The following is a 69,839-nucleotide window of genomic DNA, read 5'->3' on the forward strand; positions in this document are numbered from 1 at the left end:
CTCCTCGATTTCCCAACTCAAAGTCCATTACAATGGAACCTCTTTGGCACCCGTGCTGGGCTGCCCAGCATCCCAGGGAGTAGAGCACGAACGGTTGGCCTCTGCTCCCACAGCCGAAGAGCCAGGGCAAAAAACGTGAGCTGTGCCTCTTCTGCAGAAAGTCAGCTTTGCAACGGTGCCATCTGCATTGCTGTCGCTCCTCCATTTCCCAACTCAAAGTCCATTACAATGGAACCTCTTTGGCACCCGTGCTGGGCTGCCCAGCATCCCAGGGAGTAGAGCACGAACGTTTGGCCTCTGCTCCCACAGCCGAAGAGCCAGGGCAAAAAACTTGAGCTGTGCTTCTTCTGCAGAAAGTCAGCTTTGCAACGGTGCCATCCGCATTGCTGTCGCTCCTCCATTTCCCAACTCAAAGTCCATTACCATGGAACCTCTTTGGCACCCGTGCTGGGCTGCCCAGCATCCCAGGGAGTAGAGCACGAACGGTTGGCCTCTGCTCCCACAGCCGAAGAGCCAGGGCAAAAAACATGAGCTGTGCCTCTTCTGCAGAAAGTCAGCTTTGCAACGGTGCCATCCGCATTGCTGTCGCTCCTCGATTTCCCAACTCAAAGTCCATTACAATGGAACCTCTTTGGCACCCGTGCTGGGCTGCCCAGCATCCCAGGGAGTAGAGCACGAACGGTTGGCCTCTGCTCCCACAGCCGAAGAACGAGGGCAAAAAACTTGAGCTGTGCCTCTTCTGCAGAAAGTCAGCTTTGCAACGGTGCCATCCGCATTGCTGTCGCTCCTCCATTTCCCAACTCAAAGTCCATTACAATGGAACCTCTTTGGCACCCGTGCTGGGCTGCCCAGCATCCCAGGGAGCAGAGCAAAACGGTTGGCCTCTGCTCCCACAGCTGAAGAGCCGTAGCAAAAAACTTGAGCTGTGCCTCTTCTACAGAAAGTCAGCTTTGCAACGGTGCCATCCACATTGCTGTCGCTCCTCGATTTCCCAACTCAAAGTCCATTACCATGGAACCTCTTTGGCACCCGTGCTGGGCTGCCCAGCATCCCAGTTAGTAGAGCACGAAGGGTTGGCCTCTGCTCCCACAGCCGAAGAGCCAGGGCAAAAAACTTGAGCTGTGCCTCTTCTGCAGAAAGTCAGCTTTGCAACGGTGCCATCCGCATTGCTGTCGCTCCTCCATTTCCCAACTCAAAGTCCATTACAATGGAACCTCTTTGGCACCCGTGCTGGGCTGCCCAGCATCCCAGTTAGTAGAGCACGAAGGGTTGGCCTCTGCTCCCACAGCCGAAGAGCCAGGGCAAAAAACTTGAGCTGTGCCTCTTCTGCAGAAAGTCAGCTTTGCAATGGTGCCATCCGCATTGCTGTCGCTCCTCGATTTCCCAACTCAAAGTCCATTACAATGGAACCTCTTTGGCACCCGTGCTGGGCTGCCCAGTATCCCAGGGAGCAGAGCACGAACGGTTGGCCTCTGCTCCCACAGCCAAAGAGCCAGGGCAAAAAACTTGAGCTGTGCCTCTTCTGCAGAAAGTCAGCTTTGCAACGGTGCCATCCGCATTGCTGTCGCTCCTCCATTTCCCAACTCAAAGTCCATTACCATGGAACCTCTTTGGCACCCGTGCTGGGCTGCCCAGCATCCCAGGGAGTAGAGCACGAATGGTTGGCCTCTGCTCCCACAGCCGAAGAGGCAGGGCAAAAAACTTGAGCTGTGCCTCTTCTGCAGAAAGTCAGCTTTGCAACGGTGCCATCCGCATTGCTGTCGCTCCTCCATTTCCCAACTCAAAGTCCATTTCAATGGAACCTCTTTGGCACCCATGCTGGGCTGCCCAGCATCCCAGGGAGTAGAGCACGAAGGGTTGGCCTCTGCTCCCACAGCCGAAGAGCCAGGGCAAAAAACTTGAGCTGTGCCTCTTCTGCAGAAAGTCAGCTTTGCAACGGTGCCATCCGCATTGCTGTCGCTCCTCCATTTCCCAACTCAAAGTCCATTACAATGGAACCTCTTTGGCACCCGTGCTGGGCTGCCCAGCATCCCAGTTAGTAGAGCACGAAGGGTTGGCCTCTGCTCCCACAGCCGAAGAGCCAGGGCAAAAAACTTGAGCTGTGCCTCTTCTGCAGAAAGTCAGCTTTGCAACGGTGCCATCCGCATTGCTGTCGCTCCTCCATTTCCCAACTCAAAGTCCATTACAATGGAACCTCTTTGGCACCCGTGCTGGGCTGCCCAGTATCCCAGGGAGCAGAGCACGAACGGTTGGCCTCTGCTCCCACAGCCAAAGAGCCAGGGCAAAAAACTTGAGCTGTGCCTCTTTTGCAGAAAGTCAGCTTTGCAACGGTGCCATCCGCATTGCTGTTGCTCCTCCATTTCCCAACTCAAAGTCCATTACCATGGAACCTCTTTGGCACCCGTGCTGGGCTGCCCAGCATCCCAGGGAGTAGAGCACGAACGGTTGGCCTCTGCTCCCACAGCCGAAGAGCCAGGGCAAAAAACTTGAGCTGTGCCTCTTCTGCAGAAAGTCAGCTTTGCAACGGTGCCATCCGCATTGCTGTCGCTCCTCCATTTCCCAACTCAAAGTCCATTACAATGGAACCTCTTTGGCACCCGTGCTGGGCTGCCCAGCATCCCAGGGAGTAGAGCACGAATGGTTGGCCTCTGCTCCCACAGCCGAAGAGCCAGGGCAAAAAACTTGAGCTGTGCCTCTTCTGCAGAAAGTCAGCTTTGCAACGGTGCCATCCGCATTGCTGTCGCTCCTCCATTTCCCAACTCAAAGTCCATTACAATGGAACCTCTTTGGCACCCGTGCTGGGCTGCCCAGCATCCCAGGGAGTAGAGCACGAACGGTTGGCCTCTGCTCCCACAGCCGAAGAGCCAGGGCAAAAAACTTGAGCTGTGCCTCTTCTGCAGAAAGTCAGCTTTGCAACAGTGCCATCCGCATTGCTGTCGCTCCTCGATTTCCCAACTCAAAGTCCATTACAATGGAACCTCTTTGGCACCCGTGCTGGGCTGCCCAGCATCCCAGGGAGTAGAGCACGAACGGTTGGCCTCTGCTCCCACAGCCGAAGAGCCAGGGCAAAAAACGTGAGCTGTGCCTCTTCTGCAGAAAGTCAGCTTTGCAACGGTGCCATCTGCATTGCTGTCGCTCCTCCATTTCCCAACTCAAAGTCCATTACAATGGAACCTCTTTGGCACCCGTGCTGGGCTGCCCAGCATCCCAGGGAGTAGAGCACGAACGGTTGGCCTCTGCTCCCACAGCCGAAGAGCCAGGGCAAAAAACTTGAGCTGTGCTTCTTCTGCAGAAAGTCAGCTTTGCAACGGTGCCATCCGCATTGCTGTCGCTCCTCCATTTCCCAACTCAAAGTCCATTACCATGGAACCTCTTTGGCACCCGTGCTGGGCTGCCCAGCATCCCAGGGAGTAGAGCACGAACGGTTGGCCTCTGCTCCCACAGCCGAAGAGCCAGGGCAAAAAACATGAGCTGTGCCTCTTCTGCAGAAAGTCAGCTTTGCAACGGTGCCATCCGCATTGCTGTCGCTCCTCGATTTCCCAACTCAAAGTCCATTACAATGGAACCTCTTTGGCACCCGTGCTGGGCTGCCCAGCATCCCAGGGAGTAGAGCACGAACGGTTGGCCTCTGCTCCCACAGCCGAAGAACGAGGGCAAAAAACTTGAGCTGTGCCTCTTCTGCAGAAAGTCAGCTTTGCAACGGTGCCATCCGCATTGCTGTCGCTCCTCCATTTCCCAACTCAAAGTCCATTACAATGGAACCTCTTTGGCACCCGTGCTGGGCTGCCCAGCATCCCAGGGAGTAGAGCACGAACGGTTGGCCTCTGCTCCCACAGCCGAAGAGCCAGGGCAAAAAACTTGAGCTGTGCCTCTTCTGCAGAAAGTCAGCTTTGCAACGGTGCCATCCGCATTGCTGTCACTCCTCCATTTCCCAACTCAAAGTCCTTTACAATGGAACCTCTTTGGCACCCGTGCTGGGCTGCCCAGCATCCCAGGGAGTAGAGCACGAAGGGTTGGCCTCTGCTCCCACAGCCGAAGAGCCAGGGCAAAAAACTTGAGCTGTGCCTCTTCTGCAGAAAGTCAGCTTTGCAACGGTGCCATCCGCATTGCTGTCACTCCTCCATTTCCCAACTCAAAGTCCTTTACAATGGAACCTCTTTGGCACCCGTGCTGGGCTGCCCAGCATCCCAGGGAGTAGAGCACGAAGGGTTGGCCTCTGCTCCCACAGCCGAAGAGCCAGGGCAAAAAACTTGAGCTGTGCCTCTTCTGCAGAAAGTCAGCTTTGCAACGGTGCCATCCGCATTGCTGTTGCTCCTCCATTTCCCAACTCAAAGTCCATTACAATGGAACCTCTTTGGCACCCGTGCTGGGCTGCCCAGCATCCCAGGGAGCAGAGCAAAACGGTTGGCCTCTGCTCCCACAGTTGAAGAGCCAGGGCAAAAAACTTGAGCTGTGCCTCTTCTGCAGAAAGTCAGCTTTGCAACGGTGCCATCCGCATTGCTGTCGCTCCTCCATTTCCCAACTCAAAGTCCTTTACAATGGAACCTCTTTGGCACCCGTTCTGGGCTGCCCAGCATCCCAGGGAGTAGAGCACGAACGGTTGGCCTCTGCTCCCACAGCCGAAGAGCCAGGGCAAAAAACTTGAGCTGTGCCTCTTCTGCAGAAAGTCAGCTTTGCAACGGTGCCATCCGCATTGCTGTCGCTCCTCGATTTCCCAACTCAAAGTCCACTACAATGGAACCTCTTTGGCACCCGTGCTGGGCTGCCCAGCATCCCAGGGAGTAGAGCACGAACGGTTGGCCTCTGCTCCCACAGCCGAAGAACGAGGGCAAAAAACATGAGCTGTGCCTCTTCTGCAGAAAGTCAGCTTTGCAACGGTGCCATCCGCATTGCTGTCGCTCCTCCATTTCCCAACTCGAAGTCCATTACAATGGAACCTCTTTGGCACCCGTGCTGGGCTGCCCAGCATCCCAGGGAGTAGAGCACGAACGGTTGGCCTCTGCTCCCACAGCCGAAGAGCCAGGGCAAAAAACTTGAGCTGTGCCTCTTCTGCAGAAAGTCAGCTTTGCAACGGTTCCATCCGCATTGCTGTCGCTCCTCGATTTCCCAACTCAAAGTCCATTTCAATGGAACCTCTTTGGCACCCGTGCTCGGCTGCCCAGCATCCCAGGGAGCAGAGCAAAACGGTTGGCCTCTGCTCCCACAGCTGAAGAGCCAGGGCAAAAAACTTGAGCTGTGCCTCTTCTGCAGAAAGTCAGCTTTGCAACGGTGCCATCCGCATTGCTGTCGCTCCTCGATTTCCCAACTCAAAGTCCATTACAATGGAACCTCTTTGGCACCCGTGCTGGGCTGCCCAGCATCCCAGGGAGTAGAGCACGAACGGTTGGCCTCTGCTCCCACAGCCGAAGAGCCAGGGCAAAAAACTTGAGCTGTGCCTCTTCTGCAGAAAGTCAGCTTTGCAACGGTGCCATCCGCATTGCTGTCGCTCCTCCATTTCCCAACTCAAAGTCCATTTCAATTTAACCTCTTTGGCACCCGTGCTGGGCTGCCCAGCATCCCAGGGAGCAGAGCAAAACGGTTGGCCTCTGCTCCCACAGCTGAAGAGCCAGGGCAAAAAACTTGAGCTGTGCCTCTTCTACAGAAAGTCAGCTTTGCAACGGTGCCATCCGCATTGCTGTCGCTCCTCCATTTCCCAACTCAAAGTCCATTACAATGGAACCTCTTTGGCACCCGTGCTGGGCTGCCCAGCATCCCAGGGAGTAGAGCACGAACGGTTGGCCTCTGCTCCCACAGCCGAAGAGCCAGGGCAAAAAACTTGAGCTGTGCCTCTTCTGCAGAAAGTCAGCTTTGCAACGGTGCCATCCGCATTGCTGTCGCTCCTCGATTTCCCAACTCAAAGTCCATTACAATGGAACCTCTTTGGCACCCGTGCTGGGCTGCCCAGCATCCCAGGGAGTAGAGCACGAACGGTTGGCCTCTGCTCCCACAGCCGAAGAGCCAGGGCAAAAAACTTGAGCTGTGCCTCTTCTGCAGAAAGTCAGCTTTGCAACGGTGCCATCCGCATTGCTGTCGCTCCTCGATTTCCCAACTCAAAGTCAATTACAATGGAACCTCTTTGGCACCCGTGCTCGGCTGCCCAGCATCCCAGGGAGTAGAGCACGAACGGTTGGCCTCTGCTCCCACAGCCGAAGAGCCAGGGCAAAAAACTTGAGCTGTGCCTCTTCTGCTGCAGAAAGTCAGCTTTGCAACGGTGCCATCCGCATTGCTGTCGCTCCTCGATTTCCCAACTCAAAGTCCATTACAATGGAACCTCTTTGGCACCCGTGCTGGGCTGCCCAGCATCCCAGGTAGTAGAACACGAACGGCTGGCCTCTGCTCCCACAGCCGAAGAGCCAGGGCAAAAAACTTGAGCTGTGCCTCTTCTGCAGAAAGTCAGCTTTGCAACGGTGCCATCCGCATTGCTGTCGCTCCTCCATTTCCCAACTCAAAGTCCTTTACAATGGAACCTCTTTGGCACCCGTTCTGGGCTGCCCAGCATCCCAGGGAGTAGAGCACGAAGGGTTGGCCTCTGCTCCCACAGCCGAAGAGCCAGGGCAAAAAACTTGAGCTGTGCCTCTTCTGCAGAAAGTCAGCTTTGCAACGGTGCCATCCGCATTGCTGTTGCTCCTCCATTTCCCAACTCAAAGTCCATTACAATGGAACCTCTTTGGCACCCGTGCTGGGCTGCCCAGCATCCCAGGGAGCAGAGAACGAACGGTTGGCCTCTGCTCCCACAGCCGAAGAGCCAGGGCAAAAAACTTGAGCTGTACCTCTTCTGCAGAAAGTCAGCTTTGCAACGGTGCCATCCGCATTGCTGTCGCTCCTCCATTTCCCAACTCAAAGTCCATTACAATGGAACCTCTTTGGCACCCGTGCTCGACTGCCCAGCATCCCAGGGAGTAGAGCACGAACGGTTGGCCTCTGCTCCCACAGCTGAAGAGCCAGGGCAAAAAACTTGAGCTGTGCCTCTTCTGCAGAAAGTCAGCTTTGCAACAGTGCCATCCGCATTGCTGTCGCTCCTCCATTTCCCAACTCAAAGTCCTTTACAATGGAACCTCTTTGGCACCCGTGCTGGGCTGCCCAGCATCCCAGGGAGCAGAGCAAAACGGTTGGCCTCTGCTCCCACAGCCGAAGAGCCAGGGCAAAATCTTGAGCTGTGCCTCTTCTACAGAAAGTCAGCTTTGCAACGGTGCCATCCGCATTGCTGTCGCTCCTCGATTTCCCAACTCAAAGTCCATTTCAATGGAACCTCTTTGGCACCCGTGCTCGGCTGCCCAGCATCCCAGGGAGTAGAGCACGAACGGTTGGCCTCTGCTCCCACAGCCGAAGAGCCAGGGCAAAAAACTTGAGCTGTGCCTCTTCTGCAGAAAGTCAGCTTTGCAACGGTGCCATCCGCATTGCTGTCGCTCCTCCATTTCCCAACTCAAAGTCCATTACAATGGAACCTCTTTGGCACCCGTGCTGGGCTGCCCAGCATCCCAGGGAGTAGAGCACGAAGGGTTGGCCTCTGCTCCCACAGCCGAAGAGCCAGGGCAAAAAACTTGAGCTGTGCCTCTTCTGCAGAAAGTCAGCTTTGCAACGGTGCCATCCGCATTGCTGTCGCTCCTCCATTTCCCAACTCAAAGTCCATTACAATGGAACCTCTTTGGCACCCGTGCTGGGCTGCCCAGCATCCCAGGGAGTAGAGCACGAACGGTTGGCCTCTGCTCCCACAGCCGAAGAGCCAGGGCAAAAAACTTGAGCTGTGCCTCTTCTGCAGAAAGTCAGCTTTGCAACGGTGCCATCCGCATTGCTGTCGCTCCTCCATTTCCCAACTCAAAGTCCATTTCAATTTAACCTCTTTGGCACCCGTGCTGGTCTGCCCAGCATCCCAGGGAGCAGAGCAAAACGGTTGGCCTCTGCTTCCACAGCTGAAGAGCCAGGGCAAAAAACTTGAGCTGTGCCTCTTCTACAGAAAGTCAGCTTTGCAACGGTGCCATCCGCATTGCTGTCGCTCCTCCATTTCCCAACTCAAAGTCCATTACAATGGAACCTCTTTGGCACCCGTGCTGGGCTGCCCAGCATCCCAGGGAGTAGAGCACGAACGGTTGGCCTCTGCTCCCACAGCCGAAGAGCCAGGGCAAAAAACTTGAGCTGTGCCTCTTCTGCAGAAAGTCAGCTTTGCAACGGTGCCATCCGCATTGCTGTCGCTCCTCGATTTCCCAACTCAAAGTCCATTACAATGGAACCTCTTTGGCACCCGTGCTGGGCTGCCCAGCATCCCAGGGAGTAGAGCACGAACGGTTGGCCTCTGCTCCCACAGCCGAAGAACGAGGGCAAAAAACTTGAGCTGTGCCTCTTCTGCAGAAAGTCAGCTTTGCAACGGTGCCATCCGCATTGCTGTCGCTCCTCGATTTCCCAACTCAAAGTCAATTACAATGGAACCTCTTTGGCACCCGTGCTGGGCTGCCCAGCATCCCAGGGAGTAGAGCACGAACGGTTGGCCTCTGCTCCCACAGCCGAAGAGCCAGGGCAAAAAACTTGAGCTGTGCCTCTTCTGCTGCAGAAAGTCAGCTTTGCAACGGTGCCATCCGCATTGCTGTCGCTCCTCGATTTCCCAACTCAAAGTCCATTACAATGGAACCTCTTTGGCACCCGTGCTGGGCTGCCCAGCATCCCAGGTAGTAGAACACGAACGGCTGGCCTCTGCTCCCACAGCCGAAGAGCCAGGGCAAAAAACTTGAGCTGTGCCTCTTCTGCAGAAAGTCAGCTTTGCAACGGTGCCATCCGCATTGCTGTCGCTCCTCCATTTCCCAACTCAAAGTCCTTTACAATGGAACCTCTTTGGCACCCGTTCTGGGCTGCCCAGCATCCCAGGGAGTAGAGCACGAAGGGTTGGCCTCTGCTCCCACAGCCGAAGAGCCAGGGCAAAAAACTTGAGCTGTGCCTCTTCTGCAGAAAGTCAGCTTTGCAACGGTGCCATCCGCATTGCTGTTGCTCCTCCATTTCCCAACTCAAAGTCCATTACAATGGAACCTCTTTGGCACCCGTGCTGGGCTGCCCAGCATCCCAGGGAGCAGAGAACGAACGGTTGGCCTCTGCTCCCACAGCCGAAGAGCCAGGGCAAAAAACTTGAGCTGTACCTCTTCTGCAGAAAGTCAGCTTTGCAACGGTGCCATCCGCATTGCTGTCGCTCCTCCATTTCCCAACTCAAAGTCCATTACAATGGAACCTCTTTGGCACCCGTGCTGGGCTGCCCAGCATCCCAGGGAGTAGAGCACGAACGGTTGGCCTCTGCTCCCACAGCTGAAGAGCCAGGGCAAAAAACTTGAGCTGTGCCTCTTCTGCAGAAAGTCAGCTTTGCAACGGTGCCATCCGCATTGCTGTCACTCCTCGATTTCCCAACTCAAAGTCCATTTCAATGGAACCTCTTTGGCACCCGTGATCGGCTGCCCAGCATCCCAGGGAGCAGAGCAAAACGGTTGGCCTCTGCTCCCACAGCCGAAGAGCCAGGGCAAAAAACTTGAGCTGTGCCTCTTCTACAGAAAGTCAGCTTTGCAACGGTGCCATCCGCATTGCTGTCGCTCCTCGATTTCCCAACTCAAAGTCCATTACAATGGAACCTCTTTGGCACCCGTGCTGGGCTGCCCAGCATCCCAGGGTGTAGAGCACGAACGGTTGGCCTCTGCTCCCACAGCCGAAGAGCCAGGGCAAAAAACTTGAGCTGTGCCTCTTCTGCAGAAAGTCAGCTTTGCAACGGTGCCATCCGCATTGCTGTCGCTCCTCCATTTCCCAACTCAAAGTCCATTACAATGGAACCTCTTTGGCACCCGTGCTGGGCTGCCCAGCATCCCAGGGAGTAGAGCACGAACGGTTGGCCTCTGCTCCCACAGCCGAAGAGCCAGGGCAAAAAACTTGAGCTGTGCCTCTTCTGCAGAAAGTCAGCTTTGCAACGGTGCCATCCGCATTGCTGTCGCTCCTCCATTTCCCAACTCAAAGTCCATTACAATGGAACCTCTTTGGCACCCGTGCTGGGCTGCCCAGCATCCCAGGGAGCAGAGCAAAACGGTTGGCCTCTGCTCCCACAGCTGAAGAGCCAGGGCAAAAAACTTGAGCTGTGCCTCTTCTGCAGAAAGTCAGCTTTGCAACGGTGCCATCCGCATTGCTGTCGCTCCTCGATTTCCCAACTCAAAGTCCATTACAATGGAACCTCTTTGGCACCCGTGCTGGGCTGCCCAGCATCCCAGGCAGTAGAGCACGAACGGTTGGCCTCTGCTCCCACAGCCGAAGAGCCAGGGCAAAAAACTTGAGCTGTGCCTCTTCTGCAGAAAGTCAGCTTTGCAACGGTGCCATCCGCATTGCTGTCGCTCCTCGATTTCCCAACTCAAAGTCCATTACAATGGAACCTCTTTGGCACCCGTGCTGGGCTGCCCAGCATCCCAGGGAGTAGAGCACGAAGGGTTGGCCTCTGCTCCCACAGCTGAAGAGCCAGGGCAAAAAACTTGAGCTGTGCCTCTTCTGCAGAAAGTCAGCTTTGCAACGGTGCCATCCGCATTGCTGTCGCTCCTCGATTTCCCAACTCAAAGTCCATTACAATGGAACCTCTTTGGCACCCGTGCTGGGCTGCCCAGCATCCCAGGGAGCAGAGCAAAACGGTTGGCCTCTGCTCCCACAGCTGAAGAGCCAGGGCAAAAAACTTGAGCTGTGCCTCTTCTGCAGAAAGTCAGCTTTGCAACGGTGCCATCCGCATTGCTGTCGCTCCTCCATTTCCCAACTCAAAGTCCATTACAATGGAACCTCTTTGGCACCCGTGCTGGGCTGCCCAGCATCCCAGGGAGCAGAGCAAAACGGTTGGCCTCTGCTCCCACAGCCGAAGAGCCAGGGCAAAAAACTTGAGCTGTGCCTCTTCTGCAGAAAGTCAGCTTTGCAACGGTGCCATGCGCATTGCTGTCGCTCCTCCATTTCCCAACTCAAAGTCCATTACAATGGAACCTCTTTGGCACCCGTGCTGGGCTGCCCAGCATCCCAGGGAGTAGAGCACGAACGGTTGGCCTCTGCTCCCACAGCCGAAGAGCCAGGGCAAAAAACTTGAGCTGTACCTCTTCTGCAGAAAGTCAGCTTTGCAACGGTGCCATCCGCATTGCTGTCGCTCCTCCATTTCCCAACTCAAAGTCCATTACAATGGAACCTCTTTGGCACCCGTGCTGGGCTGCCCAGCATCCCAGGGAGTAGAGCACGAACGGTTGGCCTCTGCTCCCACAGCTGAAGAGCCAGGGCAAAAAACTTGAGCTGTGCCTCTTCTGCAGAAAGTCAGCTTTGCAACGGTGCCATCCGCATTGCTGTCACTCCTCGATTTCCCAACTCAAAGTCCATTTCAATGGAACCTCTTTGGCACCCGTGATCGGCTGCCCAGCATCCCAGGGAGCAGAGCAAAACGGTTGGCCTCTGCTCCCACAGCCGAAGAGCCAGGGCAAAAAACTTGAGCTGTGCCTCTTCTACAGAAAGTCAGCTTTGCAACGGTGCCATCCGCATTGCTGTCGCTCCTCGATTTCCCAACTCAAAGTCCATTACAATGGAACCTCTTTGGCACCCGTGCTGGGCTGCCCAGCATCCCAGGGTGTAGAGCACGAACGGTTGGCCTCTGCTCCCACAGCCGAAGAGCCAGGGCAAAAAACTTGAGCTGTGCCTCTTCTGCAGAAAGTCAGCTTTGCAACGGTGCCATCCGCATTGCTGTCGCTCCTCCATTTCCCAACTCAAAGTCCATTACAATGGAACCTCTTTGGCACCCGTGCTGGGCTGCCCAGCATCCCAGGGAGTAGAGCACGAACGGTTGGCCTCTGCTCCCACAGCCGAAGAGCCAGGGCAAAAAACTTGAGCTGTGCCTCTTCTGCAGAAAGTCAGCTTTGCAACGGTGCCATCCGCATTGCTGTCGCTCCTCGATTTCCCAACTCAAAGTCCATTACAATGGAACCTCTTTGGCACCCGTGCTGGGCTGCCCAGCATCCCAGGGAGTAGAGCACGAACGGTTGGCCTCTGCTCCCACAGCCGAAGAACGAGGGCAAAAAACTTGAGCTGTGCCTCTTCTGCAGAAAGTCAGCTTTGCAACGGTGCCATCCGCATTGCTGTCGCTCCTCGATTTCCCAACTCAAAGTCCATTACAATGGAACCTCTTTGGCACCCGTGCTGGGCTGCCCAGCATCCCAGGGAGTAGAGCACGAAGGGTTGGCCTCTGCTCCCACAGCCGAAGAGCCAGGGCAAAAAACTTGAGCTGTGCCTCTTCTGCAGAAAGTCAGCTTTGCAACGGTGCCATCCGCATTGCTGTCGCTCCTCCATTTCCCAACTCAAAGTCCATTACAATGGAAGCTCTTTGGCACCCGTGCTGGGCTGCCCAGCATCCCAGGGAGCAGAGCAAAACGGTTGGCCTCTGCTCCCACAGCTGAAGAGCCAGGGCAAAAAACTTGAGCTGTGCCTCTTCTGCAGAAAGTCAGCTTTGCAACGGTGCCATCCGCATTGCTGTCGCTCCTCGATTTCCCAACTCAAAGTCCATTACAATGGAACCTCTTTGGCACCCGTGCTGGGCTGCCCAGCATCCCAGGGAGCAGAGGAAAACGGTTGGCCTCTGCTCCCACAGCTGAAGAGCCACGGCAAAAAACTTGAGCTGTGCCTCTTCTGCAGAAAGTCAGCTTTGCAACGGTGCCATCCGCATTGCTGTCGCTCCTCGATTTCCCAACTCAAAGTCCATTACAATGGAACCTCTTTGGCACCCGTGCTGGGCTGCCCAGCATCCCAGGCAGTAGAGCACGAACGGTTGGCCTCTGCTCCCACAGCCGAAGAGCCAGGGCAAAAAACTTGAGCTGTGCCTCTTCTGCAGAAAGTCAGCTTTGCAACGGTGCCATCCGCATTGCTGTCGCTCCTCGATTTCCCAACTCAAAGTCCATTACAATGGAACCTCTTTGGCACCCGTGCTGGGCTGCCCAGCATCCCAGGGAGTAGAGCACGAAGGGTTGGCCTCTGCTCCCACAGCCGAAGAGCCAGGGCAAAAAACTTGAGCTGTGCCTCTTCTGCAGAAAGTCAGCTTTGCAACGGTGCCATCCGCATTGCTGTCGCTCCTCGATTTCCCAACTCAAAGTCCATTACAATGGAACCTCTTTGGCACCCGTGCTGGGCTGCCCAGCATCCCAGGGAGCAGAGCAAAACGGTTGGCCTCTGCTCCCACAGCTGAAGAGCCAGGGCAAAAAACTTGAGCTGTGCCTCTTCTGCAGAAAGTCAGCTTTGCAACGGTGCCATCCGCATTGCTGTCGCTCCTCCATTTCCCAACTCAAAGTCCATTACAATGGAACCTCTTTGGCACCCGTGCTGGGCTGCCCAGCATCCCAGGGAGCAGAGCAAAACGGTTGGCCTCTGCTCCCACAGCCGAAGAGCCAGGGCAAAAAACTTGAGCTGTGCCTCTTCTGCAGAAAGTCAGCTTTGCAACGGTGCCATCCGCATTGCTGTCGCTCCTCCATTTCCCAACTCAAAGTCCATTACAATGGAACCTCTTTGGCACCCGTGCTGGGCTGCCCAGCATCCCAGGGAGTAGAGCACGAACGGTTGGCCTCTGCTCCCACAGCCGAAGAGCCAGGGCAAAAAACTTGAGCTGTGCCTCTTCTGCAGAAAGTCAGCTTTGCAACGGTGCCATCCGCATTGCTGTCGCTCCTCCATTTCCCAACTCAAAGTCCATTACAATGGAACCCCTTTGGCACCCGTGCTGGGCTGCCCAGCATCCCAGGGAGTAGAGCACGAACGGTTGGCCTCTGCTCCCACAGCCGAAGAGCCAGGGCAAAAAACTTGAGCTGTGCCTCTTCTGCAGAAAGTCAGCTTTGCAACGGTGCCATCCGCATTGCTGTCACTCCTCCATTTCCCAACTCAAAGTCCATTAGAATGGAACCTCTTTGGCACCCGTGCTGGGCTGCCCAGCATCCCAGGGAGCAGAGCAAAACGGTTGGCCTCTGCTCCCACAGCCGAAGAGCCAGGGCAAAAAACTTGAGCTGTGCCTCTTCTGCAGAAAGTCAGCTTTGCAACGGTGCCATCCGCATTGCTGTCGCTCCTCGATTTCCCAACTCAAAGTCCATTACAATGGAACCTCTTTGGCACCCGTGCTGGGCTGCCCAGCATCCCAGGGAGCAGAGCACGAACAGTTGGCCTCTGCTCCCACAGCCGAAGAGCCAGGGCAAAAAACTTGAGCTGTGCCTCTTCTGCAGAAAGTCAGCTTTGCAACGGTGCCATCCGCATTGCTGTCGCTCCTCCATTTCCCAACTCAAAGTCCATTACCATGGAACCTCTTTGGCACCCGTGCTGGGCTGCCCAGCATCCCAGGGAGTAGAGCACGAACGGTTGGCCTCTGCTTCCACAGCCGAAGAGCTAGGGCAAAAAACATGAGCTGTGCCTCTTCTGCAGAAAGTCAGCTTTGCAACGGTGCCATCTGCATTGCTGTCGCCCCTCCATTTCCCAACTCAAAGTCCATTACAATGGAACCTCTTTGGCACCCGTGCTGGGCTGCCCAGCATCCCAGGGAGTAGAGCACGAACGGTTGGCCTCTGCTCCCACAGCCGAAGAGCCAGGGCAAAAAACTTGAGCTGTACCTCTTCTGCAGAAAGTCAGCTTTGCAACGATGCCATCCGCATTGCTGTCGCTCCTCCATTTCCCAACTCAAAGTCCATTACAATGGAACCTCTTTGGCACCCGTGCTGGGCTGCCCAGCATCCCAGGGAGTAGAGCACGAACGGTTGGCCTCTGCTCCCACAGCCGAAGAACGAGGGCAAAAAACTTGAGCTGTGCCTCTTCTGCAGAAAGTCAGCTTTGCAACGGTGCCATCCGCATTGCTGTCGCTCCTCCATTTCCCAACTCAAAGTCCATTACAATGGAACCTCTTTGGCACCCGTGCTGGGCTGCCCAGCATCCCAGGGAGCAGAGCAAAACGGTTGGCCTCTGCTCCCACAGCTGAAGAGCCAGGGCAAAAAACTTGAGCTGTGCCTCTTCTGCAGAAAGTCAGCTTTGCAACGGTGCCATCCGCATTGCTGTCGCTCCTCCATTTCCCAACTCAAAGTCCATTAGAATGGAACCTCTTTGGCACCCGTGCTGGGCTGCCCAGCATCCCAGGGAGCAGAGCAAAACGGTTGGCCTCTGCTCCCACAGCCGAAGAGCCAGGGCAAAAAACTTGAGCTGTGCCTCTTCTGCAGAAAGTCAGCTTTGCAACGGTGCCATCCGCATTGCTGTCGCTCCTCCATTTCCCAACTCAAAGTCCATTTCAATGGAACCTCTTTGGCACCCGTGCTGGGCTGCCCAGCATCCCAGGGAGTAGAGCACGAACGGTTGGCCTCTGCTCCCACAGCCGAAGAACGAGGGCAAAAAACTTGAGCTGTGCCTCTTCTGCAGAAAGTCAGCTTTGCAACGGTGCCATCCGCATTGCTGTCGCTCCTCGATTTCCCAACTCAAAGTCCATTACAATGGAACCTCTTTGGCACCCGTGCTGGGCTGCCCAGCATCCCAGGGAGCAGAGCAAAACGGTTGGCCTCTGCTCCCGCAGCTGAAGAGCCAGGGCAAAAAACTTGAGCTGTGCCTCTTCTGCAGAAAGTCAGCTTTGCAACGGTGCCATCCGCATTGCTGTCGCTCCTCGATTTCCCAACTCAAAGTCCATTACAATGGAACCCCTTTGGCACCCGTGCTGGGCTGCCCAGCATCCCAGGGAGTAGAGCACGAACGGTTGGCCTCTGCTCCCACAGCCGAAGAGCCAGGGCAAAAAACTTGAGCTGTGCCTCTTCTGCAGAAAGTCAGCTTTGCAACGGTGCCATCCGCATTGCTGTCACTCCTCCATTTCCCAACTCAAAGTCCATTAGAATGGAACCTCTTTGGCACCCGTGCTGGGCTGCCCAGCATCCCAGGGAGCAGAGCAAAACGGTTGGCCTCTGCTCCCACAGCCGAAGAGCCAGGGCAAAAAACTTGAGCTGTGCCTCTTCTGCAGAAAGTCAGCTTTGCAACGGTGCCATCCGCATTGCTGTCGCTCCTCGATTTCCCAACTCAAAGTCCATTACAATGGAACCTCTTTGGCACCCGTGCTGGGCTGCCCAGCATCCCAGGGAGCAGAGCACGAAGGGTTGGCCTCTGCTCCCACAGCCGAAGAGCCAGGGCAAAAAACTTGAGCTGTGCCTCTTCTGCAGAAAGTCAGCTTTGCAACGGTGCCATCCGCATTGCTGTCGCTCCTCCATTTCCCAACTCAAAGTCCATTACCATGGAACCTCTTTGGCACCCGTGCTGGGCTGCCCAGCATCCCAGGGAGTAGAGCACGAACGGTTGGCCTCTGCTTCCACAGCCGAAGAGCTAGGGCAAAAAACATGAGCTGTGCCTCTTCTGCAGAAAGTCAGCTTTGCAACGGTGCCATCTGCATTGCTGTCGCCCCTCCATTTCCCAACTCAAAGTCCATTACAATGGAACCTCTTTGGCACCCGTGCTGGGCTGCCCAGCATCCCAGGGAGTAGAGCACGAACGGTTGGCCTCTGCTCCCACAGCCGAAGAGCCAGGGCAAAAAACTTGAGCTGTACCTCTTCTGCAGAAAGTCAGCTTTGCAACGATGCCATCCGCATTGCTGTCGCTCCTCCATTTCCCAACTCAAAGTCCATTACAATGGAACCTCTTTGGCACCCGTGCTGGGCTGCCCAGCATCCCAGGGAGTAGAGCACGAACGGTTGGCCTCTGCTCCCACAGCCGAAGAACGAGGGCAAAAAACTTGAGCTGTGCCTCTTCTGCAGAAAGTCAGCTTTGCAACGGTGCCATCCGCATTGCTGTCGCTCCTCCATTTCCCAACTCAAAGTCCATTACAATGGAACCTCTTTGGCACCCGTGCTGGGCTGCCCAGCATCCCAGGGAGCAGAGCAAAACGGTTGGCCTCTGCTCCCACAGCTGAAGAGCCAGGGCAAAAAACTTGAGCTGTGCCTCTTCTGCAGAAAGTCAGCTTTGCAACGGTGCCATCCGCATTGCTGTCGCTCCTCCATTTCCCAACTCAAAGTCCATTAGAATGGAACCTCTTTGGCACCCGTGCTGGGCTGCCCAGCATCCCAGGGAGCAGAGCAAAACGGTTGGCCTCTGCTCCCACAGCCGAAGAGCCAGGGCAAAAAACTTGAGCTGTGCCTCTTCTGCAGAAAGTCAGCTTTGCAACGGTGCCATCCGCATTGCTGTCGCTCCTCCATTTCCCAACTCAAAGTCCATTTCAATGGAACCTCTTTGGCACCCGTGCTGGGCTGCCCAGCATCCCAGGGAGTAGAGCACGAACGGTTGGCCTCTGCTCCCACAGCCGAAGAACGAGGGCAAAAAACTTGAGCTGTGCCTCTTCTGCAGAAAGTCAGCTTTGCAACGGTGCCATCCGCATTGCTGTCGCTCCTCGATTTCCCAACTCAAAGTCCATTACAATGGAACCTCTTTGGCACCCGTGCTGGGCTGCCCAGCATCCCAGGGAGCAGAGCAAAACGGTTGGCCTCTGCTCCCGCAGCTGAAGAGCCAGGGCAAAAAACTTGAGCTGTGCCTCTTCTGCAGAAAGTCAGCTTTGCAACGGTGCCATCCGCATTGCTGTCGCTCCTCGATTTCCCAACTCAAAGTCCATTACAATGGAACCCCTTTGGCACCCGTGCTGGGCTGCCCAGCATCCCAGGGAGTAGAACACGAACGGTTGGCCTCTGCTCCCACAGCCGAAGAGCCAGGGCAAAAAACTTGAGCTGTACCTCTTCTGCAGAAAGTCAGCTTTGCAACGGTGCCATCCGCATTGCTGTCGCTCCTCCATTTCCCAACTCAAAGTCCATTACAATGGAACCTCTTTGGCACCCGTGCTGGGCTGCCCAGCATCCCAGGGAGTAGAGCACGAACGGTTGGCCTCTGCTCCCACAGCCGAAGAACGAGGGCAAAAAACTTGAGCTGTGCCTCTTCTGCAGAAAGTCAGCTTTGCAACGGTGCCATCCGCATTGCTGTCGCTCCTCGATTTCCCAACTCAAAGTCCATTACAATGGAACCTCTTTGGCACCCGTGCTCGGCTGCCCAGCATCCCAGGGAGTAGAGCACGAACGGTTGGCCTCTGCTCCCACAGCCGAAGAGCCAGGGCAAAAAACTTGAGCTGTACCTCTTCTGCAGAAAGTCAGCTTTGCAACGGTGCCATCCGCATTGCTGTCGCTCCTCCATTTCCCAACTCAAAGTCCATTACAATGGAACCTCTTTGGCACCCGTGCTGGGCTGCCCAGCATCCCAGGGAGTAGAGCACGAACGGTTGGCCTCTGCTCCCACAGCCGAAGAACGAGGGCAAAAAACTTGAGCTGTGCCTCTTCTGCAGAAAGTCAGCTTTGCAACGGTGCCATCCGCATTGCTGTCGCTCCTCCATTTCCCAACTCAAAGTCCATTACAATGGAACCTCTTTGGCACCCGTGCTGGGCTGCCCAGCATCCCAGGGAGCAGAGCAAAATGGTTGGCCTCTGCTCCCACAGCTGAAGAGCCAGGGCAAAAAACTTGAGCTGTGCCTCTTCTGCAGAAAGTCAGCTTTGCAACGGTGCCATCCGCATTGCTGTCGCTCCTCCATTTCCCAACTCAAAGTCCATTACAATGGAACCTCTTTGGCACCCGTGCTGGGCTGCCCAGCATCCCAGGGAGTAGAGCACGAACGGTTGGCCTCTGCTCCCACAGCCGAAGAGCCAGGGCAAAAAACTTGAGCTGTGCCTCTTCTGCAGAAAGTCAGCTTTGCAACGGTGCCATCCGCATTGCTGTCGCTCCTCCATTTCCCAACTCAAAGTCCATTACAATGGAACCTCTTTGGCACCCGTGCTGGGCTGCCCAGCATCCCAGGGAGTAGAGCATGAACGGTTGGCCTCTGCTCCCACAGCCGAAGAGCCAGGGCAAAAAACTTGAGCTGTACCTCTTCTGCAGAAAGTCAGCTTTGCAACGGTACCATCCGCATTGCTCTCGCTCCTCCATTTCCCAACTCAAAGTCCATTACAATGGAACCTCTTTGGCACCCGTGCTGGGCTGCCCAGCATCCCAGGGAGTAGAGCACGAACGGTTGGCCTCTGCTCCCACAGCCGAAGAACGAGGGCAAAAAACTTGAGCTGTGCCTCTTCTGCAGAAAGTCAGCTTTGCAACGGTGCCATCCGCATTGCTGTCGCTCCTCCATTTCCCAACTCAAAGTCCATTACAATGGAACCTCTTTGGCACCCGTGCTGGGCTGCCCAGCATCCCAGGGAGCAGAGCAAAACGGTTGGCCTCTGCTCCCACAGCTGAAGAGCCAGGGCAAAAAACTTGAGCTGTGCCTCTTCTGCAGAAAGTCAGCTTTGCAACGGTGCCATCCGCATTGCTGTCGCTCCTCGATTTCCCAACTCAAAGTCCATTACAATGGAACCTCTTTGGCACCCGTGCTGGGCTGCCCAGCATCCCAGGGAGTAGAGCACGAACAGTTGGCCTCTGCTCCCACAGCCGAAGAGCCAGGGCAAAAAACTTGAGCTGTGCCTCTTCTGCAGAAAGTCAGCTTTGCAACGGTGCCATCCGCATTGCTGTCGCTCCTCCATTTCCCAACTCAAAGTCCATTTCAATTTAACCTCTTTGGCACCCGTGCTGGGCTGCCCAGCATCCCAGGGAGTAGAGCACGAACGGTTGGCCTCTGCTCCCACAGCCGAAGAGCCAGGGCAAAAAACTTGAGCTGTGCCTCTTCTGCAGAAAGTCAGCTTTGCAACGGTGCCATCCGCATTGCTGTCGCTCCTCCATTTCCCAACTCAAAGTCCATTACAATGGAACCTCTTTGGCACCCGTGCTGGGCTGCCCAGCATCCCAGGGAGCAGAGCACGAACAGTTGGCCTCTGCTCCCACAGCCGAAGAGCCAGGGCAAAAAACTTGAGCTATGCTTCTTCTGCAGAAAGTCAGCTTTGCAACGGTGCCATCCGCATTGCTGTCGCTCCTCCATTTCCCAACTCAAAGTCCATTACCATGGAACCTCTTTGGCACCCGTGCTCGGCTGCCCAGCATCCCAGGGAGTAGAGCACGAACGGTTGGGCTCTGCTCCCACAGCCGAAGAGCCAGGGCAAAAAACTTGAGCTGTGCCTCTTCTGCAGAAAGTCAGCTTTGCAACGGTGCCATCCGCATTGCTGTCGCTCCTCCATTTCCCAACTCAAAGTCCATTACAATGGAACCTCTTTGGCACCCGTGCTGGGCTGCCCAGCATCCCAGGGAGTAGAGCACAAACGGTTGGCCTCTGCTCCCACAGCCGAAGAACGAGGGCAAAAAACTTGAGCTGTGCCTCTTCTGCAGAAAGTCAGCTTTGCAACGGTGCCATCCGCATTGCTGTCGCTCCTCCATTTCCCAACTCAAAGTCCATTACAATGGAACCTCTTTGGCACCCGTGCTGGGCTGCCCAGCATCCCAGGGAGTAGAGCACGAACGGTTGGCCTCTGCTCCCACAGCCGAAGAACGAGGGCAAAAAACTTGAGCTGTGCCTCTTCTGCAGAAAGTCAGCTTTGCAACGGTGCCATCCGCATTGCTGTCGCTCCTCCATTTCCCAACTCAAAGTCCATTACAATGGAACCTCTTTGGCACCCGTGCTGGGCTGCCCAGCATCCCAGGGAGCAGAGCAAAACGGTTGGCCTCTGCTCCCACAGCCAAAGAGCCAGGGCAAAAAACTTGAGCTGTGCCTCTTCTGCAGAAAGTCAGCTTTGCAACGGTGCCATCCGCATTGCTGTCGCTCCTCGATTTCCCAACTCAAAGTCCATTACAATGGAAGCTCTTTGGCACCCGTGCTGGGCTGCCCAGCATCCCAGGAAGTATAGCACGAACAGTTGGCCTCTGCTCCCACAGCCAAAGAGCCAGGGCAAAAAACTTGAGCTGTACCTCTTCTGCAGAAAGTCAGCTTTGCAACGGTGCCCTCCGCATTGCTGTCGCTCCTCCATTTCCCAACTCAAAGTCCATTACAATGGAACCTCTTTGGCACCCGTGCTGGGCTGCCCAGCATCCCAGGGAGTAGAGCACGAACGGTTGGCCTCTGCTCCCACAGCCGAAGAGCCAGGGCAAAAAACTTGAGCTGTGCCTCTTCTGCAGAAAGTCAGCTTTGCAACGGTGCCATCCGCATTGCTGTCGCTCCTCCATTTCCCAACTCAAAGTCCATTAGAATGGAACCTCTTTGGCACCCGTGCTGGGCTGCCCAGCATCCCAGGGAGCAGAGCAAAACGGTTGGCCTCTGCTCCCACAGCCGAAGAGCCAGGGCAAAAAACTTGAGCTGTGCCTCTTCTGCAGAAAGTCAGCTTTGCAACGGTGCCATCCGCATTGCTGTCGCTCCTCGATTTCCCAACTCAAAGTCCATTACAATGGAACCTCTTTGGCACCCGTGCTGGGCTGCCCAGCATCCCAGGGAGTAGAGCACGAACAGTTGGCCTCTGCTCCCACAGCCGAAGAGCCAGGGCAAAAAACTTGAGCTGTGCCTCTTCTGCAGAAAGTCAGCTTTGCAACGGTGCCATCCGCATTGCTGTCGCTCCTCCATTTCCCAACTCAAAGTCCATTTCAATTTAACCTCTTTGGCACCCGTGCTGGGCTGCCCAGCATCCCAGGGAGTAGAGCACGAACGGTTGGCCTCTGCTCCCACAGCCGAAGAGCCAGGGCAAAAAACTTGAGCTGTGCCTCTTCTGCAGAAAGTCAGCTTTGCAACGGTGCCATCCGCATTGCTGTCGCTCCTCCATTTCCCAACTCAAAGTCCATTACAATGGAACCTCTTTGGCACCCGTGCTGGGCTGCCCAGCATCCCAGGGAGCAGAGCACGAACAGTTGGCCTCTGCTCCCACAGCCGAAGAGCCAGGGCAAAAAACTTGAGCTATGCTTCTTCTGCAGAAAGTCAGCTTTGCAACGGTGCCATCCGCATTGCTGTCGCTCCTCCATTTCCCAACTCAAAGTCCATTACCATGGAACCTCTTTGGCACCCGTGCTCGGCTGCCCAGCATCCCAGGGAGTAGAGCACGAACGGTTGGGCTCTGCTCCCACAGCCGAAGAGCCAGGGCAAAAAACTTGAGCTGTGCCTCTTCTGCAGAAAGTCAGCTTTGCAACGGTGCCATCCGCATTGCTGTCGCTCCTCCATTTCCCAACTCAAAGTCCATTACAATGGAACCTCTTTGGCACCCGTGCTGGGCTGCCCAGCATCCCAGGGAGTAGAGCACAAACGGTTGGCCTCTGCTCCCACAGCCGAAGAACGAGGGCAAAAAACTTGAGCTGTGCCTCTTCTGCAGAAAGTCAGCTTTGCAACGGTGCCATCCGCATTGCTGTCGCTCCTCCATTTCCCAACTCAAAGTCCATTACAATGGAACCTCTTTGGCACCCGTGCTGGGCTGCCCAGCATCCCAGGGAGTAGAGCACGAACGGTTGGCCTCTGCTCCCACAGCCGAAGAACGAGGGCAAAAAACTTGAGCTGTGCCTCTTCTGCAGAAAGTCAGCTTTGCAACGGTGCCATCCGCATTGCTGTCGCTCCTCCATTTCCCAACTCAAAGTCCATTACAATGGAACCTCTTTGGCACCCGTGCTGGGCTGCCCAGCATCCCAGGGAGCAGAGCAAAACGGTTGGCCTCTGCTCCCACAGCCAAAGAGCCAGGGCAAAAAACTTGAGCTGTGCCTCTTCTGCAGAAAGTCAGCTTTGCAACGGTGCCATCCGCATTGCTGTCGCTCCTCGATTTCCCAACTCAAAGTCCATTACAATGGAAGCTCTTTGGCACCCGTGCTGGGCTGCCCAGCATCCCAGGAAGTATAGCACGAACAGTTGGCCTCTGCTCCCACAGCCAAAGAGCCAGGGCAAAAAACTTGAGCTGTACCTCTTCTGCAGAAAGTCAGCTTTGCAACGGTGCCCTCCGCATTGCTGTCGCTCCTCCATTTCCCAACTCAAAGTCCATTACAATGGAACCTCTTTGGCACCCGTGCTGGGCTGCCCAGCATCCCAGGGAGTAGAGCACGAACGGTTGGCCTCTGCTCCCACAGCCGAAGAGCCAGGGCAAAAAACTTGAGCTGTGCCTCTTCTGCAGAAAGTCAGCTTTGCAACGGTGCCATCCGCATTGCTGTCGCTCCTCCATTTCCCAACTCAAAGTCCATTACAATGGAACCTCTTTGGCACCCGTGCTGGGCTGCCCAGCATCCCAGGGAGTAGAGCAGGAACAGTTGGCCTCTGCTCCCACAGCCGAAGAGCCAGGGCAAAAAACTTGAGCTATGCTTCTTCTGCAGAAAGTCAGCTTTGCAACGGTGCCATCCGCATTGCTGTCGCTCCTCCATTTCCCAACTCAAAGTCCATTACAATGGAACCTCTTTGGCACCCGTGCTGGGCTGCCCAGCATCCCAGGGAGTAGAGCACGAACGGTTGGCCTCTGCTCCCACAGCCGAAGAGCCAGGGCAAAAAACATGAGCTGTGCCTCTTCTGCAGAAAGTCAGCTTTGCAACGGTGCCATCCGCATTGCTGTCGCTCCTCGATTTCCCAACTCAAAGTCCATTACAATGGAACCTCTTTGGCACCCGTGCTGGGCTGCCCAGCATCCCAGGGAGTAGAGCACGAACGGTTGGCCTCTGCTCCCATAGCCGAAGAGCCAGGGCAAAAAACTTGAGCTGTACCTCTTCTGCAGAAAGTCAGCTTTGCAACGGTGCCATCCGCATTGCTGTCGCTCCTCCATTTCCCAACTCAAAGTCCATTACAATGGAACCTCTTTGGCACCCGTGCTGGGCTGCCCAGCATCCCAGGGAGTAGAGCACGAACGGTTGGCCTCTGCTCCCACAGCCGAAGAACGAGGGCAAAAAACTTGAGCTGTGCCTCTTCTGCAGAAAGTCAGCTTTGCAACGGTGCCATCCGCATTGCTGTCGCTCCTCGATTTCCCAACTCAAGTCCATTACAATGGAACCTCTTTGGCACCCGTGCTCGGCTGCCCAGCATCCCAGGGAGCAGAGCAAAACGGTTGGCCTCTGCTCCCACAGCCGAAGAGCCAGGGCAAAAAACTTGAGCTGTGCCTCTTCTGCAGAAAGTCAGCTTTGCAACGGTGCCATCCGCATTGCTGTCGCTCCTCGATTTCCCAACTCAAAGTCCATTACAATGGAACCTCTTTGGCACCCGTGCTGGGCTGCCCAGCATCCCAGGGAGTAGAGCACGAACGGTTGGCCTCTGCTCCCACAGCCGAAGAGCCAGGGCAAAAAACTTGAGCTGTGCCTCTTCTGCAGAAAGTCAGCTTTGCAACGGTGCCATCCGCATTGCTGTCGCTCCTCCATTTCCCAACTCAAAGTCCATTACAATGGAACCTCTTTGGCACCCGTGCTGGGCTGCCCAGCATCCCAGGGAGTAGAGCACGAACGGTTGGCCTCTGCTCCCACAGCCGAAGAGCCAGGGTAAAAAACATGAGCTGTGCCTCTTCTGCAGAAAGTCAGCTTTGCAACGGTGCCATCCGCATTGCTGTCGCTCCTCGATTTCCCAACTCAAAGTCCATTACAATGGAACCCCTTTGGCACCCGTGCTGGGCTGCCCAGCATCCCAGGGAGTAGAGCACGAACGGTTGGCCTCTGCTCCCACAGCCGAAGAGCCAGGGCAAAAAACTTGAGCTGTACGTCTTCTGCAGAAAGTCAGCTTTGCAACGGTGCCATCCGCATTGCTGTCGCTCCTCCATTTCCCAACTCAAAGTCCATTACAATGGAACCTCTTTGGCACCCGTGCTGGGCTGCCCAGCATCCCCGGGAGTAGAGCACGAACGGTTGGCCTCTGCTCCCACAGCCGAAGAGCCAGGGCAAAAAACTTGAGCTGTGCCTCTTCTGCAGAAAGTCAGCTTTGCAACGGTGCCATCCGCATTGCTGTCGCTCCTCGATTTCCCAACTCAAGTCCATTACAATGGAACCTCTTTGGCACCCGTGCTGGGCTGCCCAGCATCCAGGGAGCAGAGCCAAACGGTTGGCCTCTGCTCCCACAGCTGAAGAGCCAGGGCAAAAAACTTGAGCTGTGCCTCTTCTACAGAAAGTCAGCTTTGCAACGGTGCCATCCGCATTGCTGTCGCTCCTCCATTTCCCAACTCAAAGTCCATTACAATGGAACCTCTTTGGCACCCGTGCTCGGCTGCCCAGCATCCCAGGGAGTAGAGCACGAACGGTTGGCCTCTGCTCCCACAGCCGAAGAGCCAGGGCAAAAAACTTGAGCTGTGCCTCTTCTGCAGAAAGTCAGCTTTGCAACGGTGCCATCCGCATTGCTGTCGCTCCTCCATTTCCCAACTCAAAGTCCATTACAATGGAACCTCTTTGGCACCCGTGCTGGGCTGCCCAGCATCCCCGGGAGTAGAGCACGAACGGTTGGCCTCTGCTCCCACAGCCGAAGAGCCAGGGCAAAAAACTTGAGCTATGCTTCTTCTGCAGAAAGTCAGCTTTGCAACGGTGCCATCCGCATTGCTGTCGCTCCTCCATTTCCCAACTCAAAGTCCATTACAATGGAACCTCTTTGGCACCCGTGCTGGGCTGCCCAGCATCCCAGGGAGTAGAGCACGAACGGTTGGCCTCTGCTCCCACAGCCGAAGAGCCAGGCCAAAAAACTTGAGCTGTGCCTCTTCTGCAGAAAGTCAGCTTTGCAACGGTGCCATCCGCATTGCTGTCGCTCCTCCATTTCCCAACTCAAAGTCCATTACAATGGAACCTCTTTGGCACCCGTGCTGGGCTGCCCAGCATCCCAGGGAGTAGAGCACGAACGGTTGGCCTCTGCTCCCACAGCCGAAGAGCCAGGGCAAAAAACTTGAGCTGTACCTCTTCTGCAGAAAGTCAGCTTTGCAACGGTGCCATCCGCATTGCTGTCGCTCCTCCATTTCCCAACTCAAAGTCCATTACAATGGAACCTCTTTGGCACCCGTGCTGGGCTGCCCAGCATCCCAGGGAGTAGAGCACGAACGGTTGGCCTCTGCTCCCACAGCCGAAGAACGAGGGCAAAAAACTTGAGCTGTGCCTCTTCTGCAGAAAGTCAGCTTTGCAACGGTGCCATCCGCATTGCTGTCGCTCCTCGATTTCCCAACTCAAGTCCATTACAATGGAACCTCTTTGGCACCCGTGCTGGGCTGCCCAGCATCCCAGGGAGTAGAGCACGAACGGTTGGCCTCTGCTCCCACAGCTGAAGAGCCAGGGCAAAAAACTTGAGCTGTGCCTCTTCTGCAGAAAGTCAGCTTTGCAACGGTGCCATCCGCATTGCTGTCGCTCCTCCATTTCCCAACTCAAAGTCCATTACAATGGAACCTCTTTGGCACCCGTGCTGGGCTGCCCAGCATCCCAGTTAGTAGAGCACGAAGGGTTGGCCTCTGCTCCCACAGCCGAAGAGCCAGGGCAAAAAACTTGAGCTGTGCCTCTTCTGCAGAAAGTCAGCTTTGCAACGGTGCCATCCGCATTGCTGTCGCTCCTCGATTTCCCAACTCAAAGTCCATTACAATGGAACCTCTTTGGCACCCGTGCTGGGCTGCCCAGCATCCCCGGGAGTAGAGCACGAACGGTTGGCCTCTGCTCCCACAGCCGAAGAGCCAGGGCAAAAAACTTGAGCTATCCTTCTTCTGCAGAAAGTCAGCTTTGCAACGGTGCCATCCGCATTGCTGTCGCTCCTCCATTTCCCAACTCAAAGTCCATTACAATGGAACCTCTTTGGCACCCGTGCTGGGCTGCCCAGCCTCCCAGGGAGTAGAGCACGAACGGTTGGCCTCTGCTCCCACAGCCGAAGAGCCAGGGCAAAAAACTTGAGCTGTGCCTCTTCTGCAGAAAGTCAGCTTTGCAACGGTGCCATCCGCATTGCTGTCGCTCCTCCATTTCCCAACTCAAAGTCCATTACAATGGAACCCCTTTGGCACCCGTGCTGGGCTGCCCAGCATCCCAGGGAGTAGAGCACGAACGGTTGGCCTCTGCTCCCACAGCTGAAGAGCCAGGGCAAAAAACTTGAGCTGTACCTCTTCTGCAGAAAGTCAGCTTTGCAACGGTGCCATCCGCATTGCTGTCGCTCCTCGATTTCCCAACTCAAAGTCCATTACAATGGAACCTCTTTGGCACCCGTGCTGGGCTGCCCAGCATCCCAGGGAGTAGAGCACGAAGGGTTGGCCTCTGCTCCCACAGCCGAAGAGCCAGGGCAAAAAACTTGAGCTGTGCCTCTTCTGCAGAAAGTCAGCTTCGCAACAGTGCCAGCCGCATTGCTGTCGCTCCTCCATTTCCCAACTCAAAGTCCATTACAATGGAACCTCTTTGGCACCCGTGCTGGGCTGCCCAGCATCCCAGGGAGTAGAGCACGAAGGGTTGGCCTCTGCTCCCACAGCCGAAGAGCCAGGGCAAAAAACTTGAGCTGTGCCTCTTCTGCAGAAAGTCAGCTTTGCAACGGTGCCATCCGCATGGCTGTCGCTCCTCCATTTCCCAACTCAAAGTCCATTACAATGGAACCCCTTTGGCACCCGTGCTGGGCTGCCCAGCATCCCAGGGAGTAGAGCACGAACGGTTGGCCTCTGCTCCCACAGCCGAAGAGCCAGGGCAAAAAACTTGAGCTGTACCTCTTCTGCAGAAAGTCAGCTTTGCAACGGTGCCATCCGCATTGCTGTCGCTCCTCCATTTCCCAACTCAAAGTCCATTACAATGGAACCTCTTTGGCACCCGTGCTGGGCTGCCCAGCATCCCAGGGAGTAGAGCACGAACGGTTGGCCTCTGCTCCCACAGCCGAAGAACGAGGGCAAAAAACTTGAGCTGTGCCTCTTCTGCAGAAAGTCAGCTTTGCAACGGTGCCATCCGCATTGCTGTCGCTCCTCGATTTCCCAACTCAAGTCCATTACAATGGAACCTCTTTGGCACCCGTGCTGGGCTGCCCAGCATCCAGGGAGCAGAGCAAAACGGTTGGCCTCTGCTCCTACAGCTGAAGAGCCAGGGCAAAAAACTTGAGCTGTGCCTCTTCTACAGAAAGTCAGCTTTGCAACGGTGCCATCCGCATTGCTGTCGCTCCTCGATTTCCCAACTCAAAGTCCATTACAATGGAACCTCTTTGGCACCCGTGCTGGGCTGCCCAGCATCCCAGGGAGTAGAGCACGAACGGTTGGCCTCTGCTCCCACAGCCGAAGAGCCAGGGCAAAAAACTTGAGCTGTGCCTCTTCTGCAGAAAGTCAGCTTTGCAACGGTGCCATCCGCATTGCTGTCGCTCCTCCATTTCCCAACTCAAAGTCCATTACAATGGAACCTCTTTGGCACCCGTGCTGGGCTGCCCAGCATCCCCGGGAGTAGAGCACGAACGGTTGGCCTCTGCTCCCACAGCCGAAGAGCCAGGGCAAAAAACTTGAGCTATCCTTCTTCTGCAGAAAGTCAGCTTTGCAACGGTGCCATCCGCATTGCTGTCGCTCCTCCATTTCCCAACTCAAAGTCCATTACAATGGAACCTCTTTGGCACCCGTGCTGGGCTGCCCAGCCTCCCAGGGAGTAGAGCACGAACGGTTGGCCTCTGCTCCCACAGCCGAAGAACGAGGGCAAAAAACTTGAGCTGTGCCTCTTCTGCAAAAAGTCAGCTTTGCAACGGTGCCATCCGCATTGCTGTCGCTCCTCGATTTCCCAACTCAAAGTCCATTACAATGGAACCTCTTTGGCACCCGTGCTGGGCTGCCCAGCATCCCAGGGAGTAGAGCACGAACGGTTGGCCTCTGCTCCCACAGCTGAAGAGCCAGGGCAAAAAACTTGAGCTGTACCTCTTCTGCAGAAAGTCAGCTTTGCAACGGTGCCATCCGCATTGCTGTCGCTCCTCGATTTCCCAACTCAAAGTCCATTACAATGGAACCTCTTTGGCACCCGTGCTGGGCTGCCCAGCATCCCAGGGAGTAGAGCACGAAGGGTTGGCCTCTGCTCCCACAGCCGAAGAGCCAGGGCAAAAAACTTGAGCTGTGCCTCTTCTGCAGAAAGTCAGCTTCGCAACAGTGCCAGCCGCATTGCTGTCGCTCCTCCATTTCCCAACTCAAAGTCCATTACAATGGAACCTCTTTGGCACCCGTGCTGGGCTGCCCAGCATCCCAGGGAGTAGAGCACGAAGGGTTGGCCTCTGCTCCCACAGCCGAAGAGCCAGGGCAAAAAACTTGAGCTGTGCCTCTTCTGCAGAAAGTCAGCTTTGCAACGGTGCCATCCGCATTGCTGTCGCTCCTCCATTTCCCAACTCAAAGTCCATTACAATGGAACCCCTTTGGCACCCGTGCTGGGCTGCCCAGCATCCCAGGGAGTAGAGCACGAACGGTTGGCCTCTGCTCCCACAGCCGAAGAGCCAGGGCAAAAAACTTGAGCTGTACCTCTTCTGCAGAAAGTCAGCTTTGCAACGGTGCCATCCGCATTGCTGTCGCTCCTCCATTTCCCAACTCAAAGTCCATTACAATGGAACCTCTTTGGCACCCGTGCTGGGCTGCCCAGCATCCCAGGGAGTAGAGCACGAACGGTTGGCCTCTGCTCCCACAGCCGAAGAACGAGGGCAAAAAACTTGAGCTGTGCCTCTTCTGCAGAAAGTCAGCTTTGCAACGGTGCCATCCGCATTGCTGTCGCTCCTCGATTTCCCAACTCAAGTCCATTACAATGGAACCTCTTTGGCACCCGTGCTGGGCTGCCCAGCATCCAGGGAGCAGAGCAAAACGGTTGGCCTCTGCTCCTACAGCTGAAGAGCCAGGGCAAAAAACTTGAGCTGTGCCTCTTCTACAGAAAGTCAGCTTTGCAACGGTGCCATCCGCATTGCTGTCGCTCCTCGATTTCCCAACTCAAAGTCCATTACAATGGAACCTCTTTGGCACCCGTGCTGGGCTGCCCAGCATCCCAGGGAGTAGAGCACGAACGGTTGGCCTCTGCTCCCACAGCCGAAGAGCCAGGGCAAAAAACTTGAGCTGTGCCTCTTCTGCAGAAAGTCAGCTTTGCAACGGTGCCATCCGCATTGCTGTCGCTCCTCCATTTCCCAACTCAAAGTCCATTACAATGGAACCTCTTTGGCACCCGTGCTGGGCTGCCCAGCATCCCCGGGAGTAGAGCACGAACGGTTGGCCTCTGCTCCCACAGCCGAAGAGCCAGGGCAAAAAACTTGAGCTATCCTTCTTCTGCAGAAAGTCAGCTTTGCAACGGTGCCATCCGCATTGCTGTCGCTCCTCCATTTCCCAACTCAAAGTCCATTACAATGGAACCTCTTTGGCACCCGTGCTGGGCTGCCCAGCCTCCCAGGGAGTAGAGCACGAACGGTTGGCCTCTGCTCCCACAGCCGAAGAACGAGGGCAAAAAACTTGAGCTGTGCCTCTTCTGCAAAAAGTCAGCTTTGCAACGGTGCCATCCGCATTGCTGTCGCTCCTCGATTTCCCAACTCAAAGTCCATTACAATGGAACCTCTTTGGCACCCGTGCTGGGCTGCCCAGCATCCCAGGAAGCAGAGCAAAACGGTTGGCCTCTGCTCCCACAGCCGAAGAGCCAGGGCAAAAAACTTGAGCTGTGCCTCTTCTGCAGAAAGTCAGCTTTGCAACGGTGCCATCCGCATTGCTGTCGCTCCTCCATTTCCCAACTCAAAGTCCATTAAAATGGAACCTCTTTGGCACCCGTGCTGGGCTGCCCAGCATCCCAGGGAGTAGAGCACAAACGGTTGGCCTCTGCTCCCACAGCCGAAGAGCCAGGGCAAAAAACTTGAGCTGTGCCTCTTCTGCAGAAAGTCAGCTTTGCAACGGTGCCATCCGCATTGCTGTCGCTCCTCGATTTCCCAACTCAAAGTCCATTACAATGGAACCTCTTTGGCACCCGTGCTGGGCTGCCCAGCATCCCAGGGAGTAGAGCACGAACGGTTGGCCTCTGCTCCCACAGCCGAAGAGCCAGGGCAAAAAACTTGAGCTGTGCCTCTTCTGCAGAAAGTCAGCTTTGCAACGGTGCCATCCGCATTGCTGTCGCTCCTCCATTTCCCAACTCAAAGTCCATTACAATGGAACCTCTTTGGCACCCGTGCTGGGCTGCCCAGCATCCCAGGGAGTAGAGCACGAACGGTTGGCCTCTGCTCCCACAGCCGAAGAACGAGGGCAAAAAACTTGAGCTGTGCCTCTTCTGCTGAAAGTCAGCTTTGCAACGGTGCCATCCGCATTGCTGTCGCTCCTCCATTTCCCAACTCAAAGTCCATTACAATGGAACCTCTTTGGCACCCGTGCTGGGCTGCCCAGCATCCCAGGGAGCAGAGCAAAACGGTTGGCCTCTGCTCCCATAGCTGAAGAGCCACGGCAAAAAACTTGAGCTGTGCCTCTTCTGCAGAAAGTCAGCTTTGCAACGGTGCCATCCGCATTGCTGTCGCTCCTCCATTTCCCAACTCAAAGTCCATTACAATGGAACCTCTTTGGCACCCGTGCTGGGCTGCCCAGCATCCCAGGGAGTAGAGCACAAACGGTTGGCCTCTGCTCCCACAGCCGAAGAGCCAGGGCAAAAAACTTGAGCTGTGCCTCTTCTGCAGAAAGTCAGCTTTGCAACGGTGCCATCCGCATTGCTGTCGCTCCTCGATTTCCCAACTCAAAGTCCATTACAATGGAACCTCTTTGGCACCCGTGCTGGGCTGCCCAGCATCCCAGGGAGTAGAGCACGAAAGGTTGGCCTCTGCTCCCACAGCCGAAGAGCCAGGGCAAAAAACTTGAGCTGTGCCTCTTCTGCAGAAATTCAGCTTCGCAACAGTGCCATCCGCATTGCTGTCGCTCCTCCATTTCCCAACTCAAAGTCCATTACAATGGAACCTCTTTGGCACCCGTGCTGGGCTGCCCAGCATCCCAGGGAGTAGAGCACGAAGGGTTGGCCTCTGCTCCCACAGCCGAAGAGCCAGGGCAAAAAACTTGAGCTGTGCCTCTTCTGCAGAAAGTCAGCTTTGCAACGGTGCCATCCGCATTGCTGTCGCTCCTCCATTTCCCAACTCAAAGTCCATTACAATGGAACCTCTTTGGCACCCGTGCTGGGCTGCCCAGCATCCCAGGGAGTAGAGCACGAACGGTTGGCCTCTGCTCCCACATCCGAAGAGCCAGGGCAAAAAACTTGAGCTGTGCCTCTTCTGCAGAAAGTCAGCTTTGCAACGGTGCCATCCGCATTGCTGTCGCTCCTCCATTTCCCAACTCAAAGTCCATTACAATGGAACCTCTTTGGCACCCGTGCTGGGCTGCCCAGCATCCCAGGGAGTAGAGCACGAACGGTTGGCCTCTGCTCCCACAGCCGAAGAACGAGGGCAAAAAACTTGAGCTGTGCCTCTTCTGCAGAAAGTCAGCTTTGCAACGGTGCCATCCGCATTGCTGTCGCTCCTCCATTTCCCAACTCAAAGTCCATTACAATGGAACCTCTTTGGCACCCGTGCTGGGCTGCCCAGCATCCCAGGGAGCAGAGCACGAACGGTTGGCCTCTGCTCCCACAGCTGAAGAGCCAGGGCAAAAAACTTGAGCTGTGCCTCTTCTGCAGAAAGTCAGCTTTGCAACGGTGCCATCCGCATTGCTGTCGCTCCTCCATTTCCCAACTCAAAGTCCATTACAATGGAACCTCTTTGGCACCCGTGCTGGGCTGCCCAGCATCCCAGGGAGTAGAGCACAAACGGTTGGCCTCTGCTCCCACAGCCGAAGAGCCAGGGCAAAAAACTTGAGCTGTGCCTCTTCTGCAGAAAGTCAGCTTTGCAACGGTGCCATCCGCATTGCTGTCGCTCCTCCATTTCCCAACTCAAAGTCCATTACAATGGAACCTCTTTGGCACCCGTGCTGGGCTGCCCAGCATCCCAGGGAGTAGAGCACGAACGGTTGGCCTCTGCTCCCACAGCCGAAGAGCCAGGGCAAAAAACTTGAGCTGTGCCTCTTCTGCAGAAAGTCAGCTTTGCAACAGTGCCATCCGCATTGCTGTCGCTCCTCCATTTCCCAACTCAAAGTCCATTACAATGGAACCTCTTTGGCACCCGTGCTGGGCTGCCCAGCATCCCACGGAGTAGGGCACGAACGGTTGGCCTCTGCTCCCACAGCCGAAGAGCCAGGGCAAAAAACTTGAGCTGTGCCTCTTCTGCAGAAAGTCAGCTTTGCAACGGTGCCATCCGCATTGCTGTCGCTCCTCGATTTCCCAACTCAAAGTCCATTACAATGGAACCTCTTTGGCACCCGTGCTGGGCTGCCCAGCATCCCAGGGAGTAGAGCACGAACGGTTGGCCTCTGCTCCCACAGCCGAAGAGCCAGGGCAAAAAACTTGAGCTGTGCCTCTTCTGCAGAAAGTCAGCTTTGCAACGGTGCCATCCGCATTGCTGTCGCTCCTCCATTTCCCAACTCAAAGTCCATTACAATGGAACCTCTTTGGCACCCGTGCTGGGCTGCCCAGCATCCCAGGGAGCAGAGCAAAACGGTTGGCCTCTGCTCTCACAGCTGAAGAGCCAGGGCAAAAAACTTGAGCTGTGTCTCTTCTGCAGAAAGTCAGCTTTGCAACGGTGCCATCCGCATTGCTGTCGCTCCTCCATTTCCCAACTCAAAGTCCATTACAATGGAACCTCTTTGGCACCCGTGCTGGGCTGCCCAGCATCCCAGGGAGTAGAGCACAAACGGTTGGCCTCTGCTCCCACAGCCGAAGAGCCAAGGCAAAAATCATGAGCTGTGCCTCTTCTGCAGAAAGTCAGCTTTGCAACGGTGCCATCCGCATTGCTGTCGCTCCTCCATTTCCCAACTCAAAGTCCATTACAATGGAACCTCTTTGGCACCCGTGCTGGGCTGCCCAGCATCCCAGGGAGTAGAGCACGAACGGTTGGCCTCTGCTCCCACATCCGAAAAGCCAGGGCAAAAAACTTGAGCTGTGCCTCTTCTGCAGAAAGTCAGCTTTGCAACGGTGCCATCCGCATTGCTGTCGCTCCTCCATTTCCCAACTCAAAGTCCATTACAATGGAACCTCTTTGGCACCCGTGCTGGGCTGCCCAGCATCCCAGGGAGTAGAGCACGAACGGTTGGCCTCTGCTCCCACAGCCGAAGAACGAGGGCAAAAAACTTGAGCTGTGCCTCTTCTGCAGAAAGTCAGCTTTGCAACGGTGCCATCCGCATTGCTGTCGCTCCTCCATTTCCCAACTCAAAGTCCATTACAATGGAACCTCTTTGGCACCCGTGCTGGGCTGCCCAGCATCCCAGGGAGCAGAGCAAAACGGTTGGCCTCTGCTCCCACAGCCGAAGAGCCAGGGCAAAAAACTTGAGCTGTGCCTCTTCTGCAGAAAGTCAGCTTTGCAACGGTGCCATCCGCATTGCTGTCGCTCCTCCATTTCCCAACTCAAAGTCCATTACAATGGAACCTCTTTGGCACCCGTGCTGGGCTGCCCAGCATCCCCGGGAGTAGAGCACGAACGGTTGGCCTCTGCTCCCACAGCCGAAGAGCCAGGGCAAAAAACTTGAGCTGTGCCTCTTCTGCAGAAAGTCAGCTTTGCAACGGTGCCATCCGCATTGCTGTCGCTCCTCGATTTCCCAACTCAAAGTCCATTACAATGGAACCTCTTTGGCACCCGTGCTGGGCTGCCCAGCATCCCAGGGAGTAGAGCACGAACGGTTGGCCTCTGCTCCCACAGCCGAAGAGCCAGGGCAAAAAACTTGAGCTGTGCCTCTTCTGCAGAAAGTCAGCTTTGCAACGGTGCCATCCGCATTGCTGTCGCTCCTCGATTTCCCAACTCAAAGTCCATTACAATGGAACCTCTTTGGCACCCGTGCTGGGCTGCCCAGCATCCCAGGGAGTAGAGCACGAACGGTTGGCCTCTGCTCCCACAGCCGAAGAGCCAGGGCAAAAAACTTGAGCTGTGCCTCTTCTGCAGAAAGTCAGCTTTGCAACGGTGCCATCCGCATTGCTGTCGCTCCTCCATTTCCCAACTCAAAGTCTATTACAATGGAACCTCTTTGGCACCCGTGCTGGGCTGCCCAGCATCCCAGGGAGTAGAGCACGAACAGTTGGGCTCTGCTCCCACAGCCGAAGAGCCAGGGCAAAAAACTTGAGCTGTGCCTCTTCTGCAGAAAGTCAGCTTTGCAACGGTGCCATCCGCATTGCTGTCGCTCCTCCATTTCCCAACTCAAAGTCCATTACAATGGAACCTCTTTGGCACCCGTGCTCGGCTGCCCAGCATCCCAGGGAGTAGAGCACGAACGGTTGGCCTCTGCTCCCACAGCCGAAGAGCCAGGGCAAAAAACTTGAGCTGTGCCTCTTCTGCAGAAAGTCAGCTTTGCAACGGTGCCATCCGCATTGCTGTCGCTCCTCCATTTCCCAACTCAAAGTCCATTACAATGGAACCTCTTTGGCACCCGTGCTGGGCTGCCCAGCATCCCAGGGAGTAGAGCACGAACGGTTGGCCTCTGCTCCCACAGCCGAAGAACGAGGGCAAAAAACTTGAGCTGTGCCTCTTCTGCAGAAAGTCAGCTTTGCAACGGTGCCATCCGCATTGCTGTCGCTCCTCCATTTCCCAACTCAAAGTCCATTATAATGGAACCTCTTTTGCACCCGTGCTGGGCTGCCCAGCATCCCAGGGAGCAGAGCAAAACGGTTGGCCTCTGCTCCCACAGCTGAAGAGCCAGGGCAAAAAACTTGAGCTGTGCCTCTTCTGCAGAAAGTCAGCTTTGCAACGGTGCCATCCGCATTGCTGTCGCTCCTCGATTTCCCAACTCAAAGTCCATTACAATGGAACCTCTTTGGCACCCGTGCTGGGCTGCCCAGCATCCCAGGGAGTAGAGCACAAACGGTTGGCCTCTGCTCCCACAGCCGAAGAGCCAGGGCAAAAAACTTGAGCTGTGCCTCTTCTGCAGAAAGTCAGCTTTGCAACGGTGCCATCCGCATTGCTGTCGCTCCTCGATTTCCCAACTCAAAGTCCATTACAATGGAACCTCTTTGGCACCCGTGCTGGGCTGCCCAGCATCCCAGGGAGTAGAGCACGAACGGTTGGCCTCTGCTCCCACAGCCGAAGAGCCAGGGCAAAAAACTTGAGCTGTGCCTCTTCTGCAGAAAGTCAGCTTTGCAACAGTGCCATCCGCATTGCTGTCGCTCCTCCATTTCCCAACTCAAAGTCCATTACAATGGAACCTCTTTGGCACCCGTGCTGGGCTGCCCAGCATCCCAGGGAGTAGGGCACGAACGGTTGGCCTCTGCTCCCACAGCCGAAGAGCCAGGGCAAAAAACTTGAGCTGTGCCTCTTCTGCAGAAAGTCAGCTTTGCAACGGTGCCATCCGCATTGCTGTCGCTCCTCCATTTCCCAACACAAAGTCCATTACAATGGAACCTCTTTGGCACCCGTGCTGGGCTGCCCAGCATCCCAGGGAGTAGAGCACGAAGGGTTGGCCTCTGCTCCCACAGCCGAAGAGCCAGGGCAAAAAACTTGAGCTGTGCCTCTTCTGCAGAAAGTCAGCTTTGCAACGGTGCCACTTGAGTTGCTGTTGCTCCTCCACTTAACAACTCAAAGTCCATTACAATGGAACATCTTTGGCACCCGTGCTCGGCTGCCCAGCATCCCAGGGAGTAGAGCACGAACGGTTGGCCTCTGCTCCCACAGCCGAAGAGCCAGGGCAAAAAACTTGAGCTGTGCCTCTTCTGCAGAAAGTCAGCTTTGCAACGGTGCCATCCGCATTGCTGTCGCTCCTCCATTTCCCAACTCAAAGTCCATTACAATGGAACCTCTTTGGCACCCGTGCTCGGCTGCCCAGCATCCCAGGGAGTAGAGCACGAAGGGTTGGCCTCTGCTCCCACAGCCGAAGAGCCAGGGCAAAAAACTTGAGCTGTGCCTCTTCTGCAGAAAGTCAGCTTTGCAACGGTGGCATCCGCATTGCTGTCGCTCCTCCATTTCCCAACTCAAAGTCCATTACAATGAAACCTCTTTGGCACCCGTGCTCGGCTGCCCAGCATCCCAGGCAGTAGAGCACGAAGGGTTGGCCTCTGCTCCTACAGCCGAAGAGCCAGGGCAAAAAACTTGAGCTGTGCCTCTTCTGCAGAAAGTCAGCTTTGCAACGGTGCCATCCGCATTGCTGTCGCTCCTCCATTTCCCAACTCAAAGTCCATTACAATGGAACCTCTTTGGCACCCGTGCTCGGCTGCCCAGCATCCCAGGGAGTAGAGCACGAACGGTTGGCCTCTGCTCCCACAGCCGAAGAGCCAGGGCAAAAAACTTGAGCTGTGCCTCTTCTGCAGAAAGTCAGCTTTGCAACGGTGCCACTTGAGTTGCTGTTGCTCCTCCACTTAACAACTCAAAGTCCATTACAATGGAACATCTTTGGCACCCGTGCTCGGCTGCCCAGCATCCCCGGGAGTAGAGCACGAACGGTTGGCCTCTGCTCCCACAGCCGAAGAGCCAGGGCAAAAAACTTGAGCTGTGCCTCTTCTGCAGAAAGTCAGCTTTGCAACGGTGCCACTTAAGTTGCTGTTGATCCTCCATTTCCCAACTCAAAGTCCATTAAAATGGAACCTCTTTGGCACCCGTGCTCGGCTGCCCAGCATCCCAGGGAGTAGAGCACGAACGGTTGGCCTCTGCTCCTACAGCCGAAGAGCCAGGGCAAAAAACTCGAGCTGTGCCTCTTCTGCAGAAAGTCAGCTTTGCAACGGTGCCATCCGCATTGCTGTCGCTCCTCCATTTCCCAACTCAAAGTCCATTACAATGGAACCTCTTTGGCACCCGTGCTCGGCTGCCCAGCATCCCAGGGAGTAGAGCACGAAGGGTTGGCCTCTGCTCCCACAGCCGAAGAGCCAGGGCAAAAAACTTGAGCTGTGCCTCTTCTGCAGAAAGTCAGCTTTGCAACGGTGCCACTTGAGTTGCTGTTGCTCCTCCACTTAACAACTCAAAGTCCATTACAATGGAACATCTTTGGCACCCGTGCTGGGCTGCCCAGCATCCCAGGGAGTAGAGCACGAAGGGTTGGCCTCTGCTCCCACAGCCGAAGAGCCAGGGCAAAAAACTTGAGCTGTGCCTCTTCTGCAGAAAGTCAGCTTTGCAACGGTGCCATCCGCATTGCTGTCGCTCCTCCATTTCCCAACTCAAAGTCCATTACAATGGAACCTCTTTGGCACCCGTGCTGGGCTGCCCAGCATCCCAGGGAGTAGAGCACGAACGGTTGGCCTCTGCTCCCACAGCCGAAGAGCCAGGGCAAAAAACTTGAGCTGTGCCTCTTCTGCAGAAAGTCAGCTTTGCAACGGTGCCACTTGAGTTGCTGTTGATCCTCCACTTAACAACTCAAAGTCCATTACAATGGAACATCTTTGGCACCCGTGCTCGGCTGCCCAGCATCCCAGGGAGTAGAGCACGAACGGTTGGCCTCTGCTCCTACAGCCGAAGAGCCAGGGCAAAAAACTTGAGCTGTGCCTCTTCTGCAGAAAGTCAGCTTTGCAACGGTGCCATCCGCATTGCTGTCGCTCCTCCATTTCCCAACTCAAAGTCCATTACAATGGAACCTCTTTGGCACCCGTGCTGGGCTGCCCAGCATCCCAGGGAGTAGAGCACGAAGGGTTGGCCTCTGCTCCCACAGCCGAAGAGCCAGGGCAAAAAACTTGAGCTGTGCCTCTTCTGCAGAAAGTCAGCTTTGCAACGGTGCCATCCGCATTGCTGTCGCTCCTCCATTTCCCAACTCAAAGTCCATTACAATGAAACCTCTTTGGCACCCGTGCTGGGCTGCCCAGCATCCCAGGGAGTAGAGCACGAACGGTTGGCCTCTGCTCCCACAGCCGAAGAGCCAGGGCAAAAAACTTGAGCTGTGCCTCTTCTGCAGAAAGTCAGCTTTGCAACGGTGCCATCCGCATTGCTGTCGCTCCTCCATTTCCCAACTCAAAGTCCATTACAATGGAACCTCTTTGGCACCCGTGCTGGGCTGCCCAGCATCCCAGGGAGTAGAGCACGAACGGTTGGCCTCTGCTCCCACAGCCGAACAGCCAGGGCAAAAAACTTGAGCTGTGCCTCTTCTGCAGAAAGTCAGCTTTGCAACGGTGCCACTTGAGTTGCTGTTGCTCCTCCACTTAACAACTCAAAGTCCATTACAATGGAACCTCTTTGGCACCCGTGCTCGGCTGCCCAGCATCCCAGGGAGTAGAGCACGAACGGTTGGCCTCTGCTCCCACAGCCGAAGAGCCAGGGCAAAAAACTTGAGCTGTGCCTCTTCTGCAGAAAGTCAGCTTTGCAACGGTGCCATCCGCATTGCTCTCGCTCCTCCATTTCCCAACTCAAAGTCCATTACAATGAAACCTCTTTGGCACCCGTGCTCGGCTGCCCAGCATCCCAGGCAGTAGAGCACGAAGGGTTGGCCTCTGCTCCTACAGCCGAAGAGCCAGGGCAAAAAACTTGAGCTGTGCCTCTTCTGCAGAAAGTCAGCTTTGCAACGGTGCCATCCGCATTGCTGTCGCTCCTCCATTTCCCAACTCAAAGTCCATTACAATGGAACCTCTTTGGCACCCGTGCTCGGCTGCCCAGCATCCCAGGGAGTAGAGCACGAACGGTTGGCCTCTGCTCCCACAGCCGAAGAGCCAGGGCAAAAAACTTGAGCTGTGCCTCTTCTGCAGAAAGTCAGCTTTGCAACGGTGCCACTTGAGTTGCTGTTGCTCCTCCACTTAACAACTCAAAGTCCATTACAATGGAACATCTTTGGCACCCGTGCTCGGCTGCCCAGCATCCCCGGGAGTAGAGCACGAACGGTTGGCCTCTGCTCCCACAGCCGAAGAGCCAGGGCAAAAAACTTGAGCTGTGCCTCTTCTGCAGAAAGTCAGCTTTGCAACGGTGCCACTTAAGTTGCTGTTGATCCTCCATTTCCCAACTCAAAGTCCATTACAATGGAACATCTTTGGCACCCGTGCTCGGCTGCCCAGCATCCCCGGGAGTAGAGCACGAACGGTTGGCCTCTGCTCCCACAGCCGAAGAGCCAGGGCAAAAAACTTGAGCTGTGCCTCTTCTGCAGAAAGTCAGCTTTGCAACGGTGCCATCCGCATTGCTGTCGCTCCTCCATTTCCCAACTCAAAGTCCATTACAATGGAACCTCTTTGGCACCCGTGCTGGGCTGCCCAGCATCCCAGGGAGTAGAGCACGAACGGTTGGCCTCTGCTCCCACAGCCGAAGAGCCAGGGCAAAAAACTTGAGCTGTGCCTCTTCTGCAGAAAGTCAGCTTTGCAACGGTGCCACTTGAGTTGCTGTTGATCCTCCACTTAACAACTCAAAGTCCATTACAATGGAACATCTTTGGCACCCGTGCTCGGCTGCCCAGCATCCCAGTGAGTAGAGCACGAACGGTTGGCCTCTGCTCCTACAGCCGAAGAGCCAGGGCAAAAAACTTGAGCTGTGCCTCTTCTGCAGAAAGTCAGCTTTGCAACGGTGCCATCCGCATTGCTGTCGCTCCTCCATTTCCCAACTCAAAGTCCATTACAATGGAACCTCTTTGGCACCCGTGCTCGGCTGCCCAGCATCCCAGGGAGTAGAGCACGAAGGGTTGGCCTCTGCTCCCACAGCCGAAGAGCCAGGGCAAAAAACTTGAGCTGTGCCTCTTCTGCAGAAAGTCAGCTTTGCAACGGTGCCATCCGCATTGCTGTCGCTCCTCCATTTCCCAACTCAAAGTCCATTACAATGAAACCTCTTTGGCACCCGTGCTGGGCTGCCCAGCATCCCAGGGAGTAGAGCACGAACGGTTGGCCTCTGCTCCCACAGCCGAAGAGCCAGGGCAAAAAACTTGAGCTGTGCCTCTTCTGCAGAAAGTCAGCTTTGCAACGGTGCCATCCGCATTGCTGTCGCTCCTCCATTTCCCAACTCAAAGTCCATTACAATGGAACCTCTTTGGCACCCGTGCTGGGCTGCCCAGCATCCCAGGGAGTAGAGCACGAACGGTTGGCCTCTGCTCCCACAGCCGAAGAGCCAGGGCAAAAAACTTGAGCTGTGCCTCTTCTGCAGAAAGTCAGCTTTGCAACGGTGCCACTTGAGTTGCTGTTGCTCCTCCATTTCCCAACTCAAAGTCCATTACAATGGAACCTCTTTGGCACCCGTGCTCGGCTGCCCAGCATCCCAGGGAGTAGAGCACGAAGGGTTGGCCTCTGCTCCCACAGCCGAAGAGCCAGGGCAAAAAACTTGAGCTGTGCCTCTTCTGCAGAAAGTCAGCTTTGCAACGGTGCCATCCGCATTGCTGTCGCTCCTCCATTTCCCAACTCAAAAGTCCATTACAATGGAACCTCTTTGGCACCCGTGCTGGGCTGCCCAGCATCCCAGGGAGTAGAGCACGAAGGGTTGGCCTCTGCTCCCACAGCCGAACAGCCAGGGCAAAAAACTTGAGCTGTGCCTCTTCTGCAGAAAGTCAGCTTTGCAACGGTGCCACTTGAGTTGCTGTTGATCCTCCACTTAACAACTCAAAGTCCATTACAATGGAACATCTTTGGCACCCGTGCTGGGCTGCCCAGCATCCCAGGGAGTAGAGCACGAACGGTTGGCCTCTGCTCCTACAGCCGAAGAGCCAGGGCAAAAAACTTGAGCTGTGCCTCTTCTGCAGAAAGTCAGCTTTGCAACGGTGCCATCCGCATTGCTGTCACTCCTCCATTTCCCAACTCAAAGTCCATTACAATGGAACCTCTTTGGCACCCGTGCTGGGCTGCCCAGCATCCCAGGGAGTAGAGCACGAAGGGTTGGCCTCTGCTCCCACAGCCGAAGAGCCAGGGCAAAAAACTTGAGCTGTGCCTCTTCTGCAGAAAGTCAGCTTTGCAACGGTGCCATCCGCATTGCTGTCGCTCCTCCATTTCCCAACTCAAAGTCCATTACAATGAAACCTCTTTGGCACCCGTGCTGGGCTGCCCAGCATCCCAGGGAGTAGAGCACGAACGGTTGGCCTCTGCTCCCACAGCCGAAGAGCCAGGGCAAAAAACTTGAGCTGTGCCTCTTCTGCAGAAAGTCAGCTTTGCAACGGTGCCATCCGCATTGCTGTCGCTCCTCCATTTTCCAACTCAAAGTCCATTACAATGGAACCTCTTTGGCACCCGTGCTGGGCTGCCCAGCATCCCAGGGAGTAGAGCACGAACGGTTGGCCTCTGCTCCCACAGCCGAAGAGCCAGGGCAAAAAACTTGAGCTGTGCCTCTTCTGCAGAAAGTCAGCTTTGCAACGGTGCCACTTGAGTTGCTGTTGCTCCTCCACTTAACAACTCAAAGTCCATTACAATGGAACCTCTTTGGCACCCGTGCTGGGCTGCCCAGCATCCCAGGGAGTAGAGCACGAAGGGTTGGCCTCTGCTCCCACAGCCGAAGAGCCAGGGCAAAAAACTTGAGCTGTGCCTCTTCTGCAGAAAGTCAGCTTTGCAACGGTGCCACTTGAGTTGCTGTTGCTCCTCCACTTAACAACTCAAAGTCCATTACAATGGAACATCTTTGGCACCCGTGCTCGGCTGCCCAGCATCCCCGGGAGTAGAGCACGAACGGTTGGCCTCTGCTCCCACAGCCGAAGAGCCAGGGCAAAAAACTTGAGCTGTGCCTCTTCTGCAGAAAGTCAGCTTTGCAACGGTGCCACTTAAGTTGCTGTTGATCCTCCATTTCCCAACTCAAAGTCCATTAAAATGGAACCTCTTTGGCACCCGTGCTCGGCTGCCCAGCATCCCAGGGAGTAGAGCACGAACGGTTGGCCTCTGCTCCTACAGCCGAAGAGCCAGGGCAAAAAACTCGAGCTGTGCCTCTTCTGCAGAAAGTCAGCTTTGCAACGGTGCCATCCGCATTGCTGTCGCTCCTCCATTTCCCAACTCAAAGTCCATTACAATGGAACCTCTTTGGCACCCGTGCTCGGCTGCCCAGCATCCCAGGGAGTAGAGCACGAAGGGTTGGCCTCTGCTCCCACAGCCGAAGAGCCAGGGCAAAAAACTTGAGCTGTGCCTCTTCTGCAGAAAGTCAGCTTTGCAACGGTGCCACTTGAGTTGCTGTTGCTCCTCCACTTAACAACTCAAAGTCCATTACAATGGAACATCTTTGGCACCCGTGCTGGGCTGCCCAGCATCCCAGGGAGTAGAGCACGAAGGGTTGGCCTCTGCTCCCACAGCCGAAGAGCCAGGGCAAAAAACTTGAGCTGTGCCTCTTCTGCAGAAAGTCAGCTTTGCAACGGTGCCATCCGCATTGCTGTCGCTCCTCCATTTCCCAACTCAAAGTCCATTACAATGGAACCTCTTTGGCACCCGTGCTGGGCTGCCCAGCATCCCAGGGAGTAGAGCACGAACGGTTGGCCTCTGCTCCCACAGCCGAAGAGCCAGGGCAAAAAACTTGAGCTGTGCCTCTTCTGCAGAAAGTCAGCTTTGCAACGGTGCCACTTGAGTTGCTGTTGATCCTCCACTTAACAACTCAAAGTCCATTACAATGGAACATCTTTGGCACCCGTGCTCGGCTGCCCAGCATCCCAGGGAGTAGAGCACGAACGGTTGGCCTCTGCTCCTACAGCCGAAGAGCCAGGGCAAAAAACTTGAGCTGTGCCTCTTCTGCAGAAAGTCAGCTTTGCAACGGTGCCATCCGCATTGCTGTCGCTCCTCCATTTCCCAACTCAAAGTCCATTACAATGGAACCTCTTTGGCACCCGTGCTGGGCTGCCCAGCATCCCAGGGAGTAGAGCACGAAGGGTTGGCCTCTGCTCCCACAGCCGAAGAGCCAGGGCAAAAAACTTGAGCTGTGCCTCTTCTGCAGAAAGTCAGCTTTGCAACGGTGCCATCCGCATTGCTGTCGCTCCTCCATTTCCCAACTCAAAGTCCATTACAATGAAACCTCTTTGGCACCCGTGCTGGGCTGCCCAGCATCCCAGGGAGTAGAGCACGAACGGTTGGCCTCTGCTCCCACAGCCGAAGAGCCAGGGCAAAAAACTTGAGCTGTGCCTCTTCTGCAGAAAGTCAGCTTTGCAACGGTGCCATCCGCATTGCTGTCGCTCCTCCATTTCCCAACTCAAAGTCCATTACAATGGAACCTCTTTGGCACCCGTGCTGGGCTGCCCAGCATCCCAGGGAGTAGAGCACGAACGGTTGGCCTCTGCTCCCACAGCCGAACAGCCAGGGCAAAAAACTTGAGCTGTGCCTCTTCTGCAGAAAGTCAGCTTTGCAACGGTGCCACTTGAGTTGCTGTTGCTCCTCCACTTAACAACTCAAAGTCCATTACAATGGAACCTCTTTGGCACCCGTGCTCGGCTGCCCAGCATCCCAGGGAGTAGAGCACGAACGGTTGGCCTCTGCTCCCACAGCCGAAGAGCCAGGGCAAAAAACTTGAGCTGTGCCTCTTCTGCAGAAAGTCAGCTTTGCAACGGTGCCATCCGCATTGCTCTCGCTCCTCCATTTCCCAACTCAAAGTCCATTACAATGAAACCTCTTTGGCACCCGTGCTCGGCTGCCCAGCATCCCAGGCAGTAGAGCACGAAGGGTTGGCCTCTGCTCCTACAGCCGAAGAGCCAGGGCAAAAAACTTGAGCTGTGCCTCTTCTGCAGAAAGTCAGCTTTGCAACGGTGCCATCCGCATTGCTGTCGCTCCTCCATTTCCCAACTCAAAGTCCATTACAATGGAACCTCTTTGGCACCCGTGCTCGGCTGCCCAGCATCCCAGGGAGTAGAGCACGAACGGTTGGCCTCTGCTCCCACAGCCGAAGAGCCAGGGCAAAAAACTTGAGCTGTGCCTCTTCTGCAGAAAGTCAGCTTTGCAACGGTGCCACTTGAGTTGCTGTTGCTCCTCCACTTAACAACTCAAAGTCCATTACAATGGAACATCTTTGGCACCCGTGCTCGGCTGCCCAGCATCCCCGGGAGTAGAGCACGAACGGTTGGCCTCTGCTCCCACAGCCGAAGAGCCAGGGCAAAAAACTTGAGCTGTGCCTCTTCTGCAGAAAGTCAGCTTTGCAACGGTGCCACTTAAGTTGCTGTTGATCCTCCATTTCCCAACTCAAAGTCCATTACAATGGAACATCTTTGGCACCCGTGCTCGGCTGCCCAGCATCCCCGGGAGTAGAGCACGAACGGTTGGCCTCTGCTCCCACAGCCGAAGAGCCAGGGCAAAAAACTTGAGCTGTGCCTCTTCTGCAGAAAGTCAGCTTTGCAACGGTGCCATCCGCATTGCTGTCGCTCCTCCATTTCCCAACTCAAAGTCCATTACAATGGAACCTCTTTGGCACCCGTGCTGGGCTGCCCAGCATCCCAGGGAGTAGAGCACGAACGGTTGGCCTCTGCTCCCACAGCCGAAGAGCCAGGGCAAAAAACTTGAGCTGTGCCTCTTCTGCAGAAAGTCAGCTTTGCAACGGTGCCACTTGAGTTGCTGTTGATCCTCCACTTAACAACTCAAAGTCCATTACAATGGAACATCTTTGGCACCCGTGCTCGGCTGCCCAGCATCCCAGTGAGTAGAGCACGAACGGTTGGCCTCTGCTCCTACAGCCGAAGAGCCAGGGCAAAAAACTTGAGCTGTGCCTCTTCTGCAGAAAGTCAGCTTTGCAACGGTGCCATCCGCATTGCTGTCGCTCCTCCATTTCCCAACTCAAAGTCCATTACAATGGAACCTCTTTGGCACCCGTGCTCGGCTGCCCAGCATCCCAGGGAGTAGAGCACGAAGGGTTGGCCTCTGCTCCCACAGCCGAAGAGCCAGGGCAAAAAACTTGAGCTGTGCCTCTTCTGCAGAAAGTCAGCTTTGCAACGGTGCCATCCGCATTGCTGTCGCTCCTCCATTTCCCAACTCAAAGTCCATTACAATGAAACCTCTTTGGCACCCGTGCTGGGCTGCCCAGCATCCCAGGGAGTAGAGCACGAAGGGTTGGCCTCTGCTCCCACAGCCGAAGAGCCAGGGCAAAAAACTTGAGCTGTGCCTCTTCTGCAGAAAGTCAGCTTTGCAACGGTGCCATCCGCATTGCTGTCGCTCCTCCATTTCCCAACTCAAAGTCCATTACAATGGAACCTCTTTGGCACCCGTGCTGGGCTGCCCAGCATCCCAGGGAGTAGAGCACGAACGGTTGGCCTCTGCTCCCACAGCCGAAGAGCCAGGGCAAAAAACTTGAGCTGTGCCTCTTCTGCAGAAAGTCAGCTTTGCAACGGTGCCACTTGAGTTGCTGTTGCTCCTCCATTTCCCAACTCAAAGTCCATTACAATGGAACCTCTTTGGCACCCGTGCTCGGCTGCCCAGCATCCCAGGGAGTAGAGCACGAAGGGTTGGCCTCTGCTCCCACAGCCGAAGAGCCAGGGCAAAAAACTTGAGCTGTGCCTCTTCTGCAGAAAGTCAGCTTTGCAACGGTGCCATCCGCATTGCTGTCGCTCCTCCATTTCCCAACTCAAAAGTCCATTACAATGGAACCTCTTTGGCACCCGTGCTGGGCTGCCCAGCATCCCAGGGAGTAGAGCACGAAGGGTTGGCCTCTGCTCCCACAGCCGAACAGCCAGGGCAAAAAACTTGAGCTGTGCCTCTTCTGCAGAAAGTCAGCTTTGCAACGGTGCCACTTGAGTTGCTGTTGATCCTCCACTTAACAACTCAAAGTCCATTACAATGGAACATCTTTGGCACCCGTGCTGGGCTGCCCAGCATCCCCGGGAGTAGAGCACGAACGGTTGGCCTCTGCTCCTACAGCCGAAGAGCCAGGGCAAAAAACTTGAGCTGTGCCTCTTCTGCAGAAAGTCAGCTTTGCAACGGTGCCATCCGCATTGCTGTCACTCCTCCATTTCCCAACTCAAAGTCCATTACAATGGAACCTCTTTGGCACCCGTGCTGGGCTGCCCAGCATCCCAGGGAGTAGAGCACGAAGGGTTGGCCTCTGCTCCCACAGCCGAAGAGCCAGGGCAAAAAACTTGAGCTGTGCCTCTTCTGCAGAAAGTCAGCTTTGCAACGGTGCCATCCGCATTGCTGTCGCTCCTCCATTTCCCAACTCAAAGTCCATTACAATGAAACCTCTTTGGCACCCGTGCTGGGCTGCCCAGCATCCCAGGGAGTAGAGCACGAACGGTTGGCCTCTGCTCCCACAGCCGAAGAGCCAGGGCAAAAAACTTGAGCTGTGCCTCTTCTGCAGAAAGTCAGCTTTGCAACGGTGCCATCCGCATTGCTGTCGCTCCTCCATTTTCCAACTCAAAGTCCATTACAATGGAACCTCTTTGGCACCCGTGCTGGGCTGCCCAGCATCCCAGGGAGTAGAGCACGAACGGTTGGCCTCTGCTCCCACAGCCGAAGAGCCAGGGCAAAAAACTTGAGCTGTGCCTCTTCTGCAGAAAGTCAGCTTTGCAACGGTGCCACTTGAGTTGCTGTTGCTCCTCCACTTAACAACTCAAAGTCCATTACAATGGAACCTCTTTGGCACCCGTGCTGGGCTGCCCAGCATCCCAGGGAGTAGAGCACGAAGGGTTGGCCTCTGCTCCCACAGCCGAAGAGCCAGGGCAAAAAACTTGAGCTGTGCCTCTTCTGCAGAAAGTCAGCTTTGCAACGGTGCCATCCGCATTGCTGTCGCTCCTCCATTTCCCAACTCAAAGTCCATTACAATGGAACCTCTTTGGCACCCGTGCTGGGCTGCCCAGCATCCCAGGGAGTAGAGCACGAAGGGTTGGCCTCTGCTCCCACAGCCGAAGAGCCAGGGCAAAAAACTTGAGCTGTGCCTCTTCTGCAGAAAGTCAGCTTTGCAACGGTGCCACTTGAGTTGCTGTTGATCCTCCACTTAACAACTCAAAGTCCATTACAATGGAACATCTTTGGCACCCGTGCTCGGCTGCCCAGCATCCCAGGGAGTAGAGCACGAACGGTTGGCCTCTGCTCCTACAGCCGAAGAGCCAGGGCAAAAAACTTGAGCTGTGCCTCTTCTGCAGAAAGTCAGCTTTGCATCGGTGCCATCCGCATTGCTGTCACTCCTCCATTTCCCAACTCAAAGTCCATTACAATGGAACCTCTTTGGCACCCGTGCTGGGCTGCCCAGCATCCCAGGGAGTAGAGCACGAACGGTTGGCCTCTGCTCCCACAGCCGAAGAGCCAGGGCAAAAAACTTGAGCTGTGCCTCTTCTGCAGAAAGTCAGCTTTGCAACGGTGCCATCCGCATTGCTGTCGCTCCTCCATTTCCCAACTCAAAGTCCATTACAATGAAACCTCTTTGGCACCCGTGCTGGGCTGCCCAGCATCCCAGGGAGTAGAGCACGAACGGTTGGCCTCTGCTCCTACAGCCGAAGAGCCAGGGCAAAAAACTTGAGCTGTGCCTCTTCTGCAGAAAGTCAGCTTTGCAACGGTGCCATCCGCATTCCTGTCGCTCCTCCATTTCCCAACTCAAAGTCCATTACAATGGAACCTCTTTGGCACCCGTGCTCGGCTGCCCAGCATCCCAGGGAGTAGAGCACGAACGGTTGGCCTCTGCTCCCACAGCCGAAGAGCCAGGGCAAAAAACTTGAGCTGTGCCTCTTCTGCAGAAAGTCAGCTTTGCAACGGTGCCACTTGAGTTGCTGTTGCTCCTCCATTTCCCAACTCAAAGTCCATTACAATGGAACCTCTTTGGCACCCGTGCTGGGCTGCCCAGCATCCCAGGCAGTAGAGCACGAAGGGTTGGCCTCTGCTCCCACAGCCGAAGAGCCAGGGCAAAAAACTTGAGCTGTGCCTCTTCTGCAGAAAGTCAGCTTTGCAACGGTGCCATCCGCATTGCTGTCGCTCCTCCATTTCCCAACTCAAAGTCCATTACAATGGAACCTCTTTGGCACCCGTGCTGGGCTGCCCAGCATCCCAGGGAGTAGAGCACGAAGGGTTGGCCTCTGCTCCCACAGCTGAAGAGCCAGGGCAAAAAACTTGAGCTGTGCCTCTTCTGCAGAAAGTCAGCTTTGCAACGGTGCCACTTGAGTTGCTGTTGATCCTCCACTTAACAACTCAAAGTCCATTACAATGGAACATCTTTGGCACCCGTGCTCGGCTGCCCAGCATCCCAGGGAGTAGAGCACGAACGGTTGGCCTCTGCTCCTACAGCCGAAGAGCCAGGGCAAAAAACTTGAGCTGTGCCTCTTCTGCAGAAAGTCAGCTTTGCAACGGTGCCATCCGCATTGCTGTCACTCCTCCATTTCCCAACTCAAAGTCCCTTACAATGGAACCTCTTTGGCACCCGTGCTCGGCTGCCCAGCATCCCAGGGAGTAGAGCACGAAGGGTTGGCCTCTGCTCCCACAGCCGAAGAGCCAGGGCAAAAAACTTGAGCTGTGCCTCTTCTGCAGAAAGTCAGCTTTGCAACGGTGCCATCCGCATTGCTGTCGCTCCTCCATTTCCCAACTCAAAGTCCATTACAATGGAACCTCTTTGGCACCCGTGCTGGGCTGCCCAGCATCCCAGGGAGTAGAGCACGAACGGTTGGCCTCTGCTCCTACAGCCGAAGAGCCAGGGCAAAAAACTTGAGCTGTGCCTCTTCTGCAGAATGTCAGCTTTGCAACGGTGCCATCCGCATTGCTGTCGCTCCTCCATTTCCCAACTCAAAGTCCATTACAATGGAACCTCTTTGGCACCCGTGCTGGGCTGCCCAGCATCCCAGGGAGTAGAGCACGAACGGTTGGCCTCTGCTCCCACAGCCGAAGAGCCAGGGCAAAAAACTTGAGCTGTGCCTCTTCTGCAGAAAGTCAGCTTTGCAACGGTGCCACTTGAGTTGCTGTTGCTCCTCCATTTCCCAACTCAAAGTCCATTACAATGGAACCTCTTTGGCACCCGTGCTGGGCTGCCCAGCATCCCAGGCAGTAGAGCACGAAGGGTTGGCCTCTGCTCCTACAGCCGAAGAGCCAGGGCAAAAAACTTGAGCTGTGCCTCTTCTGCAGAAAGTCAGCTTTGCAACGGTGCCATCCGCATTGCTGTCGCTCCTCCATTTCCCAACTCAAAGTCCATTACAATGGAACCTCTTTGGCACCCGTGCTGGGCTGCCCAGCATCCCAGGGAGTAGAGCACGAAGGGTTGGCCTCTGCTCCCACAGCCGAAGAGCCAGGGCAAAAAACTTGAGCTGTGCCTCTTCTGCAGAAAGTCAGCTTTGCAACTGTGCCACTTGAGTTGCTGTTGATCCTCCAATTAACAACTCAAAGTCCATTACAATGGAACATCTTTGGCACCCGTGCTCGGCTGCCCAGCATCCCAGGGAGTAGAGCACGAACGGTTGGCCTCTGCTCCTACAGCCGAAGAGCCAGGGCAAAAAACTTGAGCTGTGCCTCTTCTGCAGAAAGTCAGCTTTGCAACGGTGCCATCCGCATTGCTGTCGCTCCTCCATTTCCCAACTCAAAGTCCATTACAATGGAACCTCTTTGGCACCCGTGCTGGGCTGCCCAGCATCCCAGGGAGTAGAGCACGAAGGGTTGGCCTCTGCTCCCACAGCCGAAGAGCCAGGGCAAAAAACTTGAGCTGTGCCTCTTCTGCAGAAAGTCAGCTTTGCAACGGTGCCATCCGCATTGCTGTCGCTCCTCCATTTCCCAACTCAAAGTCCATTACAATGGAACCTCTTTGGCACCCGTGCTGGGCTGCCCAGCATCCCAGGGAGTAGAGCACGAAGGGTTGGCCTCTGCTCCTACAGCCGAAGAGCCAGGGCAAAAAACTTGAGCTGTGCCTCTTCTGCAGAAAGTCAGCTTTGCAACGGTGCCATCCGCATTGCTGTCGCTCCTCCATTTCCCAACTCAAAGTCCATTACAATGGAACCTCTTTGGCACCCGTGCTGGGCTGCCCAGCATCCCAGGGAGTAGAGCACGAAGGGTTGGCCTCTGCTCCCACAGCCGAAGAGCCAGGGCAAAAAACTTGAGCTGTGCCTCTTCTGCAGAAAGTCAGCTTTGCAACGGTGCCACTTGAGTTGCTGTTGATCCTCCACTTAACAACTCAAAGTCCATTACAATGGAACATCTTTGGCACCCGTGCTGGGCTGCCCAGCATCCCAGGGAGTAGAGCACGAACGGGTGGCCTCTGCTCCTACAGCCGAAGAGCCAGGGCAAAAAACTTGAGCTGTGCCTCTTCTGCAGAAAGTCAGCTTTGCAACGGTGCCATCCGCATTGCTGTCACTCCTCCATTTCCCAACTCAAAGTCCATTACAATGGAACCTCTTTGGCACCCGTGCTGGGCTGCCCAGCATCCCAGGGAGTAGAGCACGAACGGTTGGCCTCTGCTCCCACAGCCGAAGAGCCAGGGCAAAAAACTTGAGCTGTGCCTCTTCTGCAGAAAGTCAGCTTTGCAACGGTGCCATCCGCATTGCTGTCGCTCCTCCATTTCCCAACTCAAAGTCCATTACAATGAAACCTCTTTGGCACCCGTGCTGGGCTGCCCAGCATCCCAGGGAGTAGAGCACGAACGGTTGGCCTCTGCTCCTACAGCCGAAGAGCCAGGGCAAAAAACTTGAGCTGTGCCTCTTCTGCAGAAAGTCAGCTTTGCAACGGTGCCATCCGCATTCCTGTCGCTCCTCCATTTCCCAACTCAAAGTCCATTACAATGGAACCTCTTTGGCACCCGTGCTCGGCTGCCCAGCATCCCAGGGAGTAGAGCACGAACGGTTGGCCTCTGCTCCCACAGCCGAAGAGCCAGGGCAAAAAACTTGAGCTGTGCCTCTTCTGCAGAAAGTCAGCTTTGCAACGGTGCCACTTGAGTTGCTGTTGCTCCTCCATTTCCCAACTCAAAGTCCATTACAATGGAACCTCTTTGGCACCCGTGCTGGGCTGCCCAGCATCCCAGGCAGTAGAGCACGAAGGGTTGGCCTCTGCTCCCACAGCCGAAGAGCCAGGGCAAAAAACTTGAGCTGTGCCTCTTCTGCAGAAAGTCAGCTTTGCAACGGTGCCATCCGCATTGCTGTCGCTCCTCCATTTCCCAACTCAAAGTCCATTACAATGGAACCTCTTTGGCACCCGTGCTGGGCTGCCCAGCATCCCAGGGAGTAGAGCACGAAGGGTTGGCCTCTGCTCCCACAGCTGAAGAGCCAGGGCAAAAAACTTGAGCTGTGCCTCTTCTGCAGAAAGTCAGCTTTGCAACGGTGCCACTTGAGTTGCTGTTGATCCTCCACTTAACAACTCAAAGTCCATTACAATGGAACATCTTTGGCACCCGTGCTCGGCTGCCCAGCATCCCAGGGAGTAGAGCACGAACGGTTGGCCTCTGCTCCTACAGCCGAAGAGCCAGGGCAAAAAACTTGAGCTGTGCCTCTTCTGCAGAAAGTCAGCTTTGCAACGGTGCCATCCGCATTGCTGTCACTCCTCCATTTCCCAACTCAAAGTCCCTTACAATGGAACCTCTTTGGCACCCGTGCTCGGCTGCCCAGCATCCCAGGGAGTAGAGCACGAAGGGTTGGCCTCTGCTCCCACAGCCGAAGAGCCAGGGCAAAAAACTTGAGCTGTGCCTCTTCTGCAGAAAGTCAGCTTTGCAACGGTGCCATCCGCATTGCTGTCGCTCCTCCATTTCCCAACTCAAAGTCCATTACAATGGAACCTCTTTGGCACCCGTGCTGGGCTGCCCAGCATCCCAGGGAGTAGAGCACGAACGGTTGGCCTCTGCTCCTACAGCCGAAGAGCCAGGGCAAAAAACTTGAGCTGTGCCTCTTCTGCAGAATGTCAGCTTTGCAACGGTGCCATCCGCATTGCTGTCGCTCCTCCATTTCCCAACTCAAAGTCCATTACAATGGAACCTCTTTGGCACCCGTGCTCGGCTGCCCAGCATCCCAGGGAGTAGAGCACGAACGGTTGGCCTCTGCTCCCACAGCCGAAGAGCCAGGGCAAAAAACTTGAGCTGTGCCTCTTCTGCAGAAAGTCAGCTTTGCAACGGTGCCACTTGAGTTGCTGTTGCTCCTCCATTTCCCAACTCAAAGTCCATTACAATGGAACCTCTTTGGCACCCGTGCTGGGCTGCCCAGCATCCCAGGCAGTAGAGCACGAAGGGTTGGCCTCTGCTCCTACAGCCGAAGAGCCAGGGCAAAAAACTTGAGCTGTGCCTCTTCTGCAGAAAGTCAGCTTTGCAACGGTGCCATCCGCATTGCTGTCGCTCCTCCATTTCCCAACTCAAAGTCCATTACAATGGAACCTCTTTGGCACCCGTGCTGGGCTGCCCAGCATCCCAGGGAGTAGAGCACGAAGGGTTGGCCTCTGCTCCCACAGCCGAAGAGCCAGGGCAAAAAACTTGAGCTGTGCCTCTTCTGCAGAAAGTCAGCTTTGCAACGGTGCCACTTGAGTTGCTGTTGATCCTCCAATTAACAACTCAAAGTCCATTACAATGGAACATCTTTGGCACCCGTGCTCGGCTGCCCAGCATCCCAGGGAGTAGAGCACGAACGGTTGGCCTCTGCTCCTACAGCCGAAGAGCCAGGGCAAAAAACTTGAGCTGTGCCTCTTCTGCAGAAAGTCAGCTTTGCAACGGTGCCATCCGCATTGCTGTCGCTCCTCCATTTCCCAACTCAAAGTCCATTACAATGGAACCTCTTTGGCACCCGTGCTGGGCTGCCCAGCATCCCAGGGAGTAGAGCACGAACGGTTGGCCTCTGCTCCCACAGCCGAAGAGCCAGGGCAAAAAACTTGAGCTGTGCCTCTTCTGCAGAAAGTCAGCTTTGCAACGGTGCCATCCGCATTGCTGTCGCTCCTCCATTTCCCAACTCAAAGTCCATTACAATGGAACATCTTTGGCACCCGTGCTGGGCTGCCCAGCATCCCAGGGAGTAGAGCACGAAGGGTTGGCCTCTGCTCCTACAGCCGAAGAGCCAGGGCAAAAAACTTGAGCTGTGCCTCTTCTGCAGAAAGTCAGCTTTGCAACGGTGCCATCCGCATTGCTGTCGCTCCTCCATTTCCCAACTCAAAGTCCATTACAATGAAACCTCTTTGGCACCCGTGCTCGGCTGCCCAGCATCCCAGGGAGTAGAGCACGAAGGGTTGGCCTCTGCTCCCACAGCCGAAGAGCCAGGGCAAAAAACTTGAGCTGTGCCTCTTCTGCAGAAAGTCAGCTTTGCAACGGTGCCATCCGCATTGCTGTCGCTCCTCCATTTCCCAACTCAAAGTCCATTACAATGGAACCTCTTTGGCACCCGTGCTGGGCTGCCCAGCATCCCAGGGAGTAGAGCACGAACGGTTGGCCTCTGCTCCTACAGCCGAAGAGCCAGGGCAAAAAACTTGAGCTGTGCCTCTTCTGCAGAATGTCAGCTTTGCAACGGTGCCATCCGCATTGCTGTCGCTCCTCCATTTCCCAACTCAAAGTCCATTACAATGGAACCTCTTTGGCACCCGTGCTGGGCTGCCCAGCATCCCAGGGAGTAGAGCACGAACGGTTGGCCTCTGCTCCCACAGCCGAAGAGCCAGGGCAAAAAACTTGAGCTGTGCCTCTTCTGCAGAAAGTCAGCTTTGCAACGGTGCCACTTGAGTTGCTGTTGCTCCTCCATTTCCCAACTCAAAGTCCATTACAATGGAACCTCTTTGGCACCCGTGCTGGGCTGCCCAGCATCCCAGGCAGTAGAGCACGAAGGGTTGGCCTCTGCTCCTACAGCCGAAGAGCCAGGGCAAAAAACTTGAGCTGTGCCTCTTCTGCAGAAAGTCAGCTTTGCAACGGTGCCATCCGCATTGCTGTCGCTCCTCCATTTCCCAACTCAAAGTCCATTACAATGGAACCTCTTTGGCACCCGTGCTGGGCTGCCCAGCATCCCAGGGAGTAGAGCACGAAGGGTTGGCCTCTGCTCCCACAGCCGAAGAGCCAGGGCAAAAAACTTGAGCTGTGCCTCTTCTGCAGAAAGTCAGCTTTGCAACGGTGCCACTTGAGTTGCTGTTGATCCTCCAATTAACAACTCAAAGTCCATTACAATGGAACATCTTTGGCACCCGTGCTGGGCTGCCCAGCATCCCAGGGAGTAGAGCACGAAGGGTTGGCCTCTGCTCCTACAGCCGAAGAGCCAGGGCAAAAAACTTGAGCTGTGCCTCTTCTGCAGAAAGTCAGCTTTGCAACGGTGCCATCCGCATTGCTGTCGCTCCTCCATTTCCCAACTCAAAGTCCATTACAATGGAACCTCTTTGGCACCCGTGCTGGGCTGCCCAGCATCCCAGGGAGTAGAGCACGAACGGTTGGCCTCTGCTCCCACAGCCGAAGAGCCAGGGCAAAAAACTTGAGCTGTGCCTCTTCTGCAGAAAGTCAGCTTTGCAACGGTGCCATCCGCATTGCTGTCGCTCCTCCATTTCCCAACTCAAAGTCCATTACAATGGAACCTCTTTGGCACCCGTGCTGGGCTGCCCAGCATCCCAGGGAGTAGAGCACGAAGGGTTGGCCTCTGCTCCCACAGCCGAAGAGCCAGGGCAAAAAACTTGAGCTGTGCCTCTTCTGCAGAAAGTCAGCTTTGCAACGGTGCCATCCGCATTGCTGTCGCTCCTCCATTTCCCAACTCAAAGTCCATTACAATGGAACCTCTTTGGCACCCGTGCTGGGCTGCCCAGCATCCCCGGGAGTAGAGCACGAACGGTTGGCCTCTGCTCCCACAGCCGAAGAGCCAGGGCAAAAAACTTGAGCTGTGCCTCTTCTGCAGAAAGTCAGCTTTGCAACGGTGCCACTTGAGTTGCTGTTGCTCCTCCACTGAACAACTCAAAGTCCATTACAATGGAACCTCTTTGGCACCCGTGCTCGGCTGCCCAGCATCCCAGGGAGTAGAGCACGAACGGTTGGCCTCTGCTCCCACAGCCGAAGAGCCAGGGCAAAAAACTTGAGCTGTGCCTCTTCTGCAGAAAGTCAGCTTTGCAACGGTGCCATCCACATTGCTCTCGCTCCTCCATTTCCCAACTCAAAGTCCATTACAATGGAACCTCTTTGGCACCCGTGCTGGGCTGCCCAGCATCCCAGGGAGTAGAGCACGAACGGTTGGCCTCTGCTCCCACAGCCGAAGAGCCAGGGCAAAAAACTTGAGCTGTGCCTCTTCTGCAGAAAGTCAGCTTTGCAACGGTGCCACTTGAGTTGCTGTTGATCCTCCACTTAACAACTCAAAGTCCATTACAATGGAACATCTTTGGCACCCGTGCTCGGCTGCCCAGCATCCAGGGAGTAGAGCACGAACGGTTGGCCTCTGCTCCTACAGCCGAAGAGCCAGGGCAAAAAACTTGAGCTGTGCCTCTTCTGCAGAAAGTCAGCTTTGCAACGGTGCCATCCGCATTGCTCTCGCTCCTCCATTTCCCAACTCAAAGTCCATTACAATGGAACCTCTTTGGCACCCGTGCTGGGCTGCCCAGCATCCCAGGGAGTAGAGCACGAACGGTTGGCCTCTGCTCCCACAGCCGAAGAGCCAGGGCAAAAAACTTGAGCTGTGCCTCTTCTGCAGAAAGTCAGCTTTGCAACGGTGCCATCCGCATTGCTGTCGCTCCTCCATTTCCCAACTCAAAGTCCATTACAATGAAACCTCTTTGGCACCCGTGCTGGGCTGCCCAGCATCCCAGGGAGTAGAGCACGAACGGTTGGCCTCTGCTCCTACAGCCGAACAGCCAGGGCAAAAAACTTGAGCTGTGCCTCTTCTGCAGAAAGTCAGCTTTGCAACGGTGCCACTTGAGTTGCTGTTGCTCCTCCACTTAACAACTCAAAGTCCATTACAATGGAACCTCTTTGGCACCCGTGCTCGGCTGCCCAGCATCCCAGGGAGTAGAGCACGAACGGTTGGCCTCTGCTCCTACAGCCGAAGAGCCAGGGCAAAAAACTTGAGCTGTGCCTCTTCTGCAGAAAGTCAGCTTTGCAACGGTGCCATCCGCATTGCTGTCACTCCTCCATTTCCCAACTCAAAGTCCATTACAATGGAACCTCTTTGGCACCCGTGCTCGGCTGCCCAGCATCCCAGGGAGTAGAGCACGAAGGGTTGGCCTCTGCTCCCACAGCCGAAGAGCCAGGGCAAAAAACTTGAGCTGTGCCTCTTCTGCAGAAAGTCAGCTTTGCAACGGTGCCATCCGCATTGCTGTCGCTCCTCCATTTCCCAACACAAAGTCCATTACAATGAAACCTCTTTGGCACCCGTGCTGGGCTGCCCAGCATCCCAGGGAGTAGAGCACGAACGGTTGGCCTCTGCTCCTACAGCCGAAGAGCCAGGGCAAAAAACTTGAGCTGTGCCTCTTCTGCAGAAAGTCAGCTTTGCAACGGTGCCATCCGCATTGCTGTCGCTCCTCCATTTCCCAACTCAAAGTCCATTACAATGGAACCTCTTTGGCACCCGTGCTGGGCTGCCCAGCATCCCAGGGAGTAGAGCACGAAGGGTTGGCCTCTGCTCCCACAGCCGAAGAGCCAGGGCAAAAAACTTGAGCTGTGCCTCTTCTGCAGAAAGTCAGCTTTGCAACGGTGCCACTTGAGTTGCTGTTGCTCCTCCATTTCCCAACTCAAAGTCCATTACAATGGAACCTCTTTGGCACCCGTGCTCGGCTGCCCAGCATCCCAGGCAGTAGAGCACGAAGGGTTGGCCTCTGCTCCTACAGCTGAAGAGCCAGGGCAAAAAACTTGAGCTGTGCCTCTTCTGCAGAAAGTCAGCTTTGCAACGGTGCCATCCGCATTGCTGTCGCTCCTCCATTTCCCAACTCAAAGTCCATTACAATGGAACCTCTTTGGCACCCGTGCTGGGCTGCCCAGCATCCCAGGGAGTAGAGCACGAACGGTTGGCCTCTGCTCCCACAGCCGAAGAGCCAGGGCAAAAAACTTGAGCTGTGCCTCTTCTGCAGAAAGTCAGCTTTGCAACGGTGCCATCCGCATTGCTGTCGCTCCTCCATTTCCCAACTCAAAGTCCATTACAATGGAACCTCTTTGGCACCCGTGCTGGGCTGCCCAGCATCCCAGGGAGTAGAGCACGAACGGTTGGGCTCTGCTCCCACAGCCGAAGAGCCAGGGCAAAAAACTTGAGCTGTGCCTCTTCTGCAGAAAGTCAGCTTTGCAACGGTGCCATCCGCATTGCTGTCGCTCCTCCATTTCCCAACTCAAAGTCCATTACAATGGAACCTCTTTGGCACCCGTGCTGGGCTGCCCAGCATCCCCGGGAGTAGAGCACGAACGGTTGGCCTCTGCTCCCACAGCCGAAGAGCCAGGGCAAAAAACTTGAGCTGTGCCTCTTCTGCAGAAAGTCAGCTTTGCAACGGTGCCATCCGCATTGCTGTCGCTCCTCCATTTCCCAACTCAAAGTCCATTACAATGGAACCTCTTTGGCACCCGTGCTGGGCTGCCCAGCATCCCAGGGAGTAGAGCACGAACGGTTGGCCTCTGCTCCCACAGCCGAAGAGCCAGGGCAAAAAACTTGAGCTGTGCCTCTTCTGCAGAAAGTCAGCTTTGCAACGGTGCCATCCGCATTGCTGTCGCTCCTCCATTTCCCAACTCAAAGTCCATTACAATGGAACCTCTTTGGCACCCGTGCTGGGCTGCCCAGCATCCCAGGGAGTAGAGCACGAACCGTTGGCCTCTGCTCCTACAGCCAAAGAGCCAGGGCAAAAAACTTGAGCTGTGCCTCTTCTGCAGAAAGTCAGCTTTGCAACGGTGCCATCCGCATTGCTGTCGCTCCTCCATTTCCCAACTCAAAGTCCATTACAATGGAACCTCTTTGGCACCCGTGCTGGGCTGCCCAGCATCCCAGGGAGTAGAGCACGAACGGTTGGCCTCTGCTCCTACAGCCGAAGAGCCAGGGCAAAAAACTTGAGCTGTGCCTCTTCTGCAGAAAGTCAGCTTTGCAACGGTGCCACTTGAGTTGCTGTTCATCCACCACTTAACAACTCAAAGTCCATTACAATGGAACATCTTTGGCACCCGTGCTCGGCTGCCCAGCATCCCAGGGAGTAGAGCACGAAGGGTTGGCCTCTGCTCCTACAGCTGAAGAGCCAGGGCAAAAAACTTGAGCTGTGCCTCTTCTGCAGAAAGTCAGCTTTGCAACGGTGCCATCCGCATTGCTGTCGCTCCTCCATTTCCCAACTCAAAGTCCATTACAATGGAACCTCTTTGGCAACCGTGCTCGGCTGCCCAGCATCCCAGGGAGTAGAGCACGAACGGTTGGCCTCTGCTCCCACAGCCGAAGAGCCAGGGCAAAAAACTTGAGCTGTGCCTCTTCTGCAGAAAGTCAGCTTTGCAACGGTGCCATCCGCATTGCTGTCGCTCCTCCATTTCCCAACTCAAAGTCCATTACAATGGAACCTCTTTGGCACCCGTGCTGGGCTGCCCAGCATCCCAGGGAGTAGAGCACGAACGGTTGGCCTCTGCTCCCACAGCCGAAGAGCCAGGGCAAAAAACTTGAGCTGTGCCTCTTCTGCAGAAAGTCAGCTTTGCAACGGTGCCATCCGCATTGCTGTCGCTCCTCCATTTCCCAACTCAAAGTCCATTAAAATGGAACCTCTTTGGCACCCATGCTCGGCTGCCCAGCATCCCAGGGAGTAGAGCACGAACGGTTGGCCTCTGCTCCCACAGCCGAAGAGCCAGGGCAAAAAACTTGAGCTGTGCCTCTTCTGCAGAAAGTCAGCTTTGCAACGGTGCCATCCGCATGGCTGTCGCTCCTCCATTTCCCAACTCAAAGTCCATTACAATGGAACCTCTTTGGCACCCGTGCTCGGCTGCCCAGCATCCCAGGGAGTAGAGCACGAAGGGTTGGCCTCTGCTCCCACAGCCGAAGAGCCAGGGCAAAAAACTTGAGCTGTGCCTCTTCTGCAGAAAGTCAGCTTTGCAACGGTGCCATCCGCATTGCTGTCGCTCCTCCATTTCCCAACTCAAAGTCCATTACAATGGAACATCTTTAGCACCCGTGCTCGGCTGCCCAGCATCCCAGGGAGTAGAGCACGAACGGTTGGCCTCTGCTCCCACAGCCGGAGATCCAGGGCAAAAAACTTGAGCTGTGCCTCTTCTGCAGAAAGTCAGCTTTGCAACGGTGCCATTCGCATTGCTGTCGCTCCTCCATTTCCCAACTCAAAGTCCATTACAATGGAACCTCTTTGGCACCCGTGCTCGGCTGCCCAGCATCCCAGGGAGTAGAGCACGAAAGGTTGGCCTCTGCTCCCACAGCCGAAGAGCCAGGGCAAAAAACTTGAGCTGTGCCTCTTCTGCAGAAAGTCAGCTTTGCAACGGTGCCACTTGAGTTGCTGTCGCTCCTCCATTTCCCAACTCAAAGTCCATTACAATGGAACGTCTTTGGCACCCGTGCTCGGCTGCCCAGCCTCCCAGGGAGTAGAGAACGAAGGGTTGGCCTCTGCTCCCACAGCCGAAGAGCCAGGGCAAAAAACTTGAGCTGTGCCTCTTCTGCAGAAAGTCAGCTTTGCAACGGTGCCATCCGCATTGCTGTCGCTCCTCCATTTCCCAACTCAAAGTCCATTACAATGGAACCTCTTTGGCACCCGTGCTCGGCTGCCCAGCATCCCAGGGAGTAGAGCACGAACGGTTGGCCTCTGCTCCCACAGCCGAAGAGCCAGGGCAAAAAACTTGAGCTGTGCCTCTTCTGCAGAAAGTCAGCTTTGCAACGGTGCCATCCGCATTGCTGTTGCTCCTCCACTTAACAACTCAAAGTCCATTACAATGGAACCTCTTTGGCACCCGTGCTGGGCTGCCCAGCATCCCCGGGAGCAGAGCAAAACGATTGGCCTCTGCTCCCACAGCTGAAGAGCCAGGGCAAAAAACTTGAGCTGTGCCTCTTCTGCAGAAAGTCAGCTTTGCAACGGTGCCACTTGAGTTGCTGTTGATCCACCACTTAACAACTCAAAGTCCATTACAATGGAACATCTTTGGCACCCGTGCTCGGCTGCCCAGCATCCCAGGGAGTAGAGCACGAACGGTTGGCCTCTGCTCCTACAGCTGAAGAGCCAGGGCAAAAAACTTGAGCTGTGCCTCTTCTGCAGAATGTCAGCTTTGCAACGGTGCCATCCGCATTGCTGTCGCTCCTCCATTTCCCAACTCAAAGTCCATTACAATGGAACCTCTTTGGCACCCGTGCTGGGCTGCCCAGCATCCCAGGGAGTAGAGCACGAACGGTTGGCCTCTGCTCCCACAGCCGAAGAGCCAGGGCAAAAAACTTGAGCTGTGCCTCTTCTGCAGAAAGTCAGCTTTGCAACGGTGCCACTTGAGTTGCTGTCGCTCCTCCATTTCCCAACTCAAAGTCCATTACAATGGAACCTCTTTGGCACCCGTGCTGGGCTGCCCAGCATTCCCGGGAGTAGAGCACGAACGGTTGGCCTCTGCTCCCACAGCCGAAGAGCCAGGGCAAAAAACTTGAGCTGTGCCTCTTCTGCAGAAAGTCAGCTTTGCAACGGTGCCATCCGCATTGCTGTCGCTCCTCCATTTCCCAACTCAAAGTCCATTAAAATGGAACCTCTTTGGCACCCATGCTCGGCTGCCCAGCATCCCAGGGAGTAGAGCACGAACGGTTGGCCTCTGCTCCCACAGCCGAAGAGCCAGGGCAAAAAACTTGAGCTGTGCCTCTTCTGCAGAAAGTCAGCTTTACAACGGTGCCATCCGCATTGCTGTCGCTCCTCCATTTCCCAACTCAAAGTCCATTACAATGGAACCTCTTTGGCACCCGTGCTGGGCTGCCCAGCATCCCAGGGAGTAGAGCACGAACGGTTGGCCTCTGCTCCCACAGCCGAACAGCCAGGGCAAAAAACTTGAGCTGTGCCTCTTCTGCAGAAAGTCAGCTTTGCAACGGTGCCATCCGCATTGCTGTCGCTCCTCCATTTCCCAACTCAAAGTCCATTACAATGGAACCTCTTTGGCACCCGTGCTGGGCTGCCCAGCATCCCAGGGAGTAGAGCACGAACGGTTGGCCTCTGCTCCTACAGCCGAAGAGCCAGGGCAAAAAACTTGAGCTGTGCCTCTTCTGCAGAAAGTCAGCTTTGCAACGGTGCCATCCGCATTGCTGTTGCTCCTCCACTTAACAACTCAAAGTCCATTACAATGGAACATCTTTGGCACCCGTTCTGGGCTGCCCAGCATCCCAGGGAGTAGAGCACGAAGGGTTGGCCTCTGCTCCCACAGCCGAAGAGCCAGGGCAAAAAACTTGAGCTGTGCCTCTTCTGCAGAAAGTCAGCTTTGCAACGGTGCCATCCGCATTGCTGTCGCTCCTCCATTTCCCAACTCAAAGTCCATTACAATGGAACCTCTTTGGCACCCGTGCTGGGCTGCCCAGCATCCCAGGGAGTAGAGCACGAACGGTTGGCCTCTGCTCCCACAGCCGGAGATCCAGGGCAAAAAACTTGAGCTGTGCCTCTTCTGCAGAAAGTCAGCTTTGCAACGGTGCCATTCGCATTGCTGTCGCTCCTCCATTTCCCAACTCAAAGTCCATTACAATGGAACCTCTTTGGCACCCGTGCTCGGCTGCCCAGCATCCCAGGGAGTAGAGCACGAACGGTTGGCCTCTGCTCCCACAGCCGAAGAGCCAGGGCAAAAAACTTGAGCTGTGCCTCTTCTGCAGAAAGTCAGCTTTGCAACGGTGCCACTTGAGTTGCTGTCGCTCCTCCATTTCCCAACTCAAAGTCCATTACAATGGAACGTCTTTGGCACCCGTGCTCGGCTGCCCAGCCTCCCAGGGAGTAGAGAACGAAGGGTTGGCCTCTGCTCCCACAGCCGAAGAGCCAGGGCAAAAAACTTGAGCTGTGCCTCTTCTGCAGAAAGTCAGCTTTGCAACGGTGCCATCCGCATTGCTGTCGCTCCTCCATTTCCCAACTCAAAGTCCATTACAATGGAACCTCTTTGGCACCCGTGCTGGGCTGCCCAGCATCCCAGGGAGTAGAGCACGAACGGTTGGCCTCTGCTCCCACAGCCGAAGAGCCAGGGCAAAAAACCTGAGCTGTGCCTCTTCTGCAGAAAGTCAGCTTTGCAACGGTGCCATCCGCATTGCTGTCACTCCTCCATTTCCCAACTCAAAGTCCATTACAATGGAACCTCTTTGGCACCCGTGCTCGGCTGCCAGGCATCCCAGGGAGTAGAGCACGAACGGTTGGCCTCTGCTCCCACAGCCGAAGAGCCAGAGCAAAAAACTTGAGCTGTGCCTCTTCTGCAGAAAGTCAGCTTTGCAACGGTGCCATCCGCATTGCTGTCGCTCCTCCATTTCCCAACTCAAAGTCCATTACAATGAAACCTCTTTGGCACCCGTGCTGGGCTGCCCAGCATCCCAGGGAGTAGAGCACGAACCGTTGGCCTCTGCTCCTACAGCCAAAGAGCCAGGGCAAAAAACTTGAGCTGTGCCTCTTCTGCAGAAAGTCAGCTTTGCAACGGTGCCATGCGCATTGCTGTCGCTCCTCCATTTCCCAACTCAAAGTCCATTACAATGGAACCTCTTTGGCACCCGTGCTGGGCTGCCCAGCATCCCAGGGAGTAGAGCACGAACGGTTGGCCTCTGCTCCCACAGCCGAAGAGCCAGGTCAAAAAACTTGAGCTGTGCCTCTTCTGCAGAAAGTCAGCTTTGCAATGGTGCCATCCGCATTGCTGTCGCTCCTCCATTTCCCAACTCAAAGTCCATTACAATGGAACCTCTTTGGCACCCGTGCTGGGCTGCCCAGCATCCCCGGGAGTAGAGCACGAAGGGTTGGCCTCTGCTCCCACAGCCGAAGAGCCAGGGCAAAAAACTTGAGCTGTGCCTCTTCTGCAGAAAGTCAGATTTGCAACGGTGCCATCCGCATTGCTGTCGCTCCTCCATTTCCCAACTCAAAGTCCATTAAAATGGAACCTCTTTGGCACCCGTGCTGGGCTGCCCAGCATCCCCGGGAGTAGAGCACGAACGGTTGGCCTCTGCTCCCACAGCCGAAGAGCCAGGGCAAAAAACTTGAGCTATCCTTCTTCTGCAGAAAGTCAGCTTTGCAACGGTGCCATCCGCATTGCTGTCGCTCCTCCATTTCCCAACTCAAAGTCCATTACAATGGAACCTCTTTGGCACCCGTGCTGGGCTGCCCAGCCTCCCAGGGAGTAGAGCACGAACGGTTGGCCTCTGCTCCCACAGCCGAAGAGCCAGGGCAAAAAACTTGAGCTGTGCCTCTTCTGCAGAAAGTCAGCTTTGCAACGGTGCCATCCGCATTGCTGTCGCTCCTCCATTTCCCAACTCAAAGTCCATTACAATGGAACCCCTTTGGCACCCGTGCTGGGCTGCCCAGCATCCCAGGGAGTAGAGCACGAACGGTTGGCCTCTGCTCCCACAGCTGAAGAGCCAGGGCAAAAAACTTGAGCTGTACCTCTTCTGCAGAAAGTCAGCTTTGCAACGGTGCCATCCGCATTGCTGTCGCTCCTCGATTTCCCAACTCAAAGTCCATTACAATGGAACCTCTTTGGCACCCGTGCTGGGCTGCCCAGCATCCCAGGGAGTAGAGCACGAAGGGTTGGCCTCTGCTCCCACAGCCGAAGAGCCAGGGCAAAAAACTTGAGCTGTGCCTCTTCTGCAGAAAGTCAGCTTCGCAACAGTGCCAGCCGCATTGCTGTCGCTCCTCCATTTCCCAACTCAAAGTCCATTACAATGGAACCTCTTTGGCACCCGTGCTGGGCTGCCCAGCATCCCAGGGAGTAGAGCACGAAGGGTTGGCCTCTGCTCCCACAGCCGAAGAGCCAGGGCAAAAAACTTGAGCTGTGCCTCTTCTGCAGAAAGTCAGCTTTGCAACGGTGCCATCCGCATGGCTGTCGCTCCTCCATTTCCCAACTCAAAGTCCATTACAATGGAACCCCTTTGGCACCCGTGCTGGGCTGCCCAGCATCCCAGGGAGTAGAGCACGAACGGTTGGCCTCTGCTCCCACAGCCGAAGAGCCAGGGCAAAAAACTTGAGCTGTACCTCTTCTGCAGAAAGTCAGCTTTGCAACGGTGCCATCCGCATTGCTGTCGCTCCTCCATTTCCCAACTCAAAGTCCATTACAATGGAACCTCTTTGGCACCCGTGCTGGGCTGCCCAGCATCCCAGGGAGTAGAGCACGAACGGTTGGCCTCTGCTCCCACAGCCGAAGAACGAGGGCAAAAAACTTGAGCTGTGCCTCTTCTGCAGAAAGTCAGCTTTGCAACGGTGCCATCCGCATTGCTGTCGCTCCTCGATTTCCCAACTCAAGTCCATTACAATGGAACCTCTTTGGCACCCGTGCTGGGCTGCCCAGCATCCAGGGAGCAGAGCAAAACGGTTGGCCTCTGCTCCTACAGCTGAAGAGCCAGGGCAAAAAACTTGAGCTGTGCCTCTTCTACAGAAAGTCAGCTTTGCAACGGTGCCATCCGCATTGCTGTCGCTCCTCGATTTCCCAACTCAAAGTCCATTACAATGGAACCTCTTTGGCACCCGTGCTGGGCTGCCCAGCATCCCAGGGAGTAGAGCACGAACGGTTGGCCTCTGCTCCCACAGCCGAAGAGCCAGGGCAAAAAACTTGAGCTGTGCCTCTTCTGCAGAAAGTCAGCTTTGCAACGGTGCCATCCGCATTGCTGTCGCTCCTCCATTTCCCAACTCAAAGTCCATTACAATGGAACCTCTTTGGCACCCGTGCTGGGCTGCCCAGCATCCCCGGGAGTAGAGCACGAACGGTTGGCCTCTGCTCCCACAGCCGAAGAGCCAGGGCAAAAAACTTGAGCTATCCTTCTTCTGCAGAAAGTCAGCTTTGCAACGGTGCCATCCGCATTGCTGTCGCTCCTCCATTTCCCAACTCAAAGTCCATTACAATGGAACCTCTTTGGCACCCGTGCTGGGCTGCCCAGCCTCCCAGGGAGTAGAGCACGAACGGTTGGCCTCTGCTCCCACAGCCGAAGAACGAGGGCAAAAAACTTGAGCTGTGCCTCTTCTGCAAAAAGTCAGCTTTGCAACGGTGCCATCCGCATTGCTGTCGCTCCTCGATTTCCCAACTCAAAGTCCATTACAATGGAACCTCTTTGGCACCCGTGCTGGGCTGCCCAGCATCCCAGGGAGTAGAGCACGAACGGTTGGCCTCTGCTCCCACAGCTGAAGAGCCAGGGCAAAAAACTTGAGCTGTACCTCTTCTGCAGAAAGTCAGCTTTGCAACGGTGCCATCCGCATTGCTGTCGCTCCTCGATTTCCCAACTCAAAGTCCATTACAATGGAACCTCTTTGGCACCCGTGCTGGGCTGCCCAGCATCCCAGGGAGTAGAGCACGAAGGGTTGGCCTCTGCTCCCACAGCCGAAGAGCCAGGGCAAAAAACTTGAGCTGTGCCTCTTCTGCAGAAAGTCAGCTTCGCAACAGTGCCAGCCGCATTGCTGTCGCTCCTCCATTTCCCAACTCAAAGTCCATTACAATGGAACCTCTTTGGCACCCGTGCTGGGCTGCCCAGCATCCCAGGGAGTAGAGCACGAAGGGTTGGCCTCTGCTCCCACAGCCGAAGAGCCAGGGCAAAAAACTTGAGCTGTGCCTCTTCTGCAGAAAGTCAGCTTTGCAACGGTGCCATCCGCATTGCTGTCGCTCCTCCATTTCCCAACTCAAAGTCCATTACAATGGAACCCCTTTGGCACCCGTGCTGGGCTGCCCAGCATCCCAGGGAGTAGAGCACGAACGGTTGGCCTCTGCTCCCACAGCCGAAGAGCCAGGGCAAAAAACTTGAGCTGTACCTCTTCTGCAGAAAGTCAGCTTTGCAACGGTGCCATCCGCATTGCTGTCGCTCCTCCATTTCCCAACTCAAAGTCCATTACAATGGAACCTCTTTGGCACCCGTGCTGGGCTGCCCAGCATCCCAGGGAGTAGAGCACGAACGGTTGGCCTCTGCTCCCACAGCCGAAGAACGAGGGCAAAAAACTTGAGCTGTGCCTCTTCTGCAGAAAGTCAGCTTTGCAACGGTGCCATCCGCATTGCTGTCGCTCCTCGATTTCCCAACTCAAGTCCATTACAATGGAACCTCTTTGGCACCCGTGCTGGGCTGCCCAGCATCCAGGGAGCAGAGCAAAACGGTTGGCCTCTGCTCCTACAGCTGAAGAGCCAGGGCAAAAAACTTGAGCTGTGCCTCTTCTACAGAAAGTCAGCTTTGCAACGGTGCCATCCGCATTGCTGTCGCTCCTCGATTTCCCAACTCAAAGTCCATTACAATGGAACCTCTTTGGCACCCGTGCTGGGCTGCCCAGCATCCCAGGGAGTAGAGCACGAACGGTTGGCCTCTGCTCCCACAGCCGAAGAGCCAGGGCAAAAAACTTGAGCTGTGCCTCTTCTGCAGAAAGTCAGCTTTGCAACGGTGCCATCCGCATTGCTGTCGCTCCTCCATTTCCCAACTCAAAGTCCATTACAATGGAACCTCTTTGGCACCCGTGCTGGGCTGCCCAGCATCCCCGGGAGTAGAGCACGAACGGTTGGCCTCTGCTCCCACAGCCGAAGAGCCAGGGCAAAAAACTTGAGCTATCCTTCTTCTGCAGAAAGTCAGCTTTGCAACGGTGCCATCCGCATTGCTGTCGCTCCTCCATTTCCCAACTCAAAGTCCATTACAATGGAACCTCTTTGGCACCCGTGCTGGGCTGCCCAGCCTCCCAGGCAGTAGAGCACGAACGGTTGGCCTCTGCTCCCACAGCCGAAGAACGAGGGCAAAAAACTTGAGCTGTGCCTCTTCTGCAAAAAGTCAGCTTTGCAACGGTGCCATCCGCATTGCTGTCGCTCCTCGATTTCCCAACTCAAAGTCCATTACAATGGAACCTCTTTGGCACCCGTGCTGGGCTGCCCAGCATCCCAGGAAGCAGAGCAAAACGGTTGGCCTCTGCTCCCACAGCCGAAGAGCCAGGGCAAAAAACTTGAGCTGTGCCTCTTCTGCAGAAAGTCAGCTTTGCAACGGTGCCATCCGCATTGCTGTCGCTCCTCCATTTCCCAACTCAAAGTCCATTAAAATGGAACCTCTTTGGCACCCGTGCTGGGCTGCCCAGCATCCCAGGGAGTAGAGCACAAACGGTTGGCCTCTGCTCCCACAGCCGAAGAGCCAGGGCAAAAAACTTGAGCTGTGCCTCTTCTGCAGAAAGTCAGCTTTGCAACGGTGCCATCCGCATTGCTGTCGCTCCTCGATTTCCCAACTCAAAGTCCATTACAATGGAACCTCTTTGGCACCCGTGCTGGGCTGCCCAGCATCCCCGGGAGTAGAGCACGAAGGGTTGGCCTCTGCTCCCACAGCCGAAGAGCCAGGGCAAAAAACTTGAGCTGTGCCTCTTCTGCAGAAAGTCAGCTTCGCAACAGTGCCATCCGCATTGCTGTCGCTCCTCCATTTCCCAACTCAAAGTCCATTACAATGGAACCTCTTTGGCACCCGTGCTGGGCTGCCCAGCATCCCAGGGAGTAGAGCACGAACGGTTGGCCTCTGCTCCCACAGCCGAAGAGCCAGGGCAAAAAACTTGAGCTGTGCCTCTTCTGCAGAAAGTCAGCTTCGCAACGGTGCCATCCGCATTGCTGTCGCTCCTCCATTTCCCAACTCAAAGTCCATTACAATGGAACCTCTTTGGCACCCGTGCTGGGCTGCCCAGCATCCCAGGGAGTAGAGCACGAACGGTTGGCCTCTGCTCCCACAGCCGAAGAACGAGGGCAAAAAACTTGAGCTGTGCCTCTTCTGCTGAAAGTCAGCTTTGCAACGGTGCCATCCGCATTGCTGTCGCTCCTCCATTTCCCAACTCAAAGTCCATTACAATGGAACCTCTTTGGCACCCGTGCTGGGCTGCCCAGCATCCCAGGGAGCAGAGCAAAACGGTTGGCCTCTGCTCCCATAGCTGAAGAGCCACGGCAAAAAACTTGAGCTGTGCCTCTTCTGCAGAAAGTCAGCTTTGCAACGGTGCCATCCGCATTGCTGTCGCTCCTCCATTTCCCAACTCAAAGTCCATTACAATGGAACCTCTTTGGCACCCGTGCTGGGCTGCCCAGCATCCCAGGGAGTAGAGCACGAAGGGTTGGCCTCTGCTCCCACAGCCGAAGAGCCAGGGCAAAAAACTTGAGCTGTGCCTCTTCTGCAGAAAGTCAGCTTTGCAACGGTGCCATCCGCATTGCTGTCGCTCCTCGATTTCCCAACTCAAAGTCCATTACAATGGAACCTCTTTGGCACCCGTGCTGGGCTGCCCAGCATCCCAGGGAGTAGAGCACGAAAGGTTGGCCTCTGCTCCCACAGCCGAAGAGCCAGGGCAAAAAACTTGAGCTGTGCCTCTTCTGCAGAAATTCAGCTTCGCAACAGTGCCATCCGCATTGCTGTCGCTCCTCCATTTCCCAACTCAAAGTCCATTACAATGGAACCTCTTTGGCACCCGTGCTGGGCTGCCCAGCATCCCAGGGAGTAGAGCACGAAGGGTTGGCCTCTGCTCCCACAGCCGAAGAGCCAGGGCAAAAAACTTGAGCTGTGCCTCTTCTGCAGAAAGTCAGCTTTGCAACGGTGCCATCCGCATTGCTGTCGCTCCTCCATTTCCCAACTCAAAGTCCATTACAATGGAACCTCTTTGGCACCCGTGCTGGGCTGCCCAGCATCCCAGGGAGTAGAGCACGAACGGTTGGCCTCTGCTCCCACATCCGAAGAGCCAGGGCAAAAAACTTGAGCTGTGCCTCTTCTGCAGAAAGTCAGCTTTGCAACGGTGCCATCCGCATTGCTGTCGCTCCTCCATTTCCCAACTCAAAGTCCATTACAATGGAACCTCTTTGGCACCCGTGCTGGGCTGCCCAGCATCCCAGGGAGTAGAGCACGAACGGTTGGCCTCTGCTCCCACAGCCGAAGAACGAGGGCAAAAAACTTGAGCTGTGCCTCTTCTGCAGAAAGTCAGCTTTGCAACGGTGCCATCCGCATTGCTGTCGCTCCTCCATTTCCCAACTCAAAGTCCATTACAATGGAACCTCTTTGGCACCCGTGCTGGGCTGCCCAGCATCCCAGGGAGCAGAGCAAAACGGTTGGCCTCTGCTCCCACAGCTGAAGAGCCAGGGCAAAAAACTTGAGCTGTGCCTCTTCTGCAGAAAGTCAGCTTTGCAACGGTGCCATCCGCATTGCTGTCGCTCCTCCATTTCCCAACTCAAAGTCCATTACAATGGAACCTCTTTGGCACCCGTGCTGGGCTGCCCAGCATCCCAGGGAGTAGAGCACAAACGGTTGGCCTCTGCTCCCACA

Source organism: Psittacula echo (assembly GCF_963264785.1).
Source record: "Psittacula echo genome assembly, chromosome: 14".
NCBI classification, from domain to species: Eukaryota; Metazoa; Chordata; class Aves; order Psittaciformes; family Psittacidae; genus Psittacula; species Psittacula echo.